This window comes from Lygodium microphyllum, chromosome 6 (genome assembly GCF_053477565.2).
Source record: "Lygodium microphyllum isolate KBCC chromosome 6, Lygodium_microphyllum_v1.1.10, whole genome shotgun sequence".
Classification (NCBI taxonomy): Eukaryota; Viridiplantae; Streptophyta; class Polypodiopsida; order Schizaeales; family Lygodiaceae; genus Lygodium; species Lygodium microphyllum.
In genome coordinates, this window is record NC_141140.1 from 138,311,467 (window position 1) to 138,383,555 (window position 72,089).

Genomic DNA, 72,089 nt, shown 5'->3' on the forward strand with positions numbered 1-72,089 from the left:
TATTTAGTGATAGATTTGGGCTCATCTGTAAATATAATGAGCATGGATTCATTGGAGAGGCTAGCTCTACCTATTCAAAAAGATATCATTACTATTCTAAAAATGGTGAATGAAAATATTAGATAATCGGATGAAATGGTATCCCAAGTGCATGGGATATTAGCTCACATTGAGCATGTTTTGGACTTTCGTGTGATTTGCTTTGCTTAGAAGCCAAGCTACTAGTTTGTTGCTTGGACACATGTGGATCTTATGCTTTGATTGTTTGGTTGGCATCCAGACAGCTGGTTAATATTTAGGAATGGGTTAAATAGGACAATTTTATATGCTCATCCTAAGCACCCATTGAACAAAAGGGCTTTACCTCCCACTATAAAATGGAAGGCATTTGAGATAGAACCTCTAATTGTAGTGAGTATGTCAAGGGTTGTACCACTAAGGAAGTCTATCAAGTATATTTAAATAAATGAGCCAAAAGGGGCAAAGGATAGGATCCATGATATTGACATGGTAGAGTTTAGACTTGGGACTCCCAATGATCCCCACCCAATTAGACTCAACACTATATTATCCAATGATGAGTGCAACATAGCATTAGTTGCTACTTATCCTAGATCTAGAAAGCACAACTATATCATCCAATTACTTTTGCAAGCCAAAAGCTAGGTGTTTTAGAGCTTTGTTATAGCTATCTAGAAAATGTCTAATTAGCCATGGTTTTTTCCAACAAGAATATTATGTATTATATTCTTTAGGAAAAGGTGGTATTTTTCACCAAGGAGAGGGAGTTACACCTATTGTTGAATAAGCTTCAACCCCCGATTACCTAGCCAAGTGTTAATATCTTTGTAGGAGTTTGATTGTTAGATTTAGAGCAAGCCACCAAAGTTGCAAGAAATTGTTGAATGCTAGTATATTTTGGTGAGCCTAAGGAAGAGTTATTTATATTAACAATTGTGAGAATCTATGCAAGATTGATGTAACTCAATCCCATTATTGTACGCTTCCATTACATATTATTTATCTATAGGCAACCCAGTGAAAAATCTCTGTAAATTTGAAGAGAGGAAGGTCAAGCCAACAAGTAATTTAAATTTCCTTAATAGTAAGTGTCTTGTACAAAGGGGCATGGATAAAGTTTATGGTTGATGCATGGTGCTTGAGAAGGTGTCGTTGTTGAGGGCTGAACTAACTTGTTTTTGGGGTTGATTTTTGTTTTTTTTGTGAGTTGAATGGTTGATTTTGAGGGTTTATTGATTGATTTTTGGTTGAGTTAAAAGTTTTTTGGAATGTGTTGGGATGGGTTGAGTATGTTTGAGAAGCTCATGATGGCTTTTGATTGAGAAATGATGTTCTATAATGGTAGATTCTATAATGTATTTGTTTGGTTCTAATAGGGTCTATTCTACCTTTTTTTTGATCTTATTTCTTTCTATTTGTGAGGTTGAGATTGTGAATGAGTCTTTCGAGGAATGGTTGAGAGTATATTGAATGGTGTTAGATGGTTTGAAGTGGTTTTGGATGGGGCTATATGGTTTTTATACCTTCTGTTGACCCTCTGTAGTGTTCTATAGAGGCTATGTCTCTATTCTGTAAGCCTTTGTTTGCTTCTTTATGTGCTCTAATGGATGGATGTGTAGCTTGGGGAAATTTTTGCAATCTTGGAAGAGAAATAATACAAGTTTGAAATAGCTTGAAGAAGCAAAAAAGTAGTTGAAGAAGGCTTGAAGTGAAGACTACATTGATAGTGACAATAGTGAGCTCTCAAGGGACATTGTAGTGGCTCTGGTGACTCATCATATCAAGCATACCTCTTAGGATGAGCATCTACGACTAAGAGAGGATTATCATTGTAACTCCAATATACTATTGAGAGAGAGTGCATGTGAGAGAGAGAGTATGAGAGATAGCTAATTTTCTATGAGAAACATTGTATCTACATGAGAGAGACTATGAAGACTATGAAGATGATGAAAGATAAATACTATGTGATGAATTTCATTCAAAGTTGATTTTTCTTTTGTGTCATTGTGGTTCTTTTATGGTTTCTATGAAGAATATGTTGAAGATTTGTTATGATAAATCTATGGGAGAATTGCTATATGATGCTACATGAAGATTTGTGAAGATTGGTGTTGTTTTTCTTCTTATGGATGATTAAAATATAAAGAATATGCTTGTTGGTGTGACAAGATTGATTTTCTTGCAATAGATTCTCCATTTTATTGGTGTTTCTTTTGGGGCTCCATGTTTTTGGTACGGTCGAGGAATGCTGCCATCTCAACAAGCACCATCATAGTTTAAAAAGGGAAGAAGTGACACTATTGAAGAGGAAGAAAAGCAATGGAAGATTGTATAAATCCTACTACTATCAAATAATTGAAGATCTTCATCACCATAGCCACTTTCTATAAGAAGTGCATCCCTTGATGGTAGAAGCTTGTCACTATCTTATTGTGGGCTCTATGTGACAGAGACTGATTCCATTGTCTTCTGAAGCTACAGAAAGTTGTATCACAATAGCCAATTGTTTCCCACAAAACTGAAGAGCAAAGAAAAAACAGAGAGAATGACCATCCATGGGAGATTTTGCCTTCATTGAAGAATTTTCAAACATCATCAAGTTGGAGTTTCTGAAGAAGATTCAAGAGTTGTAGTCACTTGAGGCTCACAAGAATAAGAAGGAAAAGAGTTGGAATTTGTTCATGGATGCTCAATAGCAAGATATATGGATGCTTGGTGCACTGAAAATCTCATGTTTGTCCAATTGGAAACAACCTAGAAGCTAGTAAAAAGAGTGTTCTTCAAAACCTATGCTATTGAAACCCTCCAAAGTTGGTATTATCAAGATAATGGCACAATGGCAATCCTCAAAAGAACGAGTTTTGATATCTTTAGAACTAAATATATTTCCCTCTACAGTGGAATGAAAGCTAGATTTAGAGATATTGAAAAGAAGAAAGTAGAAGAAATGTTGGCAAGAGAATCCTCCAAAGACTGATGTCTTTCATATTCTATTATGTTGAGTGAGGACATATTGGGTGGAGCTAGCTCCCTGATGAATGATGCAATTAAGAGGTAAGCACTAGAACAAATCTAGAAGTACATGAGAAGAGAGAAAGCAAAAATCAAAGCAAAAAACAAACTACCAGTAGAAGCCTTCTTTGACACCCTTGTGGCACTCTAAAGAAATCCAAATGGCGAATCAAGGTCCCCATCATAGTAGCTAGATCAATCCTCAAAACATTGATGATAGGTCAAGAAATGTAGTCTCATTACCAATGTTTAAGGGAGAGTACAATGAAGACCCCGATCTTCGTGTAGTAGAGTTCATGGTAGCATGTGTAGCCAAGAATGCAAGAACCCTCAAGCATTGGTTGGCGATATTCCCTGCCACTTTAAAAGGTGCAACATTTCAATAGTATGAGAGACAAGCAACATGAACTTTTAGCACATGGGATGACTTGAAGGTAGCCTTCTCACTAAATTCAGGCATGAAGTTTTTGAAGAGCAGATGTGAGAGGAGTTCATGAAGTCCTCTAGAGAATAGGTGGAAGCATATGCCTCTAGAATGGAATCCATACTAAAGCGATGGACCAACCATCACTTGGATGAAGGCATCCAAAAGGGAGTTTTTCTTAGGGCCTACAACCAGAAGTTCGTAAGTTTATGGAGCTAAGAAGACTAGTCAACCTGCAAGCTGCAGTGGAAGGTACGAGACTATACAATGAAGTTGAAGCAAGGTTGTTGATGACCTCACAAAGAGGAGTTTTACCTCCTCCCATGCCAAGAATGGTATATCTACCAAATGTAGTTCTAGGGACTGCTTCCTACCCGTACCCTCAAATGTGAAAAATGCCATAGTACAGTGCACCGAATCCACAGTGGTGGCTCGGGCAATAGTACCTTAAATGATGGTTCAACCACAACAATAGTGGCCTCAAATGGTTCCCCCAACAATAATGGCCTAAAAAAATTCCACCAATGGAAACTCAACAACAATAGTGGTGTTCTCTTTCGGAACCATGGGTTTTCTTTTATTTGTTGTGTTATTGCAACAACTTCCAACTTCGCCAAGTTGGAGGTAGGTTCTTGGGTCTTCTGTTGGTTATCAAAGCTGTTGGCTTTCATAGGAGTTGTTGGACTGGGACAGTCTTTTGCAGTGTGGCCTTGTCCCTTGCATCGATTGTATAAGGGTTTGTAATCCATGGACCTTCTAGGGTTTGGAAAATTTGGTGAGATATGTCTCTCTTCTTCACATATGTAACACTCCACTTCTAATCATTGGCCACCGCCAAACTATTCCTTTGTAGCTTTGAGAGGGGAACCTCTTGGACTGAAGTTAGGACCAAACTCTCTAGGCTTTAGTCCTATATCTTGGGTAGTCATCTTGGATTCCAACAAGTTTAATCTTACTTCTTCATCTTTTTTCCTTCTTTCATGCATGTACTTCAGGGAGTAGATGTCTTTTGTATGATTTTTTCTTAAACAATATAAACAGAAGGCTCCAAGGATAGTTGGTTTGTAGGTACATTCAGTGGCTAAATGTCTTGCTTTTGGTGATGGTACTCTTCGCACCATATATTAGATCGCATCACATCTCTCTTGCAATACTAGATATGTTAACAATATTTACCTTCAGCATCTGCAACTATTCTGTAATCACATCCATCAACTCTTTCTTAATGCTTGCAAACTGAATTAGACAAATAGTCCTTTAAATTTTCTCCTTTTGGAGTACTCGTAGTAGGGTTTTGGAAAGTCTCTATAATCACTGCATAGACTAGCTAGGTGGATCCAGAGGGTCCTATGTTCTGATTCAAATTCAGAGCTCTTGTTGAGACTGGTGTCTGTTGGTTCCCTCTGCCAAAACTATAAAGTTCAATTTTCCAAAGGAGAAAGAGAATAGTACAGAATAAAAGAGCGTAGTACAAAGCACTCTAGTGCCACAGAAGGATATAGAGACAATTACAAAAGCAAGACCAGATGTTCAAAAGATCAAGGATGCAGAAGTACCCCTAGTAGTAGAAGAAGTGCAAATATTGCTACTATCAGAAGAAGAAAGAGAAAAGATGAAAGTAGGTGTTGCCCCATTTCCTAGCCAATGGGAGAAGCCAGTGCATCCCATCAATGAATATGACTTGATCAAACCTAGATACCTTCAAATCAAATCTAACATTTTGACGATTGCTGACATTACCCCCAGGTACCTAAAGGAATTTACAAGCATACTCACAAGAAGATGTGGCCTAAGGATTGCCTCCACAGCTACCACTAAGTCCAATAAATCCCTAGGGTCTATGAAAGAAGTGGATGTGGCTAATGCCTTCCTAGATCCTAGTCATTTTGTCTCTCATGATGAGATCTTCAACTTTTGAAACCTCTAGGAATTCCTCATCATTAGTATCCTCTTCAGGCTGGATAGCTTCTTCATTGTCACTTTTGTTATCTACATCTTGACTTTCATTATCATCCTCTTTAGACTCTGGCTCTATCTTTATAGGGGCTTTATAGGAGAAAACAGACTCTCTAATGTATCTTGTGCTCTTGCTTTTGCCTCTGTCTCTACTTCTATCTCTGTTTTTGTATCTGTGTCCTCTACTTCTATCTCAGGCTCTATTATGGCCATGTAACAGGGAAAACAATATATCCATGCCTCTATCTTAGCATCAAATGCAATTTTAGAAGTCATTCTTGGTTACAAGTATTCACCCATCCACAAGGACTTTGCTTCTTTTGGGAGTTAGTCTATAGTGTCCCACTATTAGGGACTGTGCCTGTATTTTCTTAGGAAAAATCTATTTGATAGCTTCTTCATATGCTAATGTACCATCTGTAACTTTGTTGGAGGAGTCTGTTAAGACTTTGATGGAGGTGGATCCATTACCTTTTTGCAAGCCATACAACTTTACTACCACCTTGTTGGGTCCTCTACCTAGGGTCAGAATTCCCTTGAACCAATCCATACGTACAATTGCTTCAAAAAGCCACAGTCTTCCCAGTATAGCAAAGAATATGAGGTCTCATAGGAATTTGGTTTTACTACCAGATAGGTCAACCAACAGTCTCTTCTTGTGAGAGTTGTCTTTACATATTGGGAGAATGTCCAAAGACTTAATTTTGCTCTGGCCTGCTAGTCTAATAAGCCATCGTGCAGGCTACATACCTAAATCCTTCATTGTCACATCCATCATTATGTAGTATCCTTCGAACTGGTAAATGAATAGCATCATAGGAAAAACCTCCATAAGAAATGGATTAAGCAGAATAAGCCTTCTTTTAGCAATGACACTTGTCACCCTAATTTACCCTTCTTAAGGAAGGACAATGATGATTCACCTTACCAACAACCACCAGCTCAGATGGTTCATGTTATGTGATGTCCCTAGTGGCATCTTTAGAAGATGAGTCCTTGGGTCAAGAGATAAGCAACTCTCCCGTAAAATTCAAAACAACCATGATACCATTTCAACATCCCAAAGATTCGAGTCCCTATGGAAAGAAGAAGTTGCTTCTAGTAGAGCATTAAATGAGGAGGCCATTCCCTCGAAGGAGTCGGATCTATACCCAGAAGCAATTTGCACAACCTTCATCCGCGAAGTGGAAGGGAAAAAGAAATTAGCTTTTGTAGATACAAATGATACCAAACGTCACTTTAATGTAGGTATCAATCCTACTGATTGAGAAAAGAACTACATAGTGATGGAGTTAGAATGCCTCACAATGGTAAACACCTTGGATAAGTTTTGACGCTACCTGTTATCAATGCACTTTAAGTTTCATATGGACCATAAGGCATTGTCCTTCCTAAAGAATAAGACAGAATGATGAGATGGCTCCTTTTGTTCTAGGAGTTTGACTTTGAAGTGGTTACCAAGACTAGTTGCTCCCATATTAAGTTGATCATCTATTATGTATGAGCATGATGATTCAAACCTCCTTGATGCTTCCTTGTTTTTGGTTGAGACAGTAACCCCATGGTATGCAGACATTGCCAACCTCCTTGCCGCACAACAGTACCCCCTAGCACCTCTAGTAGAGAAAAGAAGAAGCTTCTATTGGAATCAACCCCCTACACTTTGTTAGGTAGTGCTTTGTACAAGAGAGGTAAAGATGAAGTGATGCGGAGATGTGTTGCAAGAGATGAGATCAAGATAGTGCTGAAAGCATGCCATGATGAGCCCTATGGTGGACACTTTGCAGAAGAAGCGACAACCAAAAAGGCTTTGCTTGTAGGTATGACTACTATAAACATTATAAGACTTGTCAAAATTGATGGGAAAGCCTACAAGTCCAATGCTATGCCACTACAATCCATCCTTTCCCTAAAGCCATTCAAGAAGTGGAGCGTCGACTTCATGGGCCCCATCCTTGCAGCACTGGCTTCTACACTTGGAATGTTTGGACAAAATATGACGGATGGCTTTACAATGTATGGAAACAACATTAACTTGATGAAAGGCTACCATGATAGCTTCAGCAAGCACAAAGAATTCAAGGAAGGTGACTTAGTCCTCGACTATGATTCGTACTTTGGCAAATTCCCATGAAAGCTCCAACAACACTAGATGGACCCTTATAAGGTACTAACTATAAAATCTCATGCCTTTGTCCAAGTGCAATTCATCGATGCTTCAGATGATCCCTTCCTGAGATTGATGGCCATTTCCTGAAGAAGTACTTCCCTCCCTGAGAATCCTGATAATCACAACTGACAACCCCTTTCTCCCTTGGGCTTTGATTGGTGATGTTTTGCATACTACTACTAATATCCATCATTCTACATTTGATGAGGTGGCATTGTTCTTATGGCCCCTTAGCTCCACCTTCCGCCCCTATGCTGTTGTTACCTTTCTATTTGATCCAACAAATGTGGCATGGATGGTTCTAACGAGAATGGATCCCCAACCATTGGAAAAAAAAACATACAAATCATGGGAGAAAAGGATTCCAGTCCCTCCATGTTGACCTACTCTTTGAGAAAAGTTGGAAACATCCTCAAAAATAGGGTTTATATTATGATCATCCATAAGAGAAAAAACAACACTTCACAAATCTTCATGCAGCATCATATAACAATTCTCCCATGGATTTATCACAATAAATCTTCAACATATTCTTCATAGAAACCATCAAAGAACGACAATGGCACAAAAGAAAAATCAACTTTGAATGGAATTCATGACATAGTATTTATATTTCATCATCTTCATAGTCTTCATAGTCTCTCTCATGTAGATACAATGTTCTTGTAGAAAATTGGCTATCTCCCATACTCTATCTCTCTCACGTGTGCTCTCTCTCAATAGTACATTGGAGTTACAATGAATAATCCTCAATAACCTTCTCTTGGTCATGGATGCCCCTCCCATGAGGTATGGTTGATATGAAGAGTCACCAGAACCACGTGTCCCTTGAGGCCTCACTACCATCACTATCACTATAGTCTTCACTTGAAGCCATCTTCAACTACTTTTTTTACTTCTTCATGTTGATAGTGTAAGCATGTCAATCCTTCTTATAATGGAGGGGATAAGGGTAGTTGAGTGTGAATGGTCCTAAGGGGAATGGGAAACCTTAACCCTAGCCATCCAAGGCTACATAAACAGCCTATGGGTCTGCATCACAACTAATGAGTGAGAGTGACCCAAATTGTACTTTCATGAGAAACTTAATAAGAAAGACTTGTTCTTGTAATTTTGAGCTTCTCTCTCTCTCTCTCTCTCTCTCTCTCTCTCTCTCTCTCTCTCTCTCTCTCTCTCTCTCTCTCGCAATTCTCAATGCTGCTTCACTCTGATTTTCCACATGGTATCAGAGCCATCTTTGATCTACTCAACTTCCTTTAACATCTTCTACACTAAGTGCACATAATGAGCCTTCATCTTCTTCATCTTATCCCTTGACCTCCATAGCCACAGCTTGACCTCCTAACCTTGAAGGAGTTGGTACGAGCAAAGGAGGCCATATTAGCTCTTGCTTTCTTTTGGAGAGTTGCTCCCAACTCAGGGCACTTCAACATGTCATAACAAACTCCAACATTGGGCAACAAGGAAGGCGACATTGCTGAAAGAACTAGTGCAATCTAGACAATGGGAGATTTTTAATTGCATCGGGTAGTAGAGGGCCCAATCCCTTGAGCCACCATAGGGCTTTGTTTGCCTCTTAAGTGGGCTATCTCCATCTAAGAGGGTTTGGCATAAGTCCTTCCATGCTGCCCACAAGCTTGAAATCTTGACTTTCTTGCTTTTTTCTCTATATTGTCATCATTAACAATGATATTAATCACTAATGCACTTCATCTAGAGCCCATTACATTTCTAGAGATCCTCCACTAAGCTTCATTGATGAGGTCAAGTGTATCAAGGTTGACTACTCTGGTTATGGTCAAGCATTATACTAAGCTTGCAACTGGTGTTTGTTAACACTAACACTAAAGTATTTTGTTATATTTTTTATTAGTGATATTTTTTGGTCTCATTCTCTAAATTAGCAAGCTTAAATCACTAAACCACTTCCTATTAAGATTCTTCCATTTTTAAAAATATTTGTGTGTCCACTTATAAGCACATAAATACTTGCCCACTTTGTCTAAAACATCATGTATTAAATAATTTTCTTGCATTGAGCTATTCCTTGCCTATTGTAAAGGATTAGACATTGCTACTTACACTTAGCAAGGAGTAAGACCTTCCTATAGCCTCGACCTATGCTGACATTCACCCACAAATCCACAAGTTTAACGAAAATGACTTCCATCCGTGGCAAGTGCTTATCAAATACAATATTATGGAAAGGGGTTATTGGCCTCTCTTCCAACCCAAATTATGTGGAAGATGATCAACGAGCTTAGGCTATCATCATGCTCCACCTTGATGAATATTTAATACACCATGTAGATCAACAATCTACTACCAAGGCCAAATGGGATGAGTTGGAAAAACTCTATGGTGCCCATGAAAAAAATTCACAAACCTTTCTTAAAATTGAAAATTTCAACCTAGAATATAATGAAGGGGAGGTTGGAAAATTTATCTCCCATATCAAGGGGCTTATTGCCTAGCTGGCTTCCATACAAGAACCAATAGCAGAAACGTGATGCTATTGCTATCCTTTTGAAGGATGTCAAAAAGGTTTTTCCTAATCTTGTAATAACATTAACAAACATCCCAAATCCATAGCTTAGAAGGTACTAACCAATCATGCCTAGATGAAGAGAAGAGGAACCATAAGGAGGGCACTTTAGCATCTACTTCTCGTGAGTAGGTGTTACTTCATATAGTTTCCATAAAGTGTTATTTCTATCATAAAAAAGGAAATATTGTAAGTAATTGCTAAAAGAAGTACAAAAAAAAAAGAAATGCAATAAATGCAAAAATACTAGGCATATTACTAATAAGTATCCCAGTGTTCCAAAACCACCTAGGGAATTGGAGGCTAATTTTGCCTCCCAATCAATAGATGATCGACTCTTTTGGGTCCTGTAAACTCTCTACCTATAACCATCTTTGTAGCCTGATTTATAAAGGCATCTCATCGTGGATTAAGGGAGGGGCATCTTGTTATGCTTTGTAATCCAATGCCACTTGACATTGAGGGAGGTGTTGAGAGTGTAAGCATGTGAATCCTCATTATGCTAGAGGGGATAAGGGTAGCTGAGTGTGAATGGTCTTGAGGGGAAGGGGAAACCCTAACCCTAGTCATCTAGGGCTATATAAATAGTCCATGGGTCTACATAAACAACTGATAAGTGAGAGTGACCCAAGTTGTACTTTCATGAGCAACTTAATAAGTAAGACTTGTTCTTGTACGTTTGAGCTCTTCTCTCCCTCTTCTGAACATCTCAATGCTACTTCAATCTGATTTTCCACACTTCGAGCTATTTCAAGCTTGTATGCTTCCTCTTCTAAGATTGCAAAAATTCCCCAAGCTAAACAACCATCCATTAGAACAAATATAGAAGAAAATAGAGGCTTATAGAACAGAGGCAGAGCCTCTACAAGATATTGTAGAGGGTCAACAAAAGGCATAAAAACCATACAACTCCAAAAAAACTACTTCAAACCATCCAAAACCATTCAACACACTCTCAATCATTCCTCAAAAGAATCATTCATAATCTCAACCTCACAAATTTAAAGAAATCAAACCAAAATAAATGTAAAATAGACCCTATCGGGACCAAACAAACACATTATAAAACCTATCATAGAACATCATTAAAACCATCATGAGCTTCTCAAACATACTCAACCCATCCCAAAACATTTCAAAACACTTTCAACTCAACTAAAAATCAATTAATAAACCCTCAAAATAAATTATACACCTCATAAAAACAACAAAAATCAATCCAAAAAACATGACAGTTCAACCCTCAACATATCCCCACACTTAATCAGGGAGCATCCTTGCGACCTTGAAACAATGAAGAATATTAAGTCCAAAGACTAGCTCATCACTGCATTCTTGAACATCGACCAATCAGCATCTACGAACCAACCTCAACCCCATCAATCTCCAAAATAAGTTGGATCTATTAAACAAATTGACAAAAAAAGAACCTTAAAGAATAAACCAATCCTTAGTTTTCAAAGTGTAACCAAAAAAATTAGTAAAGGATATAAGAGGTTCTTTCAGTCCTTTGCAAGTCTTCCATAAATCAACATCTTCAATTATTTCCACTTTCTAGAACCATAGCTATAAACACAAAGCAAACACACCCACACGCACTAACACATAACATAGAAAATTTTGAATGACATCCCAATAAGGGAGAATGAAAAAGAGATATTTCATTAGAGATCAATCCACCAAGTACATCCATGAAGAAATCATCAATGAAGATGTTTCCTTTTAAAGGCCTAATGATTTTGAAACCTATCCATAGAAAGTGTTTCATCTAAATATCTTGGGAGAATTTTGAAGGAATTGTAAACAACACATCCTCTCCACAAGGATAAGATATCTACTTGGAAGACAAAGAGCATGAAAGTATAAGATATCTAATTGATGGGGATCAATATCCACATTGGCATCTTAGCACAACTTCAGAACCTGCTTCTGATCATTATGAGATTGTCGATGCATATATTCTAGGTACCAAGCAAAGTAAGCAATCAATCTAACTGAAGGATCAATATATTGATGATGAATTTGAGAAAAGTGCAAATAATTTTGATAAGCTTGGATAGGATTTTTCCAATCTCCTAGAATTATAGTCCAATTAATCTAAGGTCCTGTCAATGAATCAATCTAGCTCCACCATCTCCGTCTTTGCATCTGCAGATCAAAACCAGAGTGGCTACTAACCAACTAAGGGGGGCTAGGAATAAAAGAGGTAGATGGAGGAAGCACAAAAAGTACCAAGGGATAAAGTGATGGATATGAAAAAGCATAGAAAGAAGAAAGTGCTAAAGATGGAGATTCATGTAATTTCACTAAATTGGATAAGAAAGGGGTTAGAAAATAGGCTTGAAAAGTGAAAAGGAGTGTGATAGACGGTGTAAGACAAGGAGTAAAAAAAAAACACGATCGATAATAAATGAAAAAAGAGTAAAAATAGGAATTTGAGGGACACCTTGTGGTTGGAAAAGAAGATGAGAAATAATATCGGGAGTCATTTTGAGCATGGAGAGATAAGAATCCAAATGGACTAAAACAAAGTAGCAATTATAAGCTTCAAAGAAAGAGGTATCAAAAGGGAATTGATTAGAAATATGGGCTAAAAGAACCTCCCTCAGTTGGTTAGCAGTTTGGAATCTTGCAAAATCTTTTAATTGTCTATGATTCAATACCATAGACTCAATCATGGAATGCCAATGAACCTCAAGACATGCATCCATTTTAGAAGGACATGCTTGAAAAAGTTCATCCATCTGCAACTCCAAGTGTTTGACATAAAGAAAAACTTGAAGAGCACATCCCCCACATACCAAGACATATCCTCATCATTAGGAATCAAGAGATCACCCCTAAGGTACACATAAGATATTGGCATAGTGTTTGGTACGACTAAATCAAGAAAAATGATACTTGTAGCTTCTACTAAAAGATCTCAAGACCGAGAACCACCCCATCTATCCTCTAGAGGATGCAAATCCATAGTGGACAACTTCATGTAAAAGGCCAGGTGCTATTACTGCTAGTGCACAAAGAAGGAATGATCTGGCGGGATGAATTCTAGAAACTGCTCAAAAGAATACCATAGAAGATCCATTCTAGATTGAAGTATTTCCACTTTAGCTTGGAACAAAGGACATAAAGCAGCATTACATTGAAGAGTAGCCAAGTCCGTATAGCTGATAAAGATGGTACTAATGGTACATTGGGACTTGAAAAAATGGAGTCTAGTTGAGCCAACTATTCTCTTAACTCCTCTATCTTGGTATTCTGGTGCTCAACAATACAATTGGCTAATTGTAACTCCACTGTTTGGGTAGCAATTAAAGCTTTAAGCTCTTAGGACTCCTAAAAAAGATGGTCCTAAGCCTCATTGACCGTAGCTACTTAGTCAACAATTATGCCCTTTAGCACCATTCTGAAAGTAATAAATAATTCCTTGGACATATAATTGAACGAAGTCTTGGCAGGCATAAAGATGTCCTAAAGGAATTGATACAATTGCTTCCAAAAAGGACTAGATATCATGGAGACACAGACCCTAGATGTAGTGATGACCCATTTGTCATCTAATAATTATTTGGTTTGTCTCTATAAAAGCTTCTCAGAATATTAGAACTGAAAAAGAGCGGGTAGGTAACTAGAAAGAATTCCCCACAATAGGGAAGAGACAAAGCCTTTGCCAATCCCCAAAAGATGTCATCAGAACAGTGTTATCTTGAGCAAAGCTAGAAGGATGCTAATTGTAAGAGGTTAAAAATTCATCACATAGGGTAGGATCATAAGGAATAAGTGACAATGAGAGAGCCACAAACTAGGAGAGTCTGGCCTTATTAACAAGGTCCGATATAATCAAACAACTGAAAATAACATTCTAGACTAATGGAGGAGTTTGAGGTGCCATTCGGATAGAAAAAAAACACACACAATAAACAAACACAAAGGAGGCCTACAAAATAGGAAAACAAAAAACCAATACGATTTTGACAGAAGATCAATTCGTACATAACATAGAAGGCTACCCCAAGCAAACCATATCATAGAAAAAATTAGATATGACCTACCCACACGTGTGATTTGATAGCTTCGTGAAATGCAACAAACAGGCACCCTGATCCCCAAAGAAAATAAAAAGAAATAGACATACTATATCCCAAACCACATCAACGTGACCATCAAAGCAAAATAAATACCACAAACTCACCTCTCTTAACACAACTTAACCAAGACCAGTCTGAAACCTGTCAACATGGAGGACTAATTAATCAACTATGTCTCCCTCTTTTCCACACATCCGTTCATTAATAAGATGAGAGGTGGATTTTATCAATTATTAACAATGGGTGAAGTTTTATTAGGTGATTTACCTTAAAATAAAATCATGATTCATTTTTCCTTTAAGAAAAAATATTGTGTTTTATGGTGCATTAAACAAGCCTGAACTTCAATCCCAACTCCATGGGTCTCTAAATGCATATTCATTTTTTGTCAATTATTGTGTATATAGTGCTTTTATTTTTTACTAGCATGTGCAAGAGTGGCGACTGGTTAATTTTATTACCAATTGAAAATTGTACATGTTTAGTGCATGAAGCGCATGCAATGTGAACCGCGGGTTGATTTTATTTTAGTTCAATTGGTGTGTGTTCTAAGTGCAGATGTGAATGGAAAAAGTGATCAATTAGTTCCTTTTAACTATTAAATATGGTTAGAGTGCAGTAAAAAGAAAAGAAAAATTTAAATACTTGTAGAATTTAAATACTTGTAGGCTGTGTGAATACACCCTAATGTGAATTGGCATGCAAAAATTGATAGGTGAAGAGAAACTAGCCTCAAAGTAATCCAAAAGATAACCCCACCAAGCTGAAAATTTATAGCATGAGGAAATAATACAAAAAATACATGTAATTTTTAGATTTATTTTAGATTTTTAAAGATATTTTTCTAATTTTTATTTGATTTTCAAGGGATTTCTTGATTTAATGGTTGTGCAAACAACAATTAAAGGTTGAAAATAGAGCATGGAAAAATGTTCACATTTTAAAGAAATTTTTAATGGTTGGGAATTGGGCAGGGTACGGGATTTAAAGGGGGGGTGAGAGGGGCACCATGGTGGGGGCCGATTGGGGGGGGGGGGGAGGGAGGTGGATAGTGTTGGCCAGGGGGAAATTGGAAAGTTAAATGAGTGGGGTGGAGTGTCAAATGGGGGTGGGAGGGAATTGAGCGACCAATAGCGGATCAACCGGGGTGGTGGGCAGCCGCACGACAAAAATTGTGGTAGCGTCGAGAGCAGGAGGGAGCGTGTCAAGGAGTGGCAGTGCGACAAGTGGGGCGGGCATTGCGAAGGCGATAGGAGGCTGTGCGGGTGGCGAGAGGTGCCAAGGATGCCAAGGCAAGCCAGCATTGACCCGAGAGGTGGGCAAGGTAGAGAAGAGGAGGAGGTAGCCCTAGGGGAGGAGGGAGAGGAGAAAGGGTGGGAGAAAAGAGAAGGAGAAGAGCGGAAGAGGGAAAGAGAAGGGAAGAAGAAGAGGGGAGAAGAAGAAGCAAGGGAGAGAGGGGCAGGAGAGAGAAAGAGGTAGGGGGAGAGAGATGTTAGGGAGAGAGAGTGAGGGGGGAGGAGAGAGAAGAAAGAGAAAGAGTGAAAGAAAGAAGGAGAGGGAGAGAGGGGGAGGGAACGTGCAGCTGGCTAGAAGGGAATGCTATTGATGGTTTTTATGTTCTGTTAGTCGGATGAGAAGCTAGGTTTTTATAGTTTCATAGTTAACAATGCATAGTTAACCATAAAAACCATATGTAAAGCATTGTAATATTTGCCAAAGACATGACACTAGGAAAAATCATAAGTAGCCACTTAACCCTATTCTGGTGACAACTCTTTGAAAAGTAGGGCACTAATTTTGTTAGACGGGTGCATCCTTCGTTTACAACATGAAAGTGATATATTATTGTTGATAACACCAAAAGAAACATAAAAGTAAGGCACAAAAATATCTATGCATACATCAAATATCCATTTTTTGTAAAGAAAATAATAATCACATTGTTTCAAAAGCTCTAAAGTACACCCTATATGAGGGAGCCATATCCACATCCATAAAAATAAAATGTATACATAAAAGTGTATGTGCTTGCACTTCTAAAAAGTTAGAAAGAATTGAAATGTGAAGGCTAAAGCTTTACAAATGCAAATGTATCAAAAAATCGAATAAATAATAAAAAATACGAAGGGTTGTGTGTCTTTTTGGGAAAAGGTGGGGTGGAGTGCACAACTGATTATGTGCCTCTCTCTCCTTTTTTCCAAGATTCCCACATTCTCCTTTTAGATGGTGCAAATCACACACACACACACACACACACACACACACACACACTCTCTCTCTCTCTCTCTCTCTCTCTCATGTGCAAAAGTTACTCTTTCCCTTCTTCTCTCTTCCCTCTTTCTTTTGTGCAATGGAAGTTATGGAGAATGACGAAGAGGATGATTCTCTTCATTATTAAGAGCAAGATTTGTGGTTCTTTCTTGTTTTGAGATCAATGGCTTAGCCATGTGCATAGATTTTGCACCCTTTCTCCCTAGTTTTGTGTTTGTGGGAGGGCAAATTTCATTTTGATGCACAATCGGGGAAGAGGATTATCTCAATGACTACAACTTGAGGGTGATTATATAGTGACAAGGAATGTCGAATGCTCCACAAAATGAGAAGATGGTGGCATACAAATAGTGGTGAGAAGAAGAAGGGTTGTGAAGAACCTCTACTTTATTATTACCATACCTTTGTTGTCTGATTTTTGTTATCTGATCAATTTCTATTTATTGTTTTAAGGAGAAGAAAACAAAGAAAATAAATAAAGAAAAAAATAAAGAGAAGGAAGAGTGATTACTCAAGGCTTGAGAAGGTTCGGATAGCCATTAGAGAATGCCCTCAACATAAAACAAGCAGCAAAAAATGGGATTGTAGAAGAAAGAACCATTTAAAATCATCCCAATCACAAATTGATTCTCCTCCGGGAGTTTATATTTTTTAGGAGTGCTAATCCCCTTTGCTCCCCTTCAATTTGATTTGCCTACAACTTACTTCTCCCCCTTCAAGAAGGGAAATTTTGATCCTAGCATAAAATTCCACCAATCTTGCCAAATGTATCTGGAGTCACATTGACATCAACAAGGAATAGGATCATGATGGATGTCAAAGCAACTAAAGAAACAATATCATATTGATGCTATGGAGTGAGATTGCATTCTAACTACAACTACTGATCACAATTTCATGTAGTAATGCATCAGATATAACCTTAGCAAAAGAACAAGGAAGCAGAAGAAAATGTTTCCCCTCTTCCATTCCCTGTGGCTCAAAATTGAACTCAAAATTGTAAATCTATTCTTCATCCTCATTCTTCACTTGTGAAGACATTACAAACACATGTTGAAGCTGAAAGCCAAAAGAAGAAGAAATGGGTGTGAAAAGGAAAAAGGGTGAAGGGAGAAAGCATGAAAATGTAGCAATAGTAATAGGGTGAGTTGGTGTAAGACTCCCTTGGCCCTAGAGAAGATAAAATCGGGTCCTGTATGTCTACCATAACTAGGATAAATCTCAGTTTCCAAATCTTGATGCTTATGAAGTGAAAAAAGAAGCAAAAATCAATTCTTGTGTGAAAAAAAAAACACCTAACCCAATGTCCTTCCCAAAAAAGGAGAGAATGTTTTTGATCCCTTGCAGTAGATAGTACTGAAGAAGAAGGAGAAGAAGAAGAAGCAAAAGAAGAAGAAAACGATGGTAATAGGATGGTTCTTCCCCTCTTTTTTCTTCATCATTGTCTACAATGTTCTCTTCTTCTCCATCAACAACACCTCCTCCTTTTTATCCATGGTGGCCTTTTACTCCTTCCACACATAGCAAGTCCAAGGATAAAATATATGAAGGAGAAGAAATTATAGCACAAGGCAAGACAAATCTATGTGCAAGCTGTACTTCTTGAATTCCTCATGAAGATCCTTGGTATTCGAGCCTATTCCATCCACAATTAGAAGAAGCAATGACACAACAAGGTTAACCTGTTGATGGGAAGGGTATCAACATTAATGGACAGCTTGTGCAAATGCTAAAAAAAAAACACAGTCCTGATGTAGCACTTTCAAGAGGCTGTTATACTACCACAATTAGCATTAAATCTCACCCTTCCTCTCCCCATATAGTCGCTTAACAAAAGTGTAATCAATAACAAGAAGGGCAAGAATCGACAGAAGAAGAAGAAGAATAAGAAGAAGAAAGTAGAGCAACAGGGTCGTTCTTCCCCCATTTTGTTCTTCCCCATCATCCATCCCTCGTCTTCAACACTTGCAAGTGGTTCCTTGGGTCATTTGGAATAAATCCAATAGTAACACACACAAAAGGATATGGCATAGAGAAGCCAATTGTGCATGTCCAACATTGTTAAATATGGTGGCCAAATAGGAGAGGGGAGGAAGAAAAGAAGTTGATGAAACCCTTGCCCCTGCTTGCAATTAGAGTAGTTGTCCCATGGATGAAGCTTGTGCATAAAAATGCAACATGTGAAGCTAGTGGAGGAGTTGGAGAGGTGAAATAAGATGGGGTAGATGGAGTCCTTTTGCAACAAGATGGCCACCATGAAAGGAAGTGGCAGATGAAGACAAAGAAGATGGAAGCAAACATGGAGTGAGAGAGAGGCACATGTGTGTGTGTGTGTGTGCACGTGTGCATGTGTGTGTGCTACATGATCCTTGCCTTAAGAATCATGGAGTTTCCCTTTGACTCCTCCCAGTCCAACCCTCCCATGTTCGTGAACCAATGTTTCATGGATCTGAATCACAAAAGTTTGATAGTGGGGGCTTGTGTATCAACACAATAAATGCTTCATTCGAAGCAAAGCATATCATCAACAAGCATGGCAAGATGGGAGATGGCGAGAAGGATGTGACCACAAACAAAGATGAAGCAACAATGCAACAAGGTGTTTCCTTATCCTCCTCCAAAAATCCCCCACATAGCCCCTTGGTATTCCTTCCTATTCATCCCTTCTCGCATTCCATCTTGCACCCTCATCTCCTTCTCTGTGGCATTTTCCTTTATTCTTCAAATCTCACCCTCAATCCACCCTTTCTATTGCCTCCTCAACAAGTATGTAGAAGCCCTTAAAAACAACTTAAATTTAAGAGCTTAGAGCAATTCTATCCTTTACTACTAAAAGCATTATTTCCATTATTTGTCCCTCCACCCTTTGCCCATTAATTGCACCTCCTTCCCTCCAAGTTCTCCCTAATCCCATCCTCCTCTACCAATCCCATTCCGCTCCCTATACCTCATCTCTATATGTGGCAAAGGACATCACACATGACACATAATTTTTTTTTGGGGGGAAAGAAATTAAAATAATATCTCTTTAATATGATAAACATTGAATAAAAAAGAACACTAAATGAAAAAGAAAGATTTTCAAAAATGAACAAAAATAAAGATAAGACCTTAAACTCAAGAAACGTATCATTGAAACTCTTTTTTATGAAACCAAAACCTAACCACATTCAGAAACTTTAACATTACATCGCTAACATCACAATAATGTTTGTCAAGGCATAATCATTGAAAGAGACACATCACAATGTATCTATAATCAAATCCAATTCCTTCAAGTGTCCTTTGAATTACATGATGGAGAGAATCATATTTCTTTCGCTATTGGGATGGAGAAAGTTGTTCTTGTGATCCTTGTGGAAGAAATAACTATATCCTTCTAAGACTAGTAAATCTTTTCAATGTGGGAGTAACCAAGGTAGGAGTTCCCTTACTTTGGTGGTCATGGTTATGGAGTCCCCATACCTTACCATAGCTAGGCGTTGTCATCATTATCATTATTGAAGTTGTCTTGTAAACAATTTCATGAGTTTGTTGTGAAAGATAGTAGTTCTTCTTTGACATGGTTCTCGAGGACACTTCACATCTCAATGTGGGAGGAAATGATGACACTAAAAGAAGCATAAAAACAAGGCACAAAAATATCAGTGCATACATCATCTATCCATTTTTTGTAAAGAAAATAATAATCACATTGTTTCAAAAGCACTAAATACACCTACATGAGGGGGCCACATCCACATCCATCAAAATAAATGGTATACATAAAAGTGTATGTGCTTGCACTTTGTAATATTTCCGTTGTGATAATATTTCTAACCCATGTGATAGTCATGCAAGGGAATTCCAGCATCCAAAAATACACTGAAGGTGTGATTTTCAAATTATCTACAACGTATCTTGATCTCCACTTGCATAAACGAGTTAAAAGAAAAAGAAAAACCGTTTAGTTACATGGGAACCTCCTCTTAGGAAGCCAAAAGGATAAGCTTTAGGAATAAGGGAAATTTTTTAATTATTAATTCCCCCCTTTTTCCCCCAGCGACTGTCGTGCTGGAGGGGAGGGGAATAGCAAGGATGATTGAGCATCCTTGCTGGATGCCGAAGGGGGGATTAGAAAGGTAGGCAAGCTCCTTGCTGGAGCTTGCCAGGGCAATGATACATGCCCATCGACACGCAAGGGGGGGGGGGGGGGGAGGATCTTATCCCCTCCCCTATATAATTGAGGGGCCGCAGGAGGGAAGAGAAGAGGCTGGCAGACTGTGGAAGATCATTGTGTGGAGGAAGGAAGACTGTGACATGCCGTGCCGTGTGGAGGAAGGGGGAGAGAGCCGTGCTGCGCCAGCTGCCACCAATCCAGATCGCCACCGCCTGGGCTTGTTTGGCCACCGCCAGCAAGTCTCCAAGTCGCCACGTGCTGAAGCTTCTTAGAAGCTTCTCTAGGAAGCTTCTAAGGGGGCTTTTATAAGCCCCCTTCCCATTGGATCCTACACAAGTAGTCTTTACACCCCCCCCCCCAACCCCCCCCCCCCCCCCTATCCCCATTATTATCAAAATCCAAATCATCATCATGGCCTCGGATGATATCCCGTAAGGAAAAAGGTAGCCTGTGAGATAAAAGATAGGGAGGGAAAGTAAAGGGAGTGAAAAGAAGGAGTGAAGGAGGAAGAGTGGGAAAAAGATAAAAGATAGGAAAGGGAAGTAGAGGATAAGGAAGTGAAGTAAAATATAAGGAAGGGAAGTAGGGAGGAGTGAAGGAAAAAAGGGAGTAGTGAAGTAGAGGGTGAGGAAAATATAAATAAGAGTAAGAAAGGAGTAAAAGAGTTAGAAAAGAGAAGGAATAGAGGAAGGGCAAGGAAGGAGAATAAGTGCCTTCTATTCCTTTACCCCAAGTCAAAGTCCTCCAAGGGTTCCTGTGGTTGCAAAACCACACTCACCCATAAACATTTTTTCCAAAGAAACGGTGGAATTCCAGAAGAAAGAGAAAAATGCTATCTCACATTCGAACTATGATGCCGCCCAAGAAAGTCCAAGGTGTAGCTGCAGGAGGGTCATCTCCCGGTATCCATGTGGATATCTCATCCCAAAACCAGGTTTTTCTTCTTGGCTTTTAATTCGGTTTTAAGTCGATCATGCAAAGAGAAATTGTTAGGGATAGGATATATTTGTTCGAGTTATTTGTAACAAAGAAGTTTAGCTTATTTGAATGAATGATAATGAATAGAACCTAGTTTCCTTCGAGTTGCGTCAAGCATTATAAATTATGAGCGAGATTATCCATTTATTATAGTAGTATATTTTAGTTAAATCCTAAAGGTGTAGAAATTATATCTTGCACCATTAGTCTTATTCCTTTCGCAACGAATCATTGTAAATGGTTAAATTCATGAAAGGTTTCTTTCGATGCTCAAATTACTAGGAAGTTATCTTTGCTAATTGCACATCTTAGCAAGGCAAATGTTGTATTTGGCATGAGTTCATCTGAAAGGAAAACGGAAGTTAAAATTAAATTGTATTGACTGGAAAGTAAATTGTCACAAGGATAGCATAACCGTGACAAGACGATTAATATTACCTCCCAAAAATTATCCAAACCAATCTAAACATAGAAATATTCATACCCTAAGCACTTGACTATTTTCCTTATTGTAGGGTCAAACAAATTCGTAAAGATAAAGAACTAGGGCTGTCCCCGAGATCCTTAAAAAGAAACCCTCGGCCTGACATACGTCATCTTAAAGGATCTAAAACGGATTACTCCATCGTAGGACTTGTGCAGCAAGTACGAAATCATTTAGTCTTGTGATTAATTCACAAGGAGAAAGGGTAAAAACCCTCATCAAGGATGGCAGATCCCTACGAAAGTTATCTTGAAAAAGGACGTATTTTTGAATATCCTTCTAATTAAGGAAAGTTGTAAACCAAAAACTAGCATATCTAAGGAACTTTAGGGTTGACCAAGTTGGGTTAACAAGGTACGCCCTACACCAGAATGTAAAGGATCTTGCCAATTTACAAGACACGTTGGAAATAAGTGCTCATACACTCAAAAGGAAAGAATACTTCCTTAGCAGTTTGCCAAACAACACGGTTGATTAATGGAAATGTTTGTACTTGCTAGAGATTTTAGGGCTCTGTTTGAATTATGAATTACAAATTAAATGAGTACCTATACTTCAGGTTAAAGGCCTGAAGGAAGAGGCAGTTTCAGTTACCCTCGACTACCTGCCTAACCCTAACCAAGGGGGTTGTTCACCCTGCCAGGAACGTGGACCGAACCCGTCGCGAGAGGTCTCTCCGTTGAGCTCTACTTGGAGTAGGAGGACGCTTGGGTGCCAAGGGGGGCTCTCGCCGTAAATCCCTCTCCTTCCGGGTCCTGCACAAGAGGCTAACGTGACTCGGGATTGGATCTCGAGGCCTGCATACTAGTCTATGGGCAGAAGCTTGGAATAGTGATCACTATGGATTACTGGATAGCCTTCGGGTGGATTTTGGACAAGCCTACGGGCGGAACTCCTTGTATTTCAAAGATAAAATGATGAAATGTTAAAAAAAGAACTTGCTTAATATTGTTTTTCTATGTCACGTGATAAGATTACGTGAAGGAACCAGTGCTTAATAGGATTAATTAAAGAAGCTGATTGTTATATGTCAAAATAATGTGTTAGATAATTACATAACTAAAACAAACCGAGGAGAGTGAGGAGGATGGGCCATGGGTCCGTCCTACAGTTGGGTGGTCCCGGTTAGCCGGGAACTTTTCTCAAAAATCTCGAAGAACAGCGGGATGATCATCATCATAAAAACGAATAACGAGAACGATGACCTAGAGTTACGTCTTACCTGATTTAAGCTATTTTAGGGGAACAAAATGGAACTATGCCTTATGGCAGAGAGGTTGAGCCTTGCATCCCTCTCGTTTCCCATTCTCCTTGAACCAAGTGCAGCATGAATCTGCTTCGGACCTGGCGTTTCTGCGTAAAGTAGTTCGCTCGGGTCTGACACTAGTTGCTGTTAGCTAATGACCAATCAGGAAAACCCTAAGTCCGGTCGATCCTAAGTGGGAATGTCCAGGATACTTCCGCTACGTGGCAGACGTGGGAAGACCTAGATCGCAAAACTGTAACATTCCATGGGAGTGCCGGGCGGAGTTTTCTAGACATCCTTTCCGATGGACTGCTAAGACGTGTCCGGGATGATACTAGTGGACACGTTACAGTTGGTATCAGAGCCGACCAACAATGGAATTGTTTTTTTAAAATGAAGTAAAGAAATTATCCAAACATTTTCTCACCTTCAATGCTGTCTTGTAGAATTATGAAGCGTGGAACAAGTTTTTGGTATTTCGGGTCATGTTTATGACTGCAATGCATTCTCCCCTTTATAGACAAAGAATTGGGATGATGAACATCCTGGAGCAGATTTATAATCCATCACCTTTATACATAGAACGAAGATGGACGGGGTTTTCAAGAATCTACTATATAGCTACCCACCGATTTGCTTATCTACAGAACAACCTAAAGAGGATCAAGTGGTTGGAAGACTTGAAAGTCGTGAAGCTGTTCATTTTTGTGGAAGCTCACGTAAATTCGACTTTACATATTCAAGGTCGGAGGGTTGAAATGAACTCATATGTATATGAGCAAGTAACCCGTGTAATCCCAGCCGACAGGATTAAAGTGTTGGGCCGCCATGAGAAGTATGGATTCCAATGGAAAGGGTATCCTGAACTTCCAATGAATTATCGATTCCTAAAGATCCATGACCCAAAACCCTACTATTACACAGTTCCTGTAGACAAATGCAATACAACATTTTTCTCCCCAAACTGAATGTAATGATTGGCTTATCATCACACGAAACGTTGTATTCAAAAAGGCTATGCCCATGTAAATACAAATAAAGACTTCTTTTTATCAATATCTGGCTGTGCATAAGAGTTGTTAAAAAGTTAAGTAGCTACATTGTTTACGAGTTAGCTAAACTAAAAATGAAAGATAAGCTAACGTCGATTATCATATAATAACGTTAAGAAAACTTTTATCCAGGCACAACCCCAGGTACAGGTTCCAAATTTGCCTCCTACATCAAGTACTGCTGTGACCCAGGAGAAGAAGTTCCTCCTCAAGCAGATAAACCCACCCGAGTTTAACGGGAGAGGCAGATTCGTCCAGGCTGATGCTGAAATTTGGATTGAATCCATGGAGGATTACTTTGAAGTAGCTGGTACTGCCCCTACCAATCAGGCCATGCTCGCCAAGTTAAAACTCACCGGCGAAGCTAGACTTTGGTGGAAGCAATGGTGTAGGGATCAAGGGATTTCAGAGTGGTGGTCCATTACCTGGGAGAAGTTGAAGAAAGCCGTGCAGGAAAGATATTTACCACCTGCATATCGTACGTAGAAAATGAATGAGTTCTACGAGCTAAAACAACTAGGACTCACTCTTGACGCATACTACTCTAAATTCGTCTCACTTTTAAAGTATGCGCCACAGATGCTCATGACGTAGCAGGTGTCCAAATTTTGTGCGGGCTTAAATCCACCCGTAAATACCCGTCTCGAATCTATGCATCCATCAGATCTTTAGGATGCACTCATTCGAGCGGCGCCTATAATTCAGGAGGTGCAAGCTAGACCAAGGAGTAACAAAACTTGGTCCTATAGTGACCCGAACAGAGGAGCATTCAGACCTCAAATGAAGAGAGTTTAAGGTCACAATCAGGGACAAAGGAAGAAAGCAAGGACAAATAACGTCAACAACTTTGTTCCTACTCAAAGTAATGGCTGAAACCTCCATTGTTTCCACTGCAACGAACCCGGTCACTTCAAGGGGCAATGTCCCAAGCTCAGCGGAGGACATCGTCAAACGCCTTTCCAAGGTGCAGGCCGCGGACAAGGAGCCGTTAATTGTGGAAGAGGAAGAACTGCTTGCATTGCCAATAGGCAAAGATGCGAAGAAGAAGAAGAGGAAGATCCGACTATGGAAGCTGAATTCGAAAAAGCAACAGTCCATGCCGCTTTACACAAGAAAGGGCCGAATCGCTAGTTTTCGGTAATTCAGACACCGTCGGACTATCAAGGTAAAGGTTTCAAAACCTTGATTGATTGTGGCAGTACACATTCCTTTATCTCACTAGCATGTGCAAAAAGTTTAGGAATAACCATAGTAGAAGCACCTACCCTGCTTGTGGAGTTGGCAAACGGTCGTGAGGTAACTTGTATCATGCAAACTGCTAAGGTGGAATTCTTTCTGGGAGGAAAGAAGACTTTAGTCAAATTTAGAGTCATGAATTTAGGTATCCATGAGTGTCTACTCGGGATGAATTGGCTTAAGCCCAACGATGCCCACATCCACTGTGGAAAGGGTCAAGTTTCCTTTCGAAATTCCGAAAGGGAATTTGTCACAACTCAAGGTGAGGCAGGAGTGCCAAGAATCCAATTGGCCAAAGTATCTCGAATCATAAAAGGAGTCAGAAAAGGATTACCTGTTTACCTGATCAAACTCAACAAGTTAGATCAAAAGCAAGAGTCTCATGAGAGACCTTCTTGGCTAAAGGAATACGCTGACGTATTCCCTCAGGAATTGGCTGAACTTCTGCCTCAAAGAGAAGTAGATCATGAGATTAGGCTAGTGCCTGGAGCTGCACCAATTGCAAAGAGACCTTATAGAATGTCCATACCAGAAGCAATTGAGTTGAAGGAACAACTCAAGCAACTGTTAGATCAGGGTTACATCCAGCCTAGCAACTCACCGTGGGGAGCTCCAGTACTATTCTAGAAAAAGAAAGATGGGACACTTCGACTATGTATTGATTATCGAGGGTTGAATCAATCAACAGTCAAGAACAAGTATCCTATTCCTAGAATAGATGAGCTTCTTGATCGTCTTTAAGGTGCAAAGATCTTCTCCAAGATTGATCTTAGGTAAGGTTACTATCAGATAAGGATCAAGGAAGAAGATATTCCAAAGACGGCCTTCAATACAAGATATGGGCACTTTGAGTTCCTGGTTATGTCATTCGGGCTTACAAATGCACCTCCCACCTTCAATAGATTAATGCAAGATATTTTTAGACCATATCTTGATGATTTCATGCTTGTCTTCTTCGATGACACTTTAGTCTATTCTAAACAGGAAGAAGATCATGAACCTCAACTTCGGATTGTCCTTGAGACAATGAGGACTCATAAGCTGTATGCAAAAATGAAGAAGTGTGCATTCTTCAAGCGTCAGATTGAATATCTGGGATTCATAGTATCATCAGAAGGAATATCAGTAGACCTAGCCAAGGTCAGAGATGTGCTTGAATGGCCAATACCAGTATCCGTCAAAGAGATACGTAGCTTTCTTGGATTGATAGGATGGTATAGGGTCTTCATAAAAAACTATGCTTTGATTGCAGCACCTCTTACAGACTTACTAAAGAAGCAGACTTCCATTACATGGTCAACTTCCGAACAAAATAGCTTCGATAAATTAAAGCAAAGTTTGGTATCAGCACCTATTCTAAAACTTGCTGACCTCAATAAGGAGTTTGAGGTAGTAACTGATGCTAGCATTCTTGCCTTAGGGTGTGTACTTATGCAGGAAGGTCATCCAGTAGCATACTCTTCAAGGAAATTGAAGAGTCATGAAAAGAATTATGCCATGCATGATCTGGAATTACTCGCTGTCATCCATGCTCTAAAGCTTTGGAGACACTACCTGTTGGGTAACAAGTTTACACTAGTAACCGATCATAAGAGTCTCAAATGGATTTTTACCCAGAACGAGCTCAACATGAGGCAACGTCGGTGGATTGAAGTATTGGAGGAATATGATTTTGAAATCAAGTACCGACCAGGGAAGGAGAATGTAGTTGCCAATGCACTCAATTGCAAGGCATTCCTAAATTCCCTAATCTTGCAGAATCCATCAATGGCCAGATCTCTGGCTACAAAAGTATCTATGCCAAACAACCCTATACTTGAACTAGCCAGAGAGGAAGCATGCCATGATTTGGCCTACCAAACAATGATAAAGGAAATATCTACCAAGGAGCAGAATCAGAAGTTGCAAGCTAAGTATCAGGAATTTTCCATTGATAATGGACTTGCCTACTATAGAACAAGGCTGTGTATACCAGCAAGCCAGTCACTTAAGCAGAAGATATTATAGGAAGCTCATGATTCTCCTTTCGCATGACATCCTGGCTATGCTAAGACTCTTAATGCAGTTAGGAAGAGCTATCATTGGGAGAGGCTTAAAGGTGACGTTCTCAAGTATGTCACTGAGTGTTTGTCTTGCCAACGTATCAAAGCCGAACATGTCATGATGCCAGGAAAACTGCAACCGCTTGACATTCCCCAAATGAAATGGGAATTCATCAATATGGATTTTGTTGTGGGATTACCCCAAGTCCAAGGAGGATACAATTCCATTATGGTTGTGGTTGACATGCTTACCAAGGTTGCACACCTGATTCCAGTAAAGACAAATTATAAAGCCTCCGACATTGCAAGATTGTTTATCAAGGAGATATTCAAGCTACATGGGTTACCTAGAAGAATCATTAGTGATCGAGATTATCTCTTCACATCACACTTCTGGAGAGCAGGACTTGTGCAGCAAGTACGAAATCATTTAGTCTTGTGATTAATTCACAAGGAGAAAGGGTAAAAACCCTCATCAAGGATGACAGATCCCTACGAAAGTTATCTTGAAAAAGGACGTATTTTTGGATATCCTTCTAATTAAGGAAAGTTGTAAACCGAAAACTAGCATATCTAAGGAACTTTAGGGTTGACCAAGTTGGGTTAACAAGGTACGCCCTACACTAGAATGTAAAGGATCTTGCCAATTTACAAGACACCTTGGAAACAAGTGCTCATACACTCAAAAGTAAAGAACACTTCCTTAGCAGTTTGCCAAACAACACGGTTGATTAATGGAAATGTTTGTACTTGCTAGAGATTTTAGGGCTCTGTTTGAATTATGAATTACAAATTAAATGAGTACCTATACTTCAGGTTAAAGGCCTGAAGGAAGAGGCAGTTTTAGTTACCCCCGACTACCTGCCTAACCCTAACCAAGGGGGTTGTTCACCCTGCCAGGAACGTGGACCGAACCCGTCACGAGAGGTCTCTCCGTTGAGCTCTACTTGGAGTAGGAGGACGCTTGGGTGCCAGGGGGGGCTCTCGCCGTAAATCCCTTGCCTTCTGGGTCCTGCACAAGAGGCTAACGTGACTCGGGATTGGATCTCGAGGCCTGTATACTAGTCTACGGGCAGAAGCTTGGAATAGTGATCACTATGGATTACTGGATAGCCTTCGGGTGGATTTTGGATAAGCCTACGGGCGGAACTCCTTGTATTTCAAAGATAAAATGATGAAATGTTAAAAAAAGAACTTGCTTAATATTGTTTTTCTATGTCACGCGATAAGATTACGTGAAGGAACCAGTGCTTAACATGATTAATTGAAGAAGCTGATTGTTATATGTCAAAATAATGTGTTAGATAATTACATAACTAAAACAAACTGAGGAGAGTGCGGAGGATGGGCCATGGGTCTGTCCTACAGTTGGGTGGTCCCGGTTAGCCGGGAACTTTTCTCAAAAATCTCGAAGAACAGCGGGATGATCATCATCATAAAAATGAATAACGAGAGCGATGACCTAGAGTTACATCTTACCTGATTTAAGCTATTTTAGGGGAACAAAATGGAACTATGCCTTATGGCAGAGAGGTTGAGCCTTGCATCCCTCTCGTTTCCCATTCTCCTTGAACCAAGTGCAGCGTGAATCCGCTTCGGACCTGGCGTTTCTGCGTAAAGTAGTTCTCTCGGGTCTGACACTAGTTGCTGTTAGCTAATGACCAATTGGGTGTCTTTTGGGAAAAAGGTGGGGTGGAGTGCATTGTTGATTCATTCTCTCTTTCTTCCAAGATTCCCACATTCTCCTTTTGGATGGTGCAAAAATCTCTCTCTCTTTCTCTCTCTCTCTCTCTATGCTATGGAAAAGTTTCCCTTGTTCTCTCTTCCCTCTTTCTTTTGTGCAATGGAAGCTATGGAGGATGACAAAGAGTATGGATTTGTTCATTATTAAGGGTGAGATTTGTGGTTTTTTCTTGTTTTGAGATCAATGGCTTAGCCATGTGCATAGATTTTGCACACTTTCTCCTTGGTTTTGTGTTTGTTTGTGTTCATGGGAGGGTAGCTTTCAATTGTGTGATAGACTACTTTAAAAAGTGGTCTAAATCCCACACCACGATGAAGGACAATGCTAAGGAGACATCAATTTATTCTTAAGGAAATTGTATGCTATTTTGGTCCACCTAAAGAGCTTGTGAATGATCATGGTATGGACTTTTTTAATAAGGTTATATGACCAAAGGTCTAAAAATTAAGCATAATAAGACTACACCTTATAAACCATAAGATAATGGCTAAGTAGAGAGTACTTCTAAACAACTTGTGGGGATCTTGTCTAAGACTATATCAAAAGACAAACATGGGATAAAAAGCTTTATGTGGCTATTTGTTCTTATAACACAACTTTAAAAAGAGCAACAAGCCACACCCCATTCAAGTGAGTATATGAGAGGAATGCATCTTGTCTTTGAAGATTGAGCTGCCTATGGTAAGATTCACATTGAATCATTCTTTAAGCAAAGAGGAAGTGTTATAAAAATAGCCAACTTCCTTAGCACACCTTGATTAGATGAGATTGTGAGCTTTATTACATTAGGAGCTAGGGAAGAAGAATAATGAAAGTACTTCATGATCTGAATGCTTAGAAATATAAATTCACTAAGGGTCAGTTGGTTCTCTACTATGATATGCAAGACATGAACTATACCCAAGAAAATTAGAACCCAAGTGGATGGTCCTTATGACAAAATTATAACATAAAGAGAAGAATGTATCTACAACCCTTTTGGAAGGTTTGCAAGAAATAGAGTTTAGAGACAAAGTAAATTTCAATAAGCATAGTCCCTATTACATATAGATGGCTAATGTGAAGATTTGTGCCCTTGCAAGTGTCTCGTGATCTAGCTTAAACTTAAAAAGAGTACCAAGACCATAAAATAGGACAATTAATTCCATATCTTGAGCATCCATATTTGGAGCAACATTGCCACCAAAGTAATATAATTGTATGGAGTAAGAGTTACCGTGTCACTTGAGTAGCTAAACAATTCTTTGACATGGGATATTAAGGTCTATTGCTAGCATTGTCATAGGGCTCTTTTGAGCATCTATATTGAGTTTAGTGAGAAAAGAGGTATCGTGCATGTCACACATCCCCTCTTTAGTTCAGATTTTTCATTATCACAAGCATGAATAGGTTGATCCCCATGATGTACTGCATCGATGAATCTTTAGTATACACATTATACTTTGATGGATCTTCTAGAGGGCTTGCCAGGCATGTGAGTGTAGGGTTTGAATCAAGGATTCCATGTCATACAGTGATCATGAAAATGGGTCTTATTGCTTCTTTAACTAACAACATGGTTGAATGAAATGCCTTATTAATGGGGCTAAATTTGGCCAAATATGGTGGTATTCATTGGTTATAGTGAAGGGTAACTCAAAATTAGTGACTAATTAGTTGAATGGGACCTATAGCTTGAGAGACCCCATTCTTCATATGTACCATCATGCTACTCTTGATATGCTTGAGACATTTGAGCTAGTGACTTGCCTTTTGATTCCCCATCTCACTAGAACCATTTTTTAGATTCCTTGGCAAACTATGTCTATGTTGAATATGTGTTTTTGTGATTTTTTATGACATCAACCTGCAACTACTATGGGGGTTACTTAGTGCTGAAATGTCCTCTTTTGATCGGTGATGGCTAGTATGGGTCATAAGTCAAGTGGCAATAGATCATCTTCCAATTCTTTCATGGATGTATATAATCATACATAGACATATCTATCGGTGGAAGCCCCTTGCTATCCATACAAGGGGTTGGGCAATAATTCGATGCATCTAGTGTAGGGGCTTGAATGGCCCATCCCTTAGTCTTGGGTCTACATACTAGAAGAGTTTTGTAGGGATTAGGGAAATGTTCTCAATGTTATATAACTGGCAGTTGTCATGTCTAGACATATTTCATTAGGCCAAGAAGGCCATTTATTTCCCTTCTTTTGGTGCAAGTGCTTTTAACCTATGTGTTGTTGTGTTTCACTATGCAAGTTGGTTGGAGGAGGTTCTTAACTGCTACAGTGTGGATTCCTCTTAATGCCATGTGTTTGTATCACCTTGTCTGTAGTTTTTTTATTGTTCAATTTTTGACATTAAGGGGTAGGAATCATATGTATTTTTTTCCATGGATCTGAGGCCAATACTTGGAGTGACCTTCCTAAGTGTTGTGCCTTGATTGCTAGTTTATTGCTTGAGGGTACTCATAGGTTGAACTTGAGGATAATTCTCATTAGTTTGATGGTCAATAGATGGCCACATTTCTTCTATGAGGTAGTTGGCCTAGTTAGGAGTCTTGAGCTTGATTTCTTGTCATGATAAAGCTCCCTAATGGGTGAGGGACTAGGTTTTGAGAGTGGCCTATAGGCTTAAGTAAATTAAGAGTCCCATCATGAAGAAAATAAAAATATAAGTGCTATAATATATTTGTTGCCTAACAAGAGCTTGGTAGGTTCCTAGGTTCGTGTCAATCTCAATGTTGATGCCCTATCCTCCTTGGGATGAGACCTAGCTATGGGGTTTCAAGGAAAAAGTAAAGAAGAAAAAGAAAAATATATGTATCGCCTTGTGAGGTTTTGGTATATTTTCGCATAAGGGCTATGAACTAATCTCCTTGGGGCACTATATCAAAACAAATGGCTAATGAGCCATCCCCAATGATAATAAAAAACAAATATACATAATAATGGATTGAACAACAAATAAATGAGTATAATGGGCTTAGTCTTTTATCTTTTTAAAACTAGAAGGTTCTTAGTGGTACGGAGTCAACCTAGGATTCTTACTAGTGCTTTTAGCCTTATGTGAGGATGGATTGTTCCTTGAGTGTTTGTTTGGCATGGCTAGGATGCACTTTGGGTCACCTCATGATCATCTAATAGTAAGGCTAGCTATGGAGTGTTATTCTCCTGAAAAAACCTCATGTCTTGGTTTTAATCTTAGCTCTTGGATCTATGTCGTGTAGCTAAGTGTTTTATTTTCTATTCCATTTCTTTGCAGCTGTCTTTTTTCCTATTAGTGTTCTATGCTTTGAATCAATAAACAAAGAGAAAGGGGGGCAAGAAATTCATTCCATAATGTTGATGGTTTTATGATGATTGTTGTCCATACTCTTTGTTTCTCATGTGTTTGAAATTACAAATGGAACCTATTTGTCAAGTGCTTCACATTGATACCACTCATGCTTGCTGAAGTGGAAAATTTCTTGTGTTGTGAATCTAGTATTTCTCTCTCCCCTTCTCCATAGTCATAAGTCTGCATTAATGTGACAAAAGGGGGTGGACAATTGAGTTCAACATATGGATTATCTATGGAGAATAAGCATTAGAGAGGTTGTTGGAGTGTTATGGAGTGTGTTCAAGTGCATTGGCAACTTAATAAAGCACAAGTGGCCTTGGATATCCATGGCATAACACAAGGGTTTTATGCATCTTGATTTTTTTAGTGTAAGTCATGAAATTCATGTATAGTTTTGAAAAATGATGAAGTAATGTGTTCCTATGAAATTAAATGGATAAAATTATCTAATTTCTTTGTGATTGTTAGTCTGATATTTCATATATTTAGTCAAAAATTTAAAGAAAAGCCTATATAAAAAATGGCAATAAGTAGGAAAATCATAGGGAGACACCCCTAAAGCAAAAAAATATCATATCACACACTAAAATCATCGTAATTTATCAAAAACATCATTTTTTCATGCAAAAATGATGGTTCAATAGCACAAAAATATACCCAATGCCATTTGTCACATCTTACATCTTGAGTAAGTTACTCATGAATATATGTGTGCACTACATGGGTTCAAAATAAGGTATTTTTAAAATACCATTTTTATACATTTTTTACATATAGAAGGGTATAATATAAAGGAGTTATTTACAAATTGAATAGAAAATGGTTATGTTTTATTCAGGAAAAACTCATAGATAAGGATATTTATAAATAGGCCTTGAATGCATGTGATGTAGATGATATACATATAGTAACTTCCCCAAGTCTTACATGAAGAGAAAAGCTATAAATATGATCGCACATGCTAAAAGGATAATTTACTAATGTAGTTTTATGATTAGGATGATTACGTATTTTTTGTTTGCCCTAAGGTAGTATGACGCTGGAGAACTCAAGGCCTCATGGGTGTGTTACATCATTGTATCACATAGGTTGCATGCATGTGAAAGGAAAGGCTTGATTGCTGTACTTGTACAATGATTTCTCATTAATGATGGTTGTGCGCTTATCACACACATCATACATCCAAGCATTCCCAAGATGCATAGTAATTGTTTTCACATTGCTCGAGTGCAAGTGAGGAAGTCCTAGCTGTTCTAGGTTTGTGGGTTCAATAGGATATAATGAGTTTGATAGAGTGAAAGTGATATGTTTTGTGATAAGATGAGGTTGGCAGATCAAATCCATAGCCAATTAAGGATTGCTAATGTGATAAGAAAACCACAAAATTCAACCGAAGGTGCCTAAGTGATGTTGATATGGTGTATTAAATGCCATTATGTGGGGATACCTCCTACTTCACTACAAGGATTTAAGCCTATAGCGACGGCGGGTAGCAACGCGGGTACCAGCGTCGCTATTTGCATCGCTCGATGCAAATAGCAACACTCCACAGGGAAAAAAACAAGCCGAAATCGAGCGCGGGTTTATTTCACGTTTTTGTGTCTTATGTTTTGAGAGCAAGAGAGAGAGAGAGAGAGAGCGACCGTTGTGAGAGAGGGAGAGGAAGAAGGCTTTCCGCCGCCACCGCTATTGTTTGCGAAGGAGAGGAGGAGCTTTCATCGTGAAGAGGAGCCGCCCCACAGTCGCCATATCTCATCGGTGAGTCTATTCTCTCCTTCTTTTGCTTGTTTAGGGTTTAAATCACTTTCTCTTTTTCTTGTTTAGGAGAGGAAATGAGAGAGAAAGAGAGGGAGAGAGAGAGGGAGGGAGAGAAAGAGAAAGAGAGAGGGAGAGAAAGAGAAAAAGAAAGAGAAAGAGAAAGAGAAAGAGAGGGAGAGGGAGGGGGAGGAAATGAGAGAGGGAGAGAAAGAGAAAGAGAGGGAGAGGGAAAGGGAGGGAGAGTGCATTCTCTCTCTCTCTCTCCCTTTGGCTTTTGGAGAGTGTTAGGATATATTGTGAGAGGGAGAGGAAATGAGAGAGAAAGAGAGGGAGAGGGGGAGGGAGGGGGAGGGAGGGAGAGGGAGGAAATGGAAGAGGTTATGGGCAAAACCTTTGTGGTATGAAGGAGATGCTCTCAATAAAAGGCCATCTTTGTCTCTACTTTCTATATCAGTGCTATCCATGTCTTGACATCTAATTGAGCAAGGTCTATTTTTATGACTTGAATGTACTATTAACCACCATCATCTTTGTCTTCCAAAGGTTCACTATTGATTCTCTATGCATATAAAATGTTTGCAATGCATCCATGTGTCTCTAAAAGCCCTCAAGAGAGTTTGCAATCAATACCACATCATTTGCATACAATAAAATGGATATCAATATGCCTGCTAATTGGTCCCCCCAAACTATACACATAATCTGAGAGCTCATCATCATAAACACAAAATAGAGTAGGTGAAAGTGTACACCACTCCTTCATTTGGATGCAACTATCCACCATATCAAAAATCCCTCCTAGTTCATGTATCCTCCCAATCACTAAGTCATACAAGCCATGAATCCCCACTATAGATCTTCTAGTGTGCCATTATTCTATGGTTGCAACTTGAGCCTAGCACAAGACACATGTCAAATGCATTGCAAAAAACTAGAAAATAGCAATAAATCCTCTTTTGATGTGTCCTACCCTCCTATATAATAGCTTTGATGATCAATACATGATCAAGCATAGTGAACCCTCTCCCAAAGCCTACATGCACAGGGGATTCACTAGTAGTAATAAGGATATGTCACATGTGTGTAAGAAATATATGAAAATACCCCTTATCTACCCCCTATTTATGGGACCTTACCTTATAAAATCTACCTTCCTTCCCTTAAATAACCCCCTCCCTTACACTCATGTGGTACCATACGGTAAACCCTAGTGGACCCCTCGAGCCTACATGCCCCATGCTCTATTCTCATCTCTCTTTGCCCATGTTCTAAGCTCATATTTCTACTTAGGCACACTAACTGATTGTAATGATTTACTTTTGACATTTTACTATAACTAATTACAATTCAATTATGTTATTCTATATTCTTGTGAAAAGAAAGTTTTGCTCTTCTATCAATGTGTTTTCTTTGTAATAATATTTTTAATTTGGTAAAAGTATAACATTCTACCTCTTGAGAATGTTGGGGTTTTGCAAATAATTACTTAGTGCATCATTTGTACCAAACAAAAATTATTGTATGTTCTTCTTTTATGAACAAAGAGAAGTAGATGCATGATAATGCATGAGCAAGATGTAGACTCACAACTTCACAATAATACAAGTAGCCCCAACAAGTGCTACTAGGAGATCATCTAGTGTGTTTGTATCGTATACGTATACCCATTCTTATGTTTATATAATGGCAAGCACCTTTGTCACTAAAAATTTCAAGGGCACTGAATGAGTTTTTGAGTTTGTCCAGAAAAATGGCATCACATGAGTGTTGACAAGAAAGACTACTCCTCCATCGCTGCATTTGTCCTCTCCTTATGGATGCATGTAGGGAAAAAGGGTAGGAGGTGACCTCCCTCAACACTTCAAATTCCAAGTCACTTAGGATGGTGGGAAATCGAAGCATAGTCATATGCCACATAGGTAAAGGAAAAGAGTATTGATGTCGAAACTATTTGTAAGGCCCTCTTCTTTGATAGGAACCAAGAAGAAAGACATAAATTTTTTAGGTAATCTAAAGCAAGCATTCTATGTCAATGGAAGCTTTATGCACTATTGAATTTTTTTCTACTTGATGGGGAAAGTGCTAATAGATCCAAGACAAAACGTCAAACCATCCTACGATAGGGGTACTACATCCAATGAGTATCAAGAGAGCATGTACATGTCACAATTAGTCCTATTGTCTCACTATAATATATCTAACAAATGGCTCATGTATCATCCAATGATAAGAGTCATGAAGTGTCTTAAATTAATGCTTGATGTGAGAAGTGACAGTCAAACTCAATGAGACTAAGCTTCAATCTCAATCCAAGTGCATTCTAGAACCTCCAATAAACAACGAGTGAAGGATTTTCCCAAATTGTATTACAAGTCATTAAATTGTTTGTTGTAATGTAGACAAGATGGAAAAAGAAGAAGGTTCTGTTGTTCAAGATCGCGAGGTGTATCTTAATCAGCGTGTCCCATGTCCTTGCTCTCAATGCAAGTTGGCAATTAGACGAAAATGCCGATTGTTTATAGAACATGTACGACGATTTGGCGAGTTTCAATTTGAGATCGTTGATCAGGCGATTGCGGATTTTCAGCAAATAGTAATTTGAAGTTAATATCAATCATGCATTGTACTCGCAAGATAATTGAATACCATATACAATAAGATTGGGTCTTGCTGGCAAATTTTCTATCCAGGGAGGTGATGTCTGGTCCCAAGGGGGAGTGCACCCTTTGTGGCCAATTAGAAGAGTACGTGGGCATGCGATGGATGGAGTGCAGGAGCCAATCCACCACTCGCAAGGCCAATCTATACCGTCAATGCCAGAGGAGACTGGCAACCTTCCAGACCTACCTACAATCTTGGAGCCTAAGATGGAGGCAATGATCGATGCATTGATTCCCATGGATGTCAAGACTTATGATCTGCTTAGAGGGGAAGCATCCATACCATTATATGATGGGTGCCGAGTATCTCGACTGAAGACACTGCTTGCACTCTTAAGTGTGCAAGCAAAATACGGGTGGAGCGATATGAGTGTGACCGAGTTGTTTAGGTACCTTGTACATATGCTTCATTGATTTTTTTTTCGGCAATATTATTACAAACATTTGTGCTTTTTCAAGGTGTTTTATGATTTTTTTCAGGTTATTGAAATATCATATATTACCACCTGCACATACCATGCCCGAGTCTCGTGATGATGCATGACATGTTTTACGAAAGCTTGGCATGGACTACAATAACATCCATGCATGTATCAACGATTGCTGTCTGTTTCGAGGAGAATACGAGACTATGGAGACATGTCCAAAGTGTGGTGCTCACAGGTATCGACAGGACTTGCAAGGGCAAACCATCCCTCAAAAAGTTCTCAGATACTTTTCGCTCATCCCCCGCATAAACCACATGTTTCGTACGTCCAACATGGCGAGCTTGACAACGTGGCATGTGCAGAATAGGTCCACGGATGGAGTTCAACGAATATCAGTGGATTCGCGCGCATGGAGCCACATTGACTCTACCTTCCCAAGCTTTGCCCGAGAGCCAAGGAATCTTCGGATCGGTCTCGCAATGGATGGTGTGAACCCATTCGGTCTACGCTTAACTTCTTACAGTGTGTGGCCTATAGTCCTTATCAACTACAACATCCCTCCATGGCTTTCTACGAAGAAAGGACATCTCATCCTTAGCTTGCTTGTCCCAGGCCGCTACAAAGTAAAAAATATGGACGTATATCTTCATCCATTAGTCGATGAGCTTAAGATTTTGTGGGAGGAGGAGGTCACTGTGCAAGATATGAGCAGGCACGATGGTCGGTATCAGCCAATATTCGAGCCATTCTCATATGGACGATGCATGAATTTTCGGGATTGGGAGAGTGCTCAGGTGAGCAGGCCTCTATTCTCGCTGGTAATCTCTATATTTTATCTCATTCAATCAAGTATTCACTAGGTTGTGGTGTTGGAACAGGTCTGGTTACCTTAGGTTATCATGCATATCCATTGTGCCGGCCACGGTTAGACTCCTGAAGGTCACGAACCATGAAGAAGATGGTATATCAAGGACACACTGCTTTCTTGCCGGAGGATGATGAACTCAGGGAAGGTTTCCTTGGACGATCTCCAACACATATGAACGCCACAAGCTGATACGAGCTGAAAATGGTCCACGTAGAATCACATCCAAATGGAATGTGATGGTTCTCAGTTTTCTACGAGTTTCCATATTGGACCCACTTACAGGTCAACCACTTGTTGGATCCCATGCATATTTTCAAGAATGTGGGCAGCTTGTTATGGGACCACATCATATGAAAGAGAGACACTATAGGGGCATGAATGGATTTGAAGGAGGTAGGTAAGATGGAGGCACTTTGGCTGCAGTCGAGTGCTGATGGTCGCATGCAGCTTCCTCACGCTCCTTGGGTTTTTTCCACTAAAGAAGGGCGCATTGTGAAGCAAGTAATCAAGTCTATCCGCACTCTGACGGGTATGATGCGTTCTCTCAGGTCCGTATTTTCTAAAGACGACCAATTATCAGGGCTAAAATCCCATGACTGGCATAAGATATGTCAGGTTTGTACTACGAATGGATTGTAATTAGCATGGGCATTTTGCTATTTGGAATGTAGCCATTATTCGTAATGCTTTCTCATTTGTGGCAGTTTGTACTACGGATCGCGATCATAGGATGTCTTACTCTAGAAATTCGCGGGGCCATTTACAAGTTGTCGACTTTGGTGCAATGGATCTCACAGAAGGAGATTAAGACGTCCTCTATTGAATCCGCGAGGCGGGTAGTAGTGGAGACGGTTTGTCTCTTTGAGAAATACCTGCCCACTAGCATGCTCATAATACAAATCCACCTTCTTGTGCATCTTGTGGATGAAGTGAAGATTACTGGATCTGTCCATACATGATGGATGTTCTTCTTGGAGCACTTCATGAAAACCTTGAAAGGCTTTGTGCGACAACGAGCTCGGCCAGAAGGTAGCATGGCCAAAGGTTGGTTGGTGTCTGAGGTGCTAGTGTATATTTCACAATGGCTACCAACGGTGGAACCAGACAATGAAATGCTATGGTCGTTGAAGGACAATGATAGACTGACTGGAGATGTGGTGGTTGGAAATGGGGTAGAAAAAAGAATGGATGCCTCAATGGAAGAGAAGGTGAATCACTTTTGTATGTTGCACCATGCCTCTATGGAGACGTGGCTCGCCAAGTACCAGATTGCTAGGCAAGATCGAGAGGAAGCGTGAGCTGAATTCCGACGTAGTATGCATCATTGACCGATTCGATATCCCGAAGGCATGGAGGAGATGCCGCAGTTTATGTCAATGCGATGGTTGCATGGAGCCTTGACCGTAGCGTCTCGCGAAGGGACAGAGGTCTCAATGGACGAGTGGGAATTCTCGAGGGGATGTAGTCCAAAGGTGATGAGGGTTTTATAATCTGTCGTATCTAAATTTTATATGCGACATCTAATTTGAGTGTTTCAATGTACAATACAAAATATATAGTATAGCGTGGTCGCGCGAACGACATTTTCGCGTGGAGCGTATTGACAAAATGCGCTCCACAATGGACTGTGGTGTCATGGCAAGGTTCGAGCAAGAGAGCCGGCGATGAGTAACGGATCTAAACATGGTTGTGGATGAGATGGAGTATTTTGGAAACTTGCAAAGTATTATTACAGTGGATTACTATAGCTTCTCCATGATACTATTCGATGTTTGTGCAGTGGTTCAAAGTGGTACTTGAAGGAGTTGGAGCAACAATTCGACGAGGTCCATCTAGATTTCTCAAAATAGATTCCGAAAAAAAATGGACAGATTTGCATGACACCTTTGTATTGCCAGCCCATTGTGAACAGATGAATGGAGTCATTTGCTTGCTAATTGTATTACGACATGGTTTATGTCACAATGGTTTGAACTCTCTTGTATGTGTTTGTGAACATGTAATTTTCTATCCAAACCCTCGATAACCTCGACGGTGGTATGTTATACCTTCAACTCCCCGAAGTGCGAGAGTATATGATCAAAGTGATGTTCCGAGCATAGATGAAGATAATATGCAAATAGAGGGGTCGATGTTGCAAGGGGTGGAGGCCTTCGAAAGCTTGGAGCCAGCATCGGCTAACAATGATGGAAATACAGGAGTCCAAGAATTCTTTGAGAACGAGGTGGACTTATTCTTTTGTGGTGGCATGTCTATCGACCTTCCAGTGTATGCGGAGTTGTGTCAGGAGATTAACATGGGACCATAGGATACTTTATACTTGGAGATAGACATTCCAGTGTATGCGGAGTTGTGTCAGGAGATTAACATGGGACCATAGGATACTTCATACTTGGAGCATCCACTTACTCAATTCGTTGACCAATCGCTTATAAGGGTACATAAGATATGCATTTTAAGTGAGATTTTTTTAAAATGATTTATATTATTATGCTTTGTATGATTTGAATTGATTATTCTAACATCATTTTTTGTTTATGCACGTAACATTTTTAGGATGAGTCGAGGGATGAGCGATGAGGAGTTACAGGACATCTTCGCACGCATGTCTCCAGACCAGATCGCCAGATTCAAAGAGATGACAGACTAGGAGTTGTCTCGTTCTTCGTGAGGGCGCTCTACTAGATGTGCTTCAGCGCGATCAGATGCTTCGGCTTCGAGCAGACAATATTGACGCTCACGACTTGGGCCAAAGGGAGGGAGTATATCGGGATCAGGGGGATGCTGCAGAGATACAGAGGCAGTGAGCCTGCGGTCGACACGGGATACAGGTGCGACTCCTCAGTCTTGTGGCTCAGGTGGATGCTATGGAGACACGGACGCGGTGTCTCCATCTCGTCGTTCAACTGGAGCTACGTCACCTCCAGGATTTGTCACACCTATGGGGACGTCTACTCCAGTTACTCCGACTTTTGCGCAGTCGTCAGCATCAGGTGGCACCCCTGTGGGTGCCACTCGGAGAGAGATTACACCCATTGATACACCGGATGCAGAGGGGTCTCTTGGATATGTCCAAGAGTGTGGACGCAGATGGGAGAGGACCCATCTTAGGTAGACTCCTAGGGATTATGGATATCTAGTCGATGAGGGGAGGAGGGTGATGGCTCGCATGAGAGAGTTGTGCCAACAAGTCTTTCGACACAACGTCTTGGATCATTGGAAGAACATACTGGAGGGGAGCAAGGACTACATAGTAGCATCCTTACGCGAGGAGTTTTCGGTGCCAGCCGCAATAGATAGATTCTCTACAGGCTGGATGATGGATTGCACGCGTGCATACATGTCACATAGACGATCCGACGCACGCAAGGCAATCAAGAGTGGGGCTGCAAAGCCCGAGTGGTTAGATGCAGATGACTGGTGCTGACTGAGGGAGGAGGCTATAAATTCTCCAGGACGTTGGAGTCAACAACACGAGGCAGCGAGGGCACGACTCGAGACCGGAGTGGTCCATCATCTTGGGAGTGGCGGCCACAGGACATATTTGGAGGACTTTGTAAGTTTTTTTTTTTGGTTTTGCTTGTTTATTTTTTTGAAATATTCTTTGTACTAACAATCATGTTTCTAACAGTTAGCATTTTGTTTTCTTTGCAGCACTCTATTACAAATCGCTATCTGAATGGCCTTGAGACTCGATATGCAGAGAGGCATGGTCTCACTGCATTGATCGATCGATTGTATAGACACGGCGGCCCTGTAAGTCACTCATCTTTCTTGTCCGTAGTTACCATGAGATATTTGAATGCATTATTGTATGGTGGACTGATGTGTTATTTCTTTTTCTGCAGAGTCCGTTCGATGCTTCTTTGCGGTGGGACGAGCATTCGGGGGATGAGGATGCGTAGCTCGCCCTTGGATCCCTGGAGCTCACACACCTTTATTTTTGAGTCACCTGATCTATGTAGACATGTTCTATGTATTAGTGATATCCTGTCATGATTGTACCAATCACTTTTTATGAGATTATGTATTTATTTCATGTATCAGTTTTATGATTTCAGTATACATTGTTTTTGTTTGCAAGCGCATTGTACACAGTAGTGCAGAAACTATTTTGTATGGCTCTCATAAAGCACACAGTGCTACAAGCTGCCCTGCCACAAATTTTTTTTCCCTGTTACCATCGCTATTAGCGTCGTAAATTTTACTTCTCGCATTGCTATTGGCGTTGCAATGCATGTCGCAAACCGTCGCTATCAGCATCGGTATTGACGTCGCTATCAGCGTTGTATAGCAACGGTTTGCGATGTGCATAGCAACGCCAATAGCGACGTTGATAGCGACACCAATACCGACTTTCCTCTAGCGTCGTTAATAACGACGCTTTTTGCGACAACGGGGGTAAATTTTTATTGTTTGTATTTTCATCGCTTTAAACGTCGGTATAAGGCCTATATCTTGTAGTGCTTGGAGTTCGTGGCTAGAAAATTAGTGATTGGACTGCAACATAGCATTCTAGATTAGTGAGAGGGTTTTTTAGAATTTATTGAGTCGCTCCATTGGGGCAGTGAGGGGTTGGTGTTTGAGGCTTGACAATGACTTGAGATTGAAAGAACTGTTGCCATGCCCATTTTAGATCCTAACATAGTAGGAGAATAATTTCTCAAAGGCTAAAGATAGTGGAATGTATAACCTTCAAAATCCCTATGATAGCTCATGGAATAATCCCCTTAGTGAGAAGCAAGATTAAGTTGAATGTTAGGTAGCAAAATCTGCACCAGATTTGGGGAAATGGTAATGCCACCTACTAGATTTAGTTATTGCACCAATTTTCATGCTAGGGACAAGTGTATTCAGGTGCTTGAAGCCCCCATGAGATTTTGTTGGAAATGATTTAGTGGTGGAGAGAATTAATCCCTCCAAGTGGTGGGCTATTCTTAGACTATGAAAAGTGAAGAGTAAATAATAAGTAGATCAAGACAACTCATCGAAAGTATGTATATATGAAGATCAATAAAAAATAGGAAAAAAAAGAGATAGAAAAACAAAGAAAAAAATAGTTTAAAAAAAACTAAAAAATACTTTAGCAACACGGATAAAAAATAGTGCTCCCTTACCAATATGCAATGATGGCAAGCCACCCACCTTTAAAAAGCTATTTAAAGGACCCCACCTCTTCACAAATTCAACTCATCTTAGAGGGCAAAATGCTATTGATAGTGAGAGGGAGAGGGAGAGTAAAAGAGAGAGAGAGAGAGAAAAGAGAGGTGACTAAAATGATGCACAGGGAGATTATGGTCATTCGTGCATCATCATCCTTCTATGAACATCATTATTATAGTGTGATTCTCCAACAATTGACATGGCCCCATGTAAGCTCATAATGCACAAGCCCTTCTTCCACCCCTAAACGAACATTAATATTACAATGTTCATTATTATTTTACTTCCAAAAATCCTAAATAAACCTAATTATTTGAAAATTAAGCTTCAATTTTCTTGTAAATTAAACTAGATTATATTCTCTTTGCTAGTCTTTGTTAATATTAAATTAACTAAATTACTAAATCGTAGTAGTTAGATATATGAAAAATGAAAAAAAACTAATAATTTGTAGTTGAAACGTTAAATTTAGTTTACTTAATTAGCATAAACTTATAAATGATCAATTAAAATTTAAATATAAATATTAACATGATAAAAAATATATAATTAAATTAAAATGAAAGTTAAAAATTTAATTTTCTTTTAGATATTAGAAAAATCAACAAAGTTTCTAACTCTTTACATTTATCATGAAATTTTCAAAAAATTATTGTTGGAGCATTTAGTCTCTTAAAAAGAATTCCTTATTATCAGTTGTAAAATACTCAAGTAATATTAGTATTTTTTATAATTTTAGTATAAAAATTATTCTAAAAAGTGTTTTCTTTACGACTTATGTGTGTAATAATTATTTATTTTTAAATTTAGTTAAATATGGTAAGTAAGTTGCTTGGTTTTCCTTTTTATTTTCTAAGTAAATAAAAAATGAATCGAAACATGTTAGTATTTATTAAAATTCCATAAAAAAAGCAAATTGGACTATGTCTGGAGAAAGAATTATTTTATTAAGTTATTTTGCTTGATTGATTTGATTAGAACAAAATCTATAAAATGATTCTAATGATGGCCATGCCTTCGACAACCACAATGAACGAGATTGAGGTGTTGTGTTATTCCCTAGGCCATGCCTAAAAAGGCTTCACCTAGAGTTGTGATAAATTGCCTCAAGTGGCCAACCATCGCTTAAGTACATATGATCATCCATATAGAAAGGTTCTCCCTAATAATGGGACCCTAGCAAGAAGTTATAACTTGTCCTCAGTCCTTTGATAGGGAAGGAAACCTATACGAGCTCAATGTGGTTTAGTAATGGAAGACCCAAGGTAAACAAGGTGAGGTGGCAACCCAATTTTGGGTTGGTTTTGCTCTTCAGAGTGATTGTAATTATGACAATAATTTAAATATCTTGTTTTTCAAAATCATGCTTTTATGTTTGTACTTAAGAACACAACAATGAACCCTATGTAAAGATTAAGTAAGGAACCTATCTTTATGTGTTTCATAGTGTGATAATATGTTTTTCTTAGATAAATAAAATATGCCATGTCCAAAAATGGAAAACGAGTGGACATTCTTCCTTATGAAATCATCATATGACTGGGTGGACCTAGTTAGTCATATGACTTCTCCCAAAATTAAAAAAGGGTAGTAAATCATGACTATCCAATATCCAGTCCTAAAACAAGTTTAGCATTGTTTTAGGGGACCGATATGAGACTATGGCTTATAGGCAAAGGGGTCTGCTCAGCTGCCCTCATTTCTCTCATTGAACCACATGATGGTTTCCTGTCTTAGAGTTTTTGACTGTTCGCACAATAATAACCATCTTAGCTCAATGCTAAAATGTCATTAGAGATCTCTCTTGTATGTATCATTGGGAACCTATAGGTTGATCCTCATAGAATGAGATCATATTCTTTGCTTGTGTGGTAGACCTAGGGAATGCCTAGTTGCCTTAGTCCACACACTTATGAGTAGCATGGATGGGGATGGCTAGGATTGGATCCTTAAACAACTACCAAACTACCCTCCCTATGATTAGGATCGAATACGTATGGTATCAAAGCATAATTTTTTAGTATGTTTTACGTGGTACACTATGGCTTATGAAGCAAGTAATTTCTGATTTTGATATAGTATTGCCTTGCTTACCCTCAAGGCTATCTTTGGATTTCAATGGTAAAAGAACTAGGCTAAATGTTGAAAATTGCAAGATGAAAATTCCACAGTAGATACTAAGAAAGTAAGAAATATTGAGAAGAATATAAATAGAGTAAGATCCTTGAAAAACTTAACATAATTAAAGTTTTTAAGTTCTTTGAAATAAGAGATCCTCTAACTCTTATTTGTGTAAATGGTCAGATGACCAATCAATATCAATACACGAGATTCGTGGACCCTAAGTGCATTGGAATTTGGCCTCATAAATCCTTCGTACCCAATCTCAATATATTAAATTTCCTAGACTACCCCATTATAGTGATGGATGTGAAAAGAATTCCTCCCTGTAAATATGTTGTTGAGCCTAGTAAACTTATCACCCCTAGTCCACCCAAAAACTACTTTAGGCAAGTTAAAGCCTTATGAACCAAAATGAATTTCTTATGTTAATAAAATATGAGGCTTAGGATATTGACAATTAACCTTGCAAGTTATTAAGGTGATAAAAGTTCCTATAAAAAGTTATAAATATTTAAGGATCATTCTATTGTCAATGAATGAAAAGAAATCATTATAACATAAAAAACTTGTAAATAATTAGGGAATAAGAGAGCAAGACCAATATGTGGGAACTTCAATAGTCACAATGTGTGACTTGCCTTCCCTTTATTATTCCATAATAAAGAATAAATAGTTAAAATGATAATGATGGTGGACAACCTCTTGCAATGTACAGGTGTGTAGGCACTGAGTACAAGGTAAATGTAGAGGACTAGGTAGAGGTGGCCTTTAACCCCAACAACCTCCCCCTTCCTTAAAGGCATATGTCAAGAGTGAGGAGAATAAAATATAAAATATACATATGAGTATAACTAGATGAGGAAAGACATCATCTCATCCTATGCCTGTCATCTTCCTATAAAAGGCATAACATTCCATTGGGAGACTTTTAGTGAGAAAATCAATAAGGTTCTCATTTGTAGAGATCTTAACAAATGCTACCTACCTATGCTCAATCACATCTTTGAAGAAGTGATAACACACCTCAATGTGCTTGGTCTTCACATAAAAGATAGGATTATGTGCTAATTGGATAGTACTCATAGAATCTGAATGCAAGCTAGGAGTCATAGAAGTGATACCAAGGACTACAACTAAGTGGGCTAATCATAGGGCCTTGTTACAAGCCTCAATGGATACAATATACTTTGCCTTGATAGTAGACAAGGTAATGCATTTTTGTATCCTAGAGATCAAGAAATGATACCTTCAACAAAGATGAAGGCATAGCCAAAGGTAGACTTCCTACTATATCTACATGTCCCTATCTACATAGTAATTTAAGCCATCATATCATTGCATACTAGGGATGAGTTATTTGTGAACTATAGGTGGTGAAGAGCTCTAAGAGCTAGTATGGACTGAGCAATTGTAAATGACATTGGCTCTTTTAACTCATTGTGTTAGCTTGAAAAATACTCTTTTTGTCAACCTAAAAGAGACTCTTATATATGGCACCAAGTATGGTTATTCACTAGTGCTAGCTACATTTAGTAAGCGCATGCTTAATAAGTATTTTCTTTTAAACAATGTAAAAATGATATGAAATACATGTATCATTAGATGGCTCAACTTATAAAGGGTACTTTACATGCTTAGCTTTCTTAGTTCACCTAAGAAAAGTATGTGTTGTGAATCATTTGGATCACTGACATGTTTCTCTTGTAATTATTAACATGACATTCATGGAGTTAGGAGAGTATGTCTGACCACTACGTGATTGAGAAATCTTTGCACATTGAAGAATGTGCTTTACTTGTATCTCATATCTCATTATTATAAAGCTCATGCTATGTGTATAATAGAATGCAACACAAAAAATGTGCCTTGTGGTTTGCCTTTAAAAATTGTTACATGTCATGGGATATGCCTTGCATTATCTAGATAGTACAATGGCACAATATATACATTGTAATTAATATATTTGTAAACTTAAAGCTACCATGCACAAATGGTTTCATTAAAAAAATTATGTGTACGTAAGTCATGTAATGTATAACCTACAAATCGATACTTTGATAATTGTATAGGATGCACTTGACATTGTTTCTTGAAGAATAATATGCATTTGCTCAAATATAGCCACAAAGAGAGAGAGGGAGAGAGGACATGAGGGAGGATTTGCCTTGTGGTCTTCTAATAGGACTCTTGTGTCGTTAATCTACCCGCCATGAGTTTTGACTCAAAGAAATGTTGTAAATGTGTACTAGTAAACCATGTAATTGATAGATGTATTGCATGTATATCAAGTCAAACTAACAATACAATTTTTATTGGCATGAGTTCCAAATTATAATTTGAAGAACAATATGCACTTGCCATCACAATATGTTCCTTGACTCTGTTTAGAGTGTATGAGGATTCTATGCAAGAATTATCAAAGCACATACAAAAGGCACATAAATCAATGAAAGATGTTAATGATCATGACATTGATGATGGTATGAATGATATACTTGATAATTGGTTTGTAAATGGTGAAGATTTCTAGGAAAGGCAATGAGGCGTACCTTCAAAATGAAGCCCTCTGACCTCTCTATCCTAATTTAAATTTGACATGACTAAGTGCAAGCTTACTTATCCTTAATCTCCAAAATCAATATACTTAAGAGTGATGCATCTATAACGACACTACTAAAATATGTATGTTGCTTTTAACATGGTCAATGTTTATATTATGATGATCAACACATAAATTTTATGCTCTCTTCTTTGTAGGCGTCTCTCAATTAATTTGCTCCCCATAAGCAATCTCCTCCCAAAGTCCAAAGATGAGATAAAAGAGATGATGACACAAATTGGTCTATATTACAACATGATTCATGCATATATCAATGCTTGCATATTATTTCATGGTAAGTATGAGCAGTTGACCACTTGTCCAAATTGCTTAGCTCCTTGGTATAAAGATGCTATAAACAATGTGTTGTAAAAAGTAATATGACATTTTCCACTAGCTCCACATATAAAGCATATTTTTTAAAGCCATGAATTATCAAAAATTATGGATTGGGGGTCCAAAATTGCAAGCAAAGATGACATCCTGTAGATCACGACCAATTGTCCATCCATCAAGCCTATTGATTCCACATGGCTAGAGTTTGGAATGGAGCCACACAACATCAAGATGGGTGTAGCATTGGATGGTGTCAATCCCTTCTCCATACACTCCAGCAAATGATTAATGTGGCTAGTTGTGGTGATAAACTACAACTTGCACCCTTTCCTTTGCATTAAAAAAGAACCACTTGATGCTATCTTTATTTATCTCATCTAGCAAATGACATAAATGCATATTTGCACCCTCTTATCAAATGAACTAAAGGTTTTATGAAATATGATAGATGTGGGTGATGTGTCCAAGCCCAATGGTAAGCAAAGCTTCAAAGTCCATGGTATTGTAGCTTGGACTATCCAAGACTTCTTGAGTTGTGGATTTTGCTCACGTATGTATGACATTCATTTGGTTTCTATCAATTTCAAGTTTGTATTGAACCGAAGAAAATGTGTACTAAAGTGATTTCTTTTGTGTAGGTCTACCTACAAAGAGAGAGAGAGAGAGAGAGAGAGAGAGAGAGAGAGAGAGAGAGAGAGAGAGAGAGCATAACATGTAATCATGGATAATCTATTGCCCGAATTGTAGCAAAAATGAGCAATAATGACAAGGAGTTTCAACATTGCTTACTAGTGGTCCCATTCACATTTTTTGTAGACCATTAGGCACTACTTTACTTGGTCAAACAAGACCTACACCATAGGTTGCATTACTAGATGGCTTATTGTGTGAACTTCTCGCTCGACTACCAAGACCTACGGACTGCTTATTGTTTCAAGCGTTTCAAGTCAAGTGCAATGCTACCTCTCACATAGCCATACAAGCTCTCACTCCTACAAGTGTACTGAGCTTACCTCCATGCTCGGTCGAGTTGCCTCCTCTCTCAGGCACTATGATAGCTCCATGATCCAAGTGTAAGCCCAAGAAAGCTCGATCCTCAAGCTCCAAGCTCCATGCTTCATTTCCACGTGTGGGACAAGAGAAGAAAAGAGAAGAAGAGAGGAGAAGATGGAGAGTCTCCCCACCATGGTCCCTTACCCTCACACACTCACTCCCTCACTCCCTCTCTCCAACACAATCTCAAGCAAGCAAGAAGAAGAAGAAGAGAAGAAGAGAAGAGCTAGTTTTGGCCACACACAAGAATGATCTTCTCCATTCCCTTTTTACCTTTTTATACAGGCCCTCCTCCTCTTTGGGTTCCCATCCCTTTTTACATGACTGGCTGTTTTAGCCAAGGTATTCTTTCATTATTTCTTCTCTCTTTTCACAGTTTCTTCGCTTGTGCCCATCTATCTTTACAAATTGCACAGGAGGGAGCTTGGCACTCTTTTACAAAATGAATTACAATATGCCTAGTGCTTTCTTTGCTAGAATATTTGATGTCTTTTGCATTAAGGCTTTCCTACATTTTTCTGAGCTTTCATTTCATTTCTACTATTTTTGCCTTAGGATGTCATCCATTTTCAACTTTTTGGGGCCTTTCTGTCTTAGGCTTCCTTTTGGGCTATAATATTACCCCCCTCCTAGCCGAGTGCCAATCCCATGGCACTTGTTGATAAGGGCTCGTGTGGTTGAAGGTTTGCCATGAGGGTTGATGATGGGGTTTTGGGAGGCTGGATATGGAGAAGAGACACATCAAAATGGATGGAGAGTTGTGGATGTCGAGGAAGGATTGAGTGGATGGTTGGGGCCTTTGATGTTGATGGTTGATCCTGTGTTGCCAAGTGTACCTAAAAAGAAAAGGAAGTGCAGTACCTGGGGGTGTGCCTATCTCACTGTGCAGTGCATGGTGTTTGTGTCTGTGGAACTAGGAGTTGGGTCGAACCATAGGCATAAGACCGAGTTGTTGTCTCACACTTGAGGACTAAGCTCTTGTACAAAGAGAGGTGCTATGGGTGAGACTTAGGGAGACATGTCTAACTAACCGTAGGAGAACGAGAGCTCCCTAGGTGTGTCCTACCCTTAAGGTGCCCTAAGTATGTGAAGTAGGAAAAGGGCTAGGGTAGTCCCTAGGTGCAATGCTTGTGACACTTGTAGAGTACATGTGACTGATTCCCTTACTATGCTTCTTTGACTTCTACTTCCTTTCTTCCTTCCTTCATTAGGGCCAAAAACGCTTCAAAAATGGAACTTGTAAGAAAGTGATTAAGTTGCTAATTAGTTGAGGTTTAGGAAGAATAAAACGTCTAAATTTGGTTGTCCAGATGTGATTAATGAGAGAATATTTGGTTCATTGAAGAGGTCGGCCATTAATTGCTCTCATCTTTTAATCCAGGTCAGGGGTCACCTTTTCGGCCGTTTATTGTCTTGGAACTCGAGAGATTTTGTATTTTCGAGATTTTCGTACGAACTTCGCATTTTTTTGCTCCCGCGTTTTCTTTCTACACACTATTCTCTTTTACCATTCCTTTTGTTGCACTTGCTTCCTATCACTGTGAGATTCTTGCTCGGTTCATTTGGTAGAATGTCTAGCAATACTACTTCAAATAACACAGGTGCAAGCACACGTAAATACAAGCTATCTATTCAGCTAGATCCGACTTACACATCTTGGAGAAGTATACATCATCGAGTATTGATAGATGAGATTGAAGCCAACAGGTTGCGAACACAAGGAATGAAGCATATAGATTTGTGGGTGGATGGAAATATCTATCCCAGGGATCCTTCTACAGGTAAACCACCTCCTTTTTTGAATGTCCATGACTATATAAGATATGCTGGAGAAGGTTACAATGGAATACTTGGCTACTGTATGAGGTTATACTCTGCATCTTACACATATATAGCTCAAATGCACGAAATGAAAAAAGCACTAGAAACTACACAAACAAATATTTTAGAGTTGACAAGTCAGATTGATATTTTGAAAAATGTTAACAAGTCATTGCAGGATAAGCTAACACACTTGAGAGAAACTCCAGTAGGATTTGGAGAGAGGAAGAGACCATTAAAAAATATAACCAGCTTGTGTGAGAGAGCAAAGAAAAGGAGACTAAATCTTACAAAGAAATATGTCTCTAACATACTAGGCATAAATATTCGAGAGAATGAGGAAATAATCAAACTTTTGAAGGAAACCATGAATAAGAAAGATATTTTGAGGATTCTTAAGTCACCAGAAAATGTGGATTTGAGAGGTCCAACTCTCAGAGAGTTAGTGAAGGATTTAAAAGGCACAGTGAAAGCAAATGAAATCGTAGAGACATGTGATACTGTGGGTATAAGTCGAAAAGGTTATCGTGCTATCTTTGAATTATGGTTTAAAAATCTTAAACGCAATAGGGTAACTATATTTAGATTGCCCGAGCCCTTGCAGTTTCGACTGCAAGAATTTCCATGAATCGCAAGATTCCACATGTTTTTGGAGATTACATTCACATCGAAAGGTCTATGTTCTATGAAAAACAAAAAAAACAGGCAAATTTTGATTACAATGAGTTTAACAATATATGGGTTGATCTAAAAAAGGTGCAAATTGCAATGGTTCACATGTATAAAATCACAGTAGAAGAAAGTTATGGTATTCTAAAGTTTGCCTTGAAGTTGGATGAAGCACAGATTCAAAAGGGACAGAAGATGGAAAGAATTAGCATTTTCCTCATGAACATGGCATTAGACCATGGCAATGGTGAGGGCCAAGCTCCATTGCATAAGATCCAATCCGAGATGGAGATTTGGTGGATTGGTGCAGCCCATGTACTAATTGAAAATCATCAAACGTTGAAATGGTTGTTCAACCATATAGGTATTCCAAATATCATTGTCTCAAAGTGAAGGCGAAATGTTGGTAGTTGATGGGGTTGGTAAATTTAATGTGGAATGGCATATGAGTGCTAATTTGAAAACTATCAAATGTATGCTTGGAATATGTAATGGTGCAAATGCAAAAAATCCTTGCATTTATTGCATGGAAAGTATTGGATCCAAAGATTGGAGTAGTTTGCGACCAGTAAGAAGAGCCCCAAATAGAGACTCTATAGATTTGAGTAAATTTAAAAACATAGAAGACATATGGGATCCCATTCTTTCCATCTCTCTTAAGAATGTTCATATTTGTACTTTGCATGCAGAGATTAGAATAATCGATTAGCTTCTCAGGTTGCATCTTGACTACGCATATTCCATTAAGCCATTATCTTTATCAGATGAGTGTATTGATAAATGCGAGGCATTGCTATCGAAAATGGGATTTCATGGGGGCCAAGTTCACTTGAGAAAGGATCCAATACTTTCAGGAAAAACAAGAGATATCTTGGCCAATGTCTCTATGGGAGGCTCAAAAGCTAGACGATTCTTAGGAAACCATTCAGGAAGGCAGGTGAATGCGGCTTGGGAGTGTTGGAGAGAGCTATGTGAGATCACAACAAATGTTGCAAGCACGCCGAGGCTTGCGTTTCTTAGAATGGAGGTCTGGATACACCTTGATGTTTTTCTGACTCCTCAGGCAACATAAGTCAACATATACATATGCGGAAGAGTTCAAAAGATCAATCACAAAGCTTGTTCAGGCGATAAAAGAGGCATGGGGAGAAAAAGATATCACTTTTTATCTGGTAAAGTAATAATTATTTAATATGGGCCTATTTTGATAGGTTTTTCAATTGGTATAAAATTAGTGTTACTTTGTATTGCAGCATATTCTTCATATTCATGGACCTTTCTTTGTGGAGAAGCATGGCCCCTTATCAACTTATAGTAACCAAGGCATGGAAAAATCCCACTATCAAGCACGCACAAGTTATTTTCAAAGCACAAGGCATGGGGGAGGAGTTACAAAAAGCAATGCTTTGGAGGAGCTATTCAACTGGTTTTTTCGACGACAACTTCAAAGAATGCAGATAAAAGACGGCAATGACACATGAGCAATCACACTTTTATATATAAGAAAGAATATATACAAAGCTAGTTTTCCAAAACTCTCACATTCTCTTCCTCCTCAGGAATCTTTCCTCTATAATGTAGAAATTTTTTTCTCTTGTAGCCAGCTATAGATTTTACATCAGTTCGGTCTGCAGCTAAGGCGTAGGATGAAAACACCAAAAAGTATCCTGCTCTAGAAGCAGAGTAACCTGGACCGTAGCCAAAAATCCTAATTGCTGCAGTCTTTTCCAAAAACATTACTTTGTGGGCATTATATTGTAATCCTGAGAAACCTAGAAGCCTTGTAAGAGCTTTAATACAAAGTATGGGCCATGCTGCATCCTCTGAGAAACTACTATGAAGTACAAAAAAGGAATCAGGGTCAATCCTAGCCATGTAGTGGCCGAGTGCAATGTCTTTGAATGTGTTACTAGCAACTCTCGATCCTTTGCCATGCCCCAAGAAGTTATCTGTATCAGCAATCTCCAACTGCAAATAAAACCCATACTGAATGAGCATGAAATGTAAACCTACCAATGTGTAAAAGAAAATTCAAAATTATCTTACCACTTGATTTTCATCGTACTCCAATTTAAATGGATTCCATAAATTAATTGATGATGCTGTCTCATTGGTGTTAGTCAATTCTTTAACATATTCAAACTCCTCTCTTCCAAAATTGGAAATCCCGAGTTCGCTTTGAATGCGATCGAAGTCCTCATCAGTAATACTCAACTCTTTCTCAGCTTCTTTGGCCTTTTCAAAACAAAGAGAGAGGGCTTCACTAGCATCAATAAACTTATCGTCTAGAGTTTCTTTATCAAGTTTGAGAATCTCTTCCTTTGATTCATTTTCTGTGTCAATTATCCCATTTGCAGCATCAAAACCCTCTCCAATAATTGCTAGACAATAATCTTCCCTGAGATTAAAAAGTTTTTGAATATCTGACAGTAAAATGTACTCCTTGTCCTTGAAAGGTATAGATGGTAGGGAAGGAACAATATGGTGAGAACTCTCATCAAGTTGAGGGTTTGTATCTCCTTGGCTCTCCTCAATGATAGTCTCAGCTTTGAAGTGAGCAACATCCAAATTCTCAGCAATAGAAGCCTCAAAATCTGTATCTACAACCTCCTCTGTTTCCTTTTCATCTACCAGATCATCTAACATGCAAAAGCTGGCAGACTTTGCTCCTTCCAACTGTTGCTCCTCAGCTTTCACAAGGTATTTGACAAGGGTGAAAACAATAAAAGCAGCAGATTTTCTCATCATCTTGCAGTTTTTGGAACGAGTGGAACAAAATATGTCTCTTGAATAAAACCTCTCCAGAGAGTGGGCACCACACTTTTTAGTAAATACTGACTTTTCATTTCTTGTTGACCCAATGGGAACATGGACATATTCAATTGTGTCAACTTCAACAGAAGGACCTGCAAGATTTTCAAACTCCAAAAAGTCCTCCAAAATATATTTTTCACAAGATTTCAGAACTTTGTCAAGGTCCCAATCAGGATTAAACACATTTTTCACAACTCCATAGAATAAGAGATCCATTCCATTTTGAAGGATAAAATCAAGTAGCCTCTCTGATGGAGTGATATCAGTGAGCTCTGATACTCCTTGACCTCTCATTACCGATGTTCGCTTCCCTAGAGATGTACTTGGCATTCTCACACTGGTGGCAGAGGATGGAGAAGAAAAAGAATGCACAGGCTCATCACATGTTGATGCCCTTGAGCCTTTTGAAAGCCTTCTTCTTTTACCAGTTCCTGGAGGAACCTTGGATCCTAGGAATTCTATGGGTTCAGACATGTTTACAGCTTTTGCCAATACGGCGTGATAAGAGAGAAACGATTCAGACGGATGTGCCCCCTCGCGTCGTATCGGTGATTCCAGCAAGAAGCGAGAGAGCCACAACGGTGGTCACACGAGCTTGGGCACTATGAGCTTGGGAGGAAAGCTGAAAGAAGACTCTGCAGAACCTCCAAAACGACACGAAGAGAGGAAAGCGAAGAAGGCAAACAGTCGCTCTCGCACCGTATTAGGATAAGAGACAGAGGTCCCGAAAAAACCAAAAAAAGCCGTACGGATTAGGGACACACCCTTATGTAGGCATAGAATTATGCCACCTGGCACTATCCGTTGGTCTTCGATACGTGGCAGTAGCCGTTGGCTAACACGTGGCCGATAACCATGTGGCAAATACATGGACTGGTCGTCGTTAGTTGACACGTAGCATATAGACCATATATGCAGACACGTGGCACAATCAGCATCGGACGACACGTGTCATGATTGACGTGGGTATATAAGGGGTTATTTTTCCTACGTGTACACTTTTCATTTCTCGAGCTCTCCCGCCTTGCTTGCCGATACAGTGCGATACAAGTCTTGCGTCTTCTCCGTTTCTAATCTCTCGCGTTGTATCGGTGGTCTTTTGGCTGAGTCCTTGCTTCGCTGGTCAAAACGAGGTGTGCCGATACGGAGCGAATGCCATCGTTCCAGGCTTTCGTAACCTCCTCCTCGCGTCATATCGGCCAATACGGAGCGAGGGCGTCCATACGCTGTCATCGTTTCCTCCATATCACGCCGTATCAGCATTGTGGTCTCCCCCTTGTGTCATTGCCAATACGGAGCAGGTTTCGTAACCTCCCCCTTGTGTCATTGCCAATACCGAGCGAGGGCGTCCATACGGTGTCTTCGTTTCCTCCATATCGCGCCGTATCAGCATTGTGGTTTCCAATACGGAGCAAGGGAGTGGTTCCTCCGTCTACGCATTCCTCCTATCGTGCCATTTCGGCATCTCTCCTCTTGTAATCTCCAATACGGAGCGAGGGCGCTGTTCCATTCTCATCGTTTTGTTCATATCGTGCCGTATCGGAATTGCTCATTTCGTCCCTTTTCGCGCCAATTAGCCTATTGGGTTTACAAATTTTTGCTATTTCAGTTATTGTCCTTTTGGTTGTTATTTTTGCTTTTCTGGATGGCAAGGACAAAGCAAACTGCAAGAAGAGTGTCTCTGGATGGGAAGGACAGTGGGGGTAGAAGAAAGTTAAAATTTGATGAATCTGAGGAGGAGCCCTCTTCCAAGTTTCCTGAAGATGGGCCATCACAGGCCCCAGAGCATTTTACCACAGAAATCCCCCCTACACCAGGTGTTGGCCTAACATCTTCCATGAATGTTTCTTCTCCTGAAGTTGAGGAAGCAAAGGGTGAGGCTTGCCCTGTGAAAGATTCATCCCCTACAATTGCACCTGAGCCTACATCTGCTGAAGCCACTGAACCTCCCAAGCCACAAAAGAGAAAGAGGAAGTCCAGGTTCTTCTATATGCAGAGATATTTCAGTGAGATCAGGAAAGCCCAGAGAGCTACACAGCATGTTATTCCAAAAGCTGCTTTTATAAGGGTCGTTAAAGAGATCTCTGATAGATTGTCTCAAGTGGCAACTGTCTCTGGTCTAAATAAGAAGTGGCAACTCTCAGCCATTCTTGCCCTGCAAGAGGCCGCAGAAGATTTTGTTATTGATTTCATGAACGATGCTTACATTGCTGCCGCCCATGCTCATAGAATCACCCTTATGAATAAAGATTTCAGCATCATCAGCAGAGTCAGGTATAGGTTTGACAAAGTGCTGAGGCCCTTGCCTTCCAACGATCAAAAAGCCCTTGAAATCCTTAACATTCCCCCAAAATTGTCCAGGAAAGAGAAAAAGCTAAATGTTGAGGATGTTACTCGCCTTTACTCTACAAGGGGTGCCACCCAGTAGGAGTCTTTCTTGAGTGAAAAAAATCAGGAGGTGTTTGAAACTGAAGACGATGTTTACAAGAGGAAAGCCACATCACTTGCTTCCGTCAACAGCGAGAGGATGGGCAAAGTGTATGGGCAGATTCTTGTGAATGTTTCTGCGGAACCTGAGGAGGAATATCTTAGTATATCTCCCAAGGACAAGCCCATGTTGGAAAAAAGGGATGTCCAACTATCTGACTCCGTGGTTTTTTGTTGCATAAGGTAAGGCTTATATATATATATATATTTTGCGTAAGTTAAGTCTTATAGGTTCAAGTATATTTTGGATAAAATTTGTATTGAATAGCTTTTGCTATTGACTGCAGGGCATTGGTCTCCTCTCTCACTCTCGATATCCGAAGAACCATATATATTGTTGATCAACTTCTCTCTGTGGAACTATTTGCAAAATCTGGTTCTAATATTTCACCATTTTTTCGTAGCTTCGATAGTGTGACAAATTACCACATCTTTTTCCCTTATGTAGAAAGGTATTTTTCTTTTTCTGTAGAGGAAAATTTATATTCATTTGCTTTCACCCTTCTACTCACCTCTTTTATGAATTTGCAGAGGGCATTGGAGTCTCATCTACATTAATTGTCTTTCAAGAGAAATTATCTTTATGAATTCTCTCAGCGGTGTTCATGGTCAAGCACGAATGTATGTTGAAAGAAAATTACTTACTTTGATTTTATTTATAAAAAATATTTTGAACTTACAAAGCTTCCTTTTGCAGTGCTGGTAGACTCGTTTCTACATTTTTGGATACAACATACGAGGATCTTGCTGATCCTCAAAGGCCTTATACTTTTCTTCTACAAGAAGTTCCATTGCAAAGCGATGCGCACTCTTGTGGATGGAGAGTTATCTTAAACATTTGTAGAACAGTCGATTCAAAGTTGTTACAAATAGAAGGAGTGAATGTAAGTTAATTTCATTTGATGTTTGTGTAACCCTTATCATGATTTCTTTTCATTAACTTATAACATTTATTCTTACAGTGTAGAGACTATCCTAAATTATATATTTGGTGGATAAGGGAGAGATGCATTGAGCTGATTCTGGACAAGGCAATCACACCATATGATCCTGACTCCCCTCTTCCTCCCAAAACTTCAATGGCCAAGGGCACAAGCAAGGGAAAGGGCAAGGGAAAGGGTAAGGACAATGGCAATGGTAAAGGCAAGGGCAAGGGCAAAGGCAATGGGACCACTGCTGCAGAGTCTAAGAAAAAAGGAATGCCAATGCTCTCTCCTCTGAAATTTGATCCATCCCCTCTTAAGCCCCAAGAAAAGAGACTACCTGTAAAGGTGAAATTTTTTCAACAATCAAAGAAAGGCCCTGTGAGAAAAAATATCTTTGAAGAAATCGATAAAGAATCAAAATAGCAAACATAAGCATACATGAGCCTTATTATTTTGGCTTTGTACATTTATATGAAATTTTTGTACCTCATTGTGTAATGAAAAATTTCAGTTATAAATCGAATGTAATGTATATTTTATTTATACACATTCGAAAGGCAACTTGCTTCATGATAGCTTGAGTTCCCATTAAAAAATATCTTAAGGACAGTCTATTAAGATAAATTCCTGTCAAGTTTTCATTCTCAAGGCTCAAAACTCACAATTGTGGGAGGCAAACAACTCGTACAAAAGAAAGAGCGCTCATACTCCCTGGCTATAGACTGTGCAAGAGTGTATTCAACGAGAAGGGTGCCTGGAGGAAGCCATGAAAAGAATGAAAGCGCAGAGAAAGAAGCTCAAAGAGGGGTGAATGAACTAAAAAGTAGCGCCAAGAACCCAAATGAGTATGTATTGGGCGCCAAAAACAATATTGAAAGATCTCCCGACTTTCAAAAAACTCATTATTAATTTCATCACATCTCTGTCACGTATTTGTCAGATTTGTAAGTAAATAACGTCTTTGGGACTCCAAAACATGTCAGACTTTAGGGGTTTTGGCTAAAAAAGAAGAGAGAATTATGAAATGGACTCCACTATCTCTAAAAAAGAGGAGACAAGAATACCATACTCTTGCACACGTGGCGAACTCTCTTTGGCCCTTTCCTTAATCCTGTGATTAACAAAAGTGCATTTTTTGAAGCGTTTTTGGCCCTAATGGTTCTTGTCCTTTTTTTCTTATCCTTTCTTTTCTCTTTTTCTTTTCTTTTTATTTTTGTTTTTCTCTTTATTTCTCTCTCTCTCTCTCTCTCTCTCTCTCTTTAATGAATAAATTTAATAAGGAAGCATGCTAAGAGGCATCCCAATGCAAAAAGTAGGGGTCAAGTTGCATGGTGGTTTGAGGGCTTTACTGAGAGGAATGCCCTACTTTGCAAATACCCCTTTAGGCTGGTTCTTACATTAAGTGGAGTAGATGACAAAAATGGGCGGTTACATCCAGTGAATCTACTATCACTTCTTATGTCCTCTAATAATAAGTTCATGCAAAATGCTGGCAAGACAACGACTCTCATCATGAGTCACACCATTGCATAGCTATCAATTCCAACATTGAGATTAAAAAGAGGGGCGGTAACTGCTCTTCCTCTGTGGTAGGTTTTTGTTTTATTAATACTCAAAGTAGGTGAAGGTAGTTACATGTGGTGATGAAAGTGGGATTGGGCATGAGAAAAAGTCATTAAGGAAACTTGCTATAAATGGGCAGAGGTTCCTTTAAGTGAAAATCAAACTCTCTTCAGAGATTGAGGCATTTACATTATAGATCAAAGGGAAGCCATATCTACCATGCACCTCCCTATTGAAATCAAATCCAAATCTTCTTGGGTACGGCATGTAGATAGGATCATCCTGCTCATAAGGTAGGGTGTTGCAGAAAGTGATTTAAGCCTCCAAGATAGAGTCCCAGATGTTCCTGTGCCACCTTGGTTGTGCCTCATATCCCTCTACCTGTATCTCCAGCATCTTATCTTCCCAATAGTTTGCAGGTTCCTGCCACCACCTTGTGGGGTGCCTCCTCCATTTCTCTAGCGATCTCCTCGAGGCTTGCTGAAAGCTTAATGACATCCTCCACCACCCTAAGAGATAGCACTTTGTTCAATGAGTGAGGGAAGGTGAAAGAGAACTCAAAGGGGTTGCAGTTCTCCCATTGCTTCCACAGTGCAAGCTCCTGGCCCTAGTTGACAAGATTACACTCCTCACCTTGAGGGATGGCTACTTGAGGAACTTGCAATGTCCTAGCTTGAAAATTTTTGCGAGCATGTTCCATCTGCTCCGTGCGCTTGTGCCTTGCCTCCACTATCTATTCAGGTAGCCATGCTTCCTCCCTTTGCTATTCTATTTGGACTTGTGGTTGCATAGGGGGGCTTGATTCCTAAACTTGTTCCTCCTCTTGATGGTTCGATTTAAAATCAGGTCCTTCTTCCTGGCTCTAGTGGCTCCTGTTGTGATGGTTGCATTTGCCATTCTGGCTCCCCAAGCCCTAGTAGGGTGAGTTCTTGTGCGGTTAAGCTAGTTGAGATTAGGTGAGCACGTTGCTCCTCTAGTCCCAAACTGGTGCTAGTCCTAGGTGCCTTGTCATGGAGTCCATGGGAGAAGATGGAGAGCTTCTCCACCCCACGGTCCCTCACCCTCACACACTCACTCCCTCACACTCTTACACTCGCTCTCTCAAACACAAGCTTAAGCAAGCAAGATCGAGAACAAGAAGAAGAGGAGGAGAGATACTTTTGCCACACATAAGAATGAGCTTCTCATTCACTTTTCAACTTTATATACAAAAACCCTAAATCCGTTTTGGGCGGTCATCCCTTTTTCTCTTTTTTACATGGTCGAACGTAGCCTAGGCCCTTTTTCCCATTGTCCTTCCATCTTCCTAGCTACCTTTCCACCGCCCATCTATATTTACAAATTGCGCGGGTGAGAGCCCGACGCTCCTTGAATTAAATCATGATGCGCTTGTACTCTTTTACCAAAATTTGGACTTGCACTTTTCCTTGTGCGCCTTTGTCTTCCGTTTCTCTTTGCCTCAGCCTTTGTCTTTGTCTTTTGTTTTAGCTTTTCGGATTTTCCACCACCTAACACTCTTTTACAAGATTTCAGGGTGCGCCTTTGTATTTTAAAATGCACATTTTCCCTTTTGCATTTGCCTTGGACTTTTTAAGGTTGCCCCTGTGCTTTTGGCCTTTTCTTTTCTTCTTTCTTCTATCGGGCTACCCTTTTTCCGCCTTTGCCCTGCGTCTTTTTTATTTCCTTTTGCTTTCTTCGTGTCGGGGTTAACATTACCCCCCTCTTAGACGAGTGCCAGTCCCATGGCACTCATCATCGTCGTAGGTAGCAGGCTGTAGCATGCTCCGAAGACGCGGGTGGTAGGGACATTAGTGGCTGCCGTGGAGGAGTGTCAGTGGTGGTGTGGAGGAAGGTCGTTGGGGGCACATTGGTGGCCTAGGTGGCTGGTGGTAGGGTTGTTGGAGTCAGTGGTAGGGCTATTCTTTGTTGGGGATTCGGCACATGACAATTCTTGGTGGGCCTGTAGGATGATAAAGGATAAGAATTCAGAGTTGGGTGTCGATGAAGAGCGCATGACACTGTTGTTGGAGTCTTCAGTACCTGCAATTGAAAACCGCTCATCGGTGGTCTCTCCCTAGGGGTAGTGCTAGTCTTCTCTATTGTGCACAAGACCTAGTGCAATTAGTTTGGGAGACAGGTCGAACTCTAAGCAAGCTGAGAGTATTATCCTGCACTTGAGGACTTAAATTATGTATATACTTCGGTGCAGCTATTATGTGAGTGCTCGTGTATACTTAGATAGTACGTAGTTAGAAGACCGCAAGCTAGTTTCTCGTAACAATGTGTGGATGAAGCAAAGTTGTCCATGTTGAGAAGTTCTCGTGAAGGTGTATGAGACATCCTTTGCATTGTGACTGCACAACGTAGCATAATTGAATACAGGGACACCACACTTTCGGTAGAGCTGGAAGCTATTGGATTTGCTTTGTTGAGGACGGTGTACTCTTCATGGCCAATCGTGTGGTACTTACCACAATTGATTGCAATGGTATTAAGGCTGAGTGCAAGAGGGAATAGAAGGCTGAGTTTGTTAGTATTTAAATATTTTCTTATGTCTATATATGTTGTAATACTGTGATTTAACTTTTTTAATATTGATTTTTTGTTTTTGCAATTTAAGAGTATGGACTCACTTCCCAGTAATGATGACATAGCTCATAAGTATCATAATAGACATGATACACACACACTTTTATAAAGAGAACCTTATAACAGAGTAGAACATGTGTAACATCTTGATAGTTAGATATTTAAAACTTATTTACCTTGTTGTATGCATTTGAAATACTTTTTTGTCAGCAAATTTTTTTCAACATTTATAGGGACAAGGAAATGAGGCATGAGAAGGTGGACTAGAGGGAGGTTGTGCGCGTGCATAAGAGAAAGGAAAATTTCACTACAACAGGAACGAGGCATAGACGCGCATGTTAGACATGCAAAGTCGGGCGCGTCTATCATTGCGTCTATATGTGCGTATAAAAGAGCGTGTAAATAGACACGAATTTTGCGTCTGTATATCCGCGTAAATAGACGCTAATATAGACACGCCTTCAGACGCGCAATTATTTAACCACCTGAAATTGGACTTAATATAATAAAAAAACCAGAGTTAATAATTATTTAACCACCTGAAATTGATTCTTGAGTATGCACGTATGCGCATGATAAAAACCATAGAATTAAGAATACACATTGAATCATTGAATAAAAAAACCAGAGTTAATAATTATTTTTGCATTCCTCTCTAATGAATGGCAGTTCTTCCAGTTGACAAACCTGATATAAGTAATTAGCAACAAGCGACAGAAACCTTATTATACAATTAGTAGCAAGCATTGCAATATGTATCTCATAATTTCTCTACTTGAAGATGATAAAAAATACTTCTTTTTTATTATGAAAAATTCAATTTAGCTTTAAACTTGACTATTGATTCTTGAGTATGCACGTGTGCGCATGATAAAAAACATAGAATTAAGAATACACATTGAATCATTAAGCAAATTAAGTATGTTATAGTGAATGATCCATCTCATCTTCAATGAGATCAGCCCTTTCTAAACTATCTACTTCTAGGTCTATGTTACCAAGAGGTAACGAAACAAATAAGTCTATCCCACTATCAGATGTGTTGCTGTATTGCTTAACAACTTCATCAATATCATCGACAATCACATTATTGTCTTCTTTTGCGTTTCCTTGAACATCCTCGCGAGGTTCATCTTGTACTATATCATGCATATCATCCATTATGGTGCCATCATGTACATCATCATTAATTGTTGGATTATCATCTATTATCTCCATGTCGATAATATTACCATATATTGGTATTGAATGATTAGATATAGGGATGACATACCAGCATCGGTTATTGTTTACCATTGGATGATACACAACCTGTATTTGAAAAAAAAAAGCAAGAAACTCAAATACTTATTATTATATTGTGTATATGTATAACATGTATACATATAAAAAAATTAGCCTTTGCATATATACCTGCTCGCATTGTTGAGGTAGTATTAATGTGTCATTCTTGTTTTGGTGAAATTTTGTAGAGTCAATGATTACAAAACCACTTGGATGACTTCTGATTGTGCAATGCTCACCATTTTTTACCATATCTTTAAACCACTTCACATCCAGTACATATATAAAGAATTGTCTGAAGTCAAGCTTCAGAATATCTTGGATCAAGCCACAATAACCTTCCATGGTACCATTGGCATCCTCGAAGTGAGCAAGGACACCACAATCTTGGGTATTTCTCTTTTCATCTATATGTTGAGTTCGAAGATGTTTACTCTCATACCAAATAGCATTGAATAATGTGCACTAGTAGTAAAAGATTAAGATCAAACATGTCAATTATTTATATAAAATATAACTTATAGAAACAAATTAATTGATAGTATGTCTCACCTTTGATAAGAAATCTCGTGCGTATTCCCACTCTTCTTGAGATATATTAATTTCCTCCTCTTTTTCCATTCTCTCGATTTCCTCATGTAACCAATCTATATCAATATGACGTGGGAGCGCATTTAGATGATCTGGAAATGAGACATTACGTCCATGTCTGGTGCGAAATGCTTGTCTTTCACTTTTTCTTCTTGCCCTTGCTTCATTATATAGTGTCACCCATTTGCTCATTACATCACTATTGAGCACACAAAAACTATTTAACTTACGAAGTTCTTCTTTTGTTAGCACTTTACTCATTCATTTTCCTTGAGGTATTATAGAGGTCATTCTCAAGTCTTCATCATCTTTCCATAGTCGTGGTTGAGAGGGGTCCATTTTAGCAAGATATTTAGAGATATAAACAAGGGATGATTGCACTAACCAACCCTCAGCCATGCTTCTCTCAGGCCATGCTTTTTGCCTCACAAAATCTTTCAAGGTTTTTATGAAGCGCTCAAGAAAATACATCCACCTTGCATGAACTGCCCCACAAAGTGCGATCTCATCAATCAAATGTACGAGTAAATGTAATTGAGTAGTCAAAATGGATCGATGAAAAATTTCCTCCACCAAACAAACCACCTCAACAGATAATACTCGAGCATCTTGCAATGTGTTTGGATCAATTTCCTTCGAGCTCACATATATGTTAGGATGTACTTGAGAATTGTTTATTTTTGTGTGGAAATTCAAAGATATATAATGAAAAAATACAATGTATACATACCTCACAAGCTCTCCCATCTTGTAAATGATATCACGTACATCTTTGGATACACAATGGGATATGCTAGTAGGAAGTATGAATTGAATGTAAACCAGATAGTTGCTCCACACCTCTTTTCTTTTTCTTTATGAAGGCTCCCCTTGAGACATCTCATACATCCTCTGGGTGTTCGAAAGCTACATATTTGTTCCTTCACTATTTTTTCCTCGCTCTTTGATAACATCCAAGGTGCATGGGGTAGCTCAATCTTTCCTCTGGGTCCAATGTGTGGCCAGGCTCGTCTCATGTGACCAATGTTACGTAAATCCTCCCTTACATTAATTGAATCACGAGCCCCTATCAAGTGATCCCATAATGTAGATACAACATTTTTGAATATGTGCATGGGGTCCAACAGGTGATTGATCTTGAGTTCAGTCCAGTACGGAAGACGAAAAAATATAGAAAACTATCAAACAAACAATATATTATGTAAACAATTCATCATGCTAAATACTTTAAAGTCAATCAAGAGAAATGCACTTCTTACTGACTCATGCCAAGTGGAGGGTGGCTGTTGGCATTAATCCATCTCTCCTTCCAATCTCGAATGGTAAGAGATTGTGGAGTCATTCCATTAGTAGGGAGAACATATTTGGGATGGTTAATAGGAAGAAATTGATGATGATTGTCGTAGATAACCTTCTTTAAACGTGCCGGCCTAGAGGTAACTAGAGAGGGACCGCAAATAGGACATGCATGATATCTTGATGTGGTTAAACCTGAGCAAACAAGTGAATTAATAAAGTGCAATTGATTCAAGTCTTGATTTTCAAATATAGAATTATATACATGTACTTGAACACTCTCCGTATCCTGGAAAGTCATGCATGGTCCACAACAATATGGCCTTCAATGTGAAATCTCTAGAGGATGCAGATGCGCTTGTATCTTGCATCTCAATACCTTCCCATAATATTTCTAACTCTTCAATCAAAGGCTCTAAGTAAATGTCCATGTTATTTACCTTGTGCTTTCCAGGAATCAGAAGGGACAACATTACATGTCCCTTTTTAATTGTCATGGATGGAGGAATATTATAGTTCACCAATACCACTGGCCATGCACTGTATGATGTGCTTTTGATGCCAAATGGATTGATTCCATCCATACCTAAAGCAAATCTCAAATTTCTTGGCTCTTCTTTGAAAATGGGCCACAAATTATCTATATGTTGCCATGTCGGTGTGTCTGCAGGGATCCTCCATTTTGCATCACTTGAACGATAACTAGCATGCCATGACATGAGCTTTCCAATAGACTTACACTTGAACATAAGTTTTATACGTGGAACAATCGGAAAATGTTGCAAAACCTTACGAGGCACATCCATTGACTTCATCTCCACTTCGCATCTTGATTCGCCACAAACAGGACTCTCTCGTGTGAACTCATGAATCCCACGAAATAAGACACAATCATTGACACATGCATGGATCTTGACATAATCGAGGCCTCCCAGAGATGTCAAGTAATGTCTTGCTTGCTCTCTCTTAGTTGGCAATTTGTTTCCTTTTGGAAGCATTTGTGATAATAACCTACATATATTTTTAAAAGTGAGTTAAAAAACCACCAACATATATTTCTATCTGATTTCAAAATAGAATAATTAATATTATGATTCATAAGCCAAACTGAATTGATACCTACTTCAATTACGCATCCAAACTGATATTAATCCATCCATAAATTGTTTGCAAGTTAAGTATCTCGAGGGACGCACGAAGAACGGAGTACATACAACCTTCATACAATGGAGTAGATGATGCTACGTATAGTGGATCATCTGGCTTCGTAGAGTGACCTTCTCCCTGAACCGGTTGCGAAAATAGATGGTGTACCATGTTGTCCAAAATCTCATCCTCTACGACTTGATGGGGCATTTCATGAGGGCTACTATCATGGTCATCAGTCTCCACTCTTCTTGAAGTCTCTGCCTCCTTGCATTGATGTTTTGCAGCCTCTCGATGATTGGGAGGGAGCATCTGAGAATGTGGCACCGCATCCTGCTCAACCACAAAAAGGAGTTTCATGTATGTTGATATATATTGAGTAACATAGACTAGCAATCTTAGTGTTAAAAAAAACAATGAATACCGGTGATTTTTCTTAGTCCCATTCTCCATACAAGCTGATGTGTGACATTGCAACTCGACGTGCTCGAAAAATACACCCTCGACAACGATCACACATGCATTTAATTTTTCGTCGTAGCCATGCATCTTGATTATGAAGACGTAATGTTTCATCCTCACTTGAGGATGTGCTCCATGACTCATCAGCATGCACCGCACTAGGTGATGACGACACCATGATTAAACCTAATTCATGACAACATCAAAATATTTATCATTCGTATGTTTACATAAAAACTTCAAGTTGGCTTATTAATTATTCTAAGATCTTAATTTTAAATACACAAAACTCATCATAAATAGATTAAAACTTATGATAAGAATTCACTATCAAAACTTATCTTAAAAACAAAAAATTATGATAAAACCTAAATGCGCGTCTATATCTGCGTTCACGTACGCATCTAAATTAGCATCTATTTGCACGTCTAAGTTCGCGTCTATACACGCGTTTACGTAAAACTTAGACGTGTATATACACGCCAAAATAGACGCACACGTCAAAATTCAAAACATACTTAAATCATTTCTTTTCAAACTGCGCCTTTTCTTTCATGTGTTTGTTGCAGTTCTGAAGCTTGAGTTTAGCCGACATGCAGTCTCTTCATACCTCACCTAGTCTCTTCATGCCTCACCTCCTCATGACTCTCCTCTTCTTTCATTTCAAACACACAAAAAGGGAAAAAGAAAAGCCAAGGAGAGGAAGAAAGAGAGAATAAGAGAGAGGAGAACAAGAGGAAGAAGAAGCAAAGGGAAGAGACAACAAGCAGCAAGTAAGCATTAAGGAAGAGTAACTTACCAAGGAGAGGAAGAAGAAGAAGGAAGAAGCGCCACTACCCGCCACACCAAACACCCAAGGTGAGTCCTCTTTCTCTCTCTCTCTCTCTCTCTCTCTCTCTCTTTCTCTCTGTGTATTAGGATTTCTGATTGCATTATGTATTGCATTTTGTAAATCATGAATAGCGGTCATCGGACTGAAATTAGCCGACTAAGCGCGTCTGCCAACGCGTCTACATTTCAGTGTAGACGTAAGGATAGACACGAAGAAATGTTTTCTCTCATTGCGTCTGAGGCCGCGTCTCAAAGTGCGTGTATTCTGCATCGGAGACGCGAGAATACATGCGCTCTGCACAGAGGCTTTGACTTCAGAGTCGCATCTCCATGCGCGTGTATTCTGCAGTCTACACGTGAGGATACACGCGTGCACCAGAAGCATTGACCTAGAAACTGCGTCTGACAGTGCATCTATACTGTATCTTAGATGCGGATATAGACGCGCTCTAGACAGAGGGTTGACTTTAGGGACGCGTCTGAGAGCGCGTCTATCCTATATTTTAGATGCGGTTATACACGCGCCAGCCAGCTCTGATAAAAAATAATTTTCATTGCCTAAACAATATATTTTTGCAATGATGAATGTGACCAATCCCATGTTTGTGTTTATCAATTTTCTTATTTATGAGAAGCATTAGCACTTAAGTTTTATGCTCAATGTCTAAAGAAAGCTAGATTATTAGCACTTTCAAGTGCCATGAGCATCCATGTATTTTTTCTATGGGATTTCCACACATTTGTTTCACTTAATTAGACCTTAGTAAGTGATTACAAAATACACTTGAAGAAAATGAAAATGTGTGAGCATCAAAAGTCTTCTCTTACATAATGATTCTAGGCTCACTGAATGATTTTTCATAATGAATGTTAGATTGGATCAAGGATTATGGCTCTTTGAAAATGTTTAGGTGTGGATGAAGGTAATATATAATTTTTTGTATGCAAACAAATTTGTCTTTTTCGTGTGTTTTTTTTGTAGATGTCGCATCCTGGTTCATCTAGCAATGACCCGGATTTGGATTGCATGAATAATACATTGGCCTTGTTTGGTAGGGGGGTCAATGCATTTTTTGGAGGTTCTCCTAGTAGGGAAGACTTCATGGGAGAGATGACTAGACACCTTGGCCACTCTCCCACTATAGACGAGGTGTTCAACGTCATGTATGGAACACCTCTAACGTCTTTGCCTGGCACTACTTCCCATACTCCACGTGCAGCATATGTACATACATCGACTGAAGCACAAGCGTTAGCCGACGCATGTACATCTGCAGAAGCACGTGCATCTAGCGAGGCAGAGGGTAGTCGACAGAGAGGGAGGAGGGAGAGTCGAGGGGGAGGACGAGGCTTGTGTGAGGGTTGCCTAGGAGGTGGCGATCGATCACCCTCACCAATAGATCACGTAGAGGAGCCAGTATGCCAGTACTATAGAGTTACAGATACTGGTGGCATCTTCCATGATGATGAAGGAAGGGATGTAATGGCGTACATGAGGAGCGTCGTACATGCGATGTATAAAGATTGTTTCGTCTACTTCAAAAATCATAAAAGCAGCTTGTGGCAGGAGGTGTTGAGGGCAGTCCATAGGAGGTACCCAAATCCTGAGGATCAGCGATTCTCGGATCATTGGGAACGCACAAAAGTGAGGGATTTGCTTCACAACAAAAAATCCCACCTCATGACACGCGCCAGGGACTCACTGCAGAGGCAGGAGGAGGGGCGTGGAGCCTATAGCCAACCACCTATGTGCTACCGCATAGAGTGGAAGAAAGCCAAGAAAAAAGCAACAGAGAAAGTGAAGAGTCGCCACCACGCAGAGGCACGACGTATCCAAATGGAAACCATGGGATCGTCGCATTACGGATCGAGCGGCAGAGAGTCATGGGAGGCAGAGTTTGTAAGCATATTTTGATTTTTAGTTTTTTAAAATTTATATTTCTTTCAATTCTTTATATAATTTGTTCTAATACATTGTGTCTCATAATTGTTTGTATATATCATGATTGTTTTGCAGACTACTATCGTTGGTAGGATACCTACTCCTAGAGAGGTAGGTTACCATCGAGGCCATAACCGAACATCCACATGGCTTCACTTCTATGAGGAGAGTCTCATCACCGAGGACCAATACAACCAGGCTATGAGGATTCGACAACCAGAGGAAGTATGTTTTTCTTACTTTCCTATTAAAAGTATAGCTAATTATAACTTTTTCTCCACCATGTCTACGTAAGTAACCTTGATCTTTTGTGTGTGTAGGCGAACTCGGATGTGGAGCATAGCAAGGAGGGGGATAGCGATGCTAGTAGCCATGGTGGTGCTAGCGAATATGTTTCTTCTTTAGATTCATAGAGGAGCACCATACCTCCTCTATGGCCTTGTTTTCTTGTATATGTATTATCCATCTTTTAGCCTACTGCTTGCGGCCACGCTTTAGGTCGCAAGCACTTAAACTCCCCATGTAAATGCTTTTGATCTATAATGAATACATGGACTTTTATTTTCAAATCTCGTGCTTTTAGATCCATTGTCTTTTTCCCAAATGCACAATTTGATGTATGGGAGGGGGAAAAAAAAATCCAGTTCTATTTTGCGCGTCTATCCGCCCGTCTAAATTGCAGAAAACGCGCGTTTATAAGCGCGTCTAAAATATAGAGTATACGCGCTCATACATGCGCTAGATAATTCAAATTTAAAAAAGAAATTAAATATCTTTAAAAAAATGATATTTTTTGTTTTTCGTTCGCGTCTATGGGTGCTTTTAAAAGCACGTCTACGGGCGTGTCTATATGTCCGTCTAATTTTCCAGATAGACGCGCTGGTAGACGCACAGAATAAATTAAATAAATAACAATTTTGGTTTTTTTATGCGCTTGTATTCATGCGTGTATATGTGAGTCTGTTGTGCGTCTATTTCTGCGTGTAAATTCCTTTATACATGTGATTATAGACACGAATTTGTAGACGCGTAAATAGACGGGCGGATAGGCACGCCCGTAAGATTTTCTCTATATTCAAAAATCGCGTCTAAAAGTGCGTCTAAGAGGCCTTTTTGTTGTAGTGAAAGAGAAGGATAATAGGCGGCCTCTAAGCAAGAAAAGGATGAAGATGATAGCTCCTTAGAGGAAATATAATGTAGTGCCTGACATGTATATAGTAGACATATTATAGCCAAGAGAAAGGCACAGAGGAGGATGATGAGGCATTGAGTAGAGAAGGAATGATGATTATGGTTCCTAAGAGGAGATATTAACTAGATGCATGTAGTAGAGGATGAGGAGGCATTGAGTAGGGAAGGAATGATGATTATGGTTCCTAAGTGGAGATATTAACTAGATGCATGTAGTAGATAGTTTTTTTGGTACTAAACACATAGTAGAACTATTATAAACATTGTAGGCATAGATTTTTATGATACGTATACTATACAAAATTTAGATATACTTTATTGTAATACAAGTCAAAGTCGATAGCTTCCAATTGATGTGTGAGATGTACTTTACACAAGTATACATATAATCTTGCTATGGGATCATTTTGGATTTGTGCAATTTCTTATTCGATTTGAAAGAGTAATTACAAAACAAAGAACACCCAAGAAGCCATTAGGAGACTCATGCATGCTATGCAATTCTAGAACCAACAACTCCCTTGTTCTTTTTAAGAAGGTGAGTTGCATCTATTAACTTGTTTATATATATAAGGAAATTTCAAAAAGGGGTGCATATAAAAGCACATTTATTTATGCACTTGGTAGTCGAAAGATACACGGTTTTATACTCAGGTCATTTTGATGCATGAATAAGCATGCCTAAAGACGCTTCCATAAGTACTTTTCTAAATGCATAAAACATCTC